This window comes from Orcinus orca, chromosome X (genome assembly GCF_937001465.1).
Source record: "Orcinus orca chromosome X, mOrcOrc1.1, whole genome shotgun sequence".
NCBI classification, from domain to species: domain Eukaryota; kingdom Metazoa; phylum Chordata; class Mammalia; order Artiodactyla; family Delphinidae; genus Orcinus; species Orcinus orca.
Window position 1 is genome coordinate 46,543,882 of NC_064580.1, and position 72,089 is coordinate 46,615,970.

The 72,089-nt window shown below is 41.2% G+C and overlaps 1 protein-coding gene and 1 non-coding gene across 5 annotated transcripts; both read left to right on the forward strand.

Annotated features, from left to right (window-relative positions):
- Positions 1-23,102: 23,102 nt before the first annotated feature.
- LOC101282802 (melanoma-associated antigen D4) lies at positions 23,103-30,596 on the forward strand. Of its 4 annotated transcripts, none has more exons than XM_004286281.2 (13): positions 23,103-23,259; positions 24,191-24,431; positions 24,677-25,507; positions 25,892-26,098; positions 26,204-26,267; positions 26,496-26,575; positions 26,966-27,057; positions 27,698-27,777; positions 27,862-27,904; positions 28,321-28,383; positions 29,380-29,494; positions 29,766-30,196; positions 30,388-30,596. In XM_004286281.2, exons 2-13 carry the CDS (start codon positions 24,222-24,224, stop codon positions 30,395-30,397), a joined length of 2,226 nt encoding a protein of 741 aa, XP_004286329.1. In that variant the 5' UTR covers positions 23,103-23,259; positions 24,191-24,221; the 3' UTR covers positions 30,398-30,596. The 4 variants fall into 4 exon arrangements, with proteins under 4 accessions (XP_004286329.1, XP_012394749.1, XP_049560560.1 ...); XM_012539295.3 differs by having other exon boundaries at positions 23,111-23,259; positions 24,221-24,431; positions 29,766-30,208; XM_049704603.1 differs by having other exon boundaries at positions 23,111-23,259; positions 24,221-24,431.
- Positions 29,005-29,133, forward strand: LOC125963168 (small nucleolar RNA SNORA11). Its single transcript, XR_007474997.1, has one exon. It is a non-coding gene; the product is annotated as a small nucleolar RNA SNORA11 (small nucleolar RNA).
- Positions 30,597-72,089: the final 41,493 nt, after the last annotated feature.

The following is a 72,089-nucleotide window of genomic DNA, read 5'->3' on the forward strand; positions in this document are numbered from 1 at the left end:
TATCATTAATGAACATAGATGCAAAAATCCTCAGCAACATACTCACAAATAGAATCCAAAAACACATCACAAGGATCATACACCATGGTCAAGTGGGGTTTATGCCAGGAATGCAAGGATTCTTCAATATATGTAAATCAATCAATGTGATACACCATATTAACAAATTAAGGAATAAAAACCACATGATCATCTCAATAGATTCAGAAAAAGCTTTTGACAAATTCAACACCAATTTATGATAAAAACTCTCCAGAAAATGGGCATAGATGGAACCTACCTCGACATAATAAAGGCCATATATGACATACCCACAGCAAACAGTATACACAATGGTGAAAAACATAAAGCATTTCCACTAAGATCAGGAACAAGACAAGGTTGTCCACTCTCACCACTCTTATGCAACATGGTTTTGGAAGTCCTAGCCATGGTGTTCAGAGAAGAAAAAGAAATAAAAGGAATACAAATTGAAAAAAATCAAGTTAAACTGTCACTGTTTGCAGATGATATGATACTATACATAGAAAATTGTAAAGATGCCACCAGAAAATTTTAGAACTAGTCAATGAATTCGGTAAGGTTGCAGGATAGAAAATTAATGCACAGAAATCTCAGGTGTGCCTGTACAGTAAAAGTGAAAAATCATAAAGACAAATCAAAGAAACAGTCCCATTTACCATCAAAACAAAAATAATAAAATACCTAGGTATAAACCTACCTAAGGAGGCAAAAGACCTCTACACAGTAGACTATAAGTTACTGATGAAAGAGATCAAAGGCCAAACAAACCAATGGAGAATTATACCGTGTCCCTGGATTAGCAGAATCAATATTGTGAAAATGACTATATTACCCAAAGCAATCTACAGATTCAATGCAATCCCTATCAAACTACCAATGACATTCTTTACAGAATTAGAACAAAAAATTTTACAATTTGTATGGAGACACAAAAAACCTGAAGAGCCAAAGCAATCTGGAGAAAGGAAAACCGAGCTGGAGGATTCAGGCTACCCAACTTCAAACTATACTACAAAGCTACACTAATCAAGACAGTATGGTATTGCCACAAGAACAGAATTACAGATAAATGGTACAGGATAGAAAGCTCAGAGATAAACACACGCACATATGGTCACCTAATCTATGAAAAAGGAGGCAAGAACCTGCACTGGAAAAAAGACAGCCTCTTCAATAAGTGGTCTTGGGAAAATTGGACAGCTACATGTAAAACAATGAAGTTAGAACACTCCCTAACACCATACACAAAAATAAACTCCAAATGGATTAAAGACCTAAATGTAAGACTAGGCACTATAAAACTCTTAGAGGAAAACATAGGAAAATCACACTTCGACATAAACCACAGCAAGATCTCTTTTGACCCACCTACTAGAGTAATGAAAATAAAGACAAAAATAAACAAATGGGACCTAATGAAACTTAAAAGCTTTTGCACAACAAAGGAAACCATAAACAAGACAAAAAAACAACCCTAAGAATGGGAGAAAATCTTTGCAAATGAAGCAACAGACAAAGGATTAATCTCCAAAATATACAGACAGCTCATGTAGCTCAATATCAAAAAAAAAACAATAAAAAATGGGCAAAAGACCTGAATACACATTTCACCAAAGAAGACATACAGATGGCCAAGAGGCACATGAAAAGATTCTCAACATCAGTAAGTATTATAGAATTGTAAATCAAAACTACAATTTGGCATCACATCACACCAGTCAGAATGGCCATCATCAAAAAATCTACAAACAATAAATGCTGGAGAGCGAGTGGAGAAAAAGGAACCCTCTTGCACGGTTGGTAGTAATGTAAATTGTTACAGCCACTATGGAGAACAGTATGGAGGTTCCTTATAAAACTAAAAATAGAACTTCCTTATGACTCAGCTATCCCACTACTGGGCATACACCCTGAGAAAACCATAATTAAAAAGACACATGTACCCCATAGTTCATTGCAGTACTATTTACAATAGCCAGATCAGAGAAACAGCCTCAATGTCTAATGATAGATGAATGGATGAAGAAGATGTGGTACATATATACAGTGGAATATTACTCCGCCATAAAAAGGAAAGAAATTGGGTCATTTGTAGAGATGTGGATGGACCAAAGATTGTCATACAGAATGAAGGAAACAAGAAAGAGAAAAACAAATATCATATATTAATGCATATGTGTGGAATCTAGAAAAAATGTACAGATGAACCTATTTGTAGGGCAGGATTAGAGACACAGATGTCGAGAACAGACATGTGGACACAGTGGTGGAAGGGGAGGGTGGGTCGAATTGGGAGATTAGGTTTCACATAAATACTCTACCATGTGTAAAATAGATAGCTAGTGGGAACCTGCTGTATAGCACAGGGTGCTCAGCTCGGTACTCTGTGATGACCTAGATGGGGGGAGAAGAGTGGGAGGGAGGTCCAAGAGGGAGGGTATATAGGTCCAAGAGGGAGGGAATCAGCGTATAGCTGATTCACTCCATTGTACAGCAGAAACTAACACAACATTGTAAAGCAATTTTACTACAATAAAAATAAAAGATTATATCTAAGTCTATTCATGTTGCTGCAAATGTATTATTTCATTCTTTTTTATGGCTGACTAATATTCCATTGTATATGTATACCACACTTTCTTTATCCATTCCTCTGTCAATGGACACTTAGGTTGCTTCCACGCCTTGGCTATTGTAAAGAGTGCTGCTATGAACATTGGGGTGCATGTATCTTTTTGAAGTATGATTTTCTCCAGATATATGACCAGGAGTGGGATTGCAGGATCATATGGTAGATTTATTTCTAGATTTTTAAGGAAGCTTCATACTATTCTCCACAGTGGCTGTACCAATTTACATTCCAACCAATGTGCAAGAGGGTTCTTTTTTCTCCACACCCTCTCCAACATTTATTATTTGTAGACTTTTTAATGATGGTCATTCTGACTGGTGTGAGGTGATACTTCAGTGTAGTTTTGATTTATGTTTCTCTAATGATTGATGTTGAGCATCTTTTCATTGTTGGCAATCTATATGTCTTTTTTGGAGAACTATCTATTTAAGTCTTTGGCCCGTTTCTGCATTCAGTTGTTTGTTTGTTTTCATATTGAGTTGCATGAGCTGCTTGCATATTTTGGAGAGTAATCCTTTGCCAGTTGCTTCATTTGCAAATACTGTCTCCCATTCTGAGGGTTATCTTTTTATCTTGTTTACAGTTTCCTTTGCTGTGCAAAAGCTTTTAAGTTTCATTAGGTCTCATTTGTTCATTTTTAATTTTATTTCCATTAATCTAGGAGGTGGGTCAAAAAAGATTTTGCTGTGATTTATGACATAGAGTGTTCTGCCTATGTTTTCCTCTAAGAGTTTTATAGTGTCTGGCCTTACATTTAGGTCATTAATCCACTTTGAGCTATTTTTGTGAATGGTGTTAGGAAGAGTTCTAATTTCATTCTTTACATGTAGCGGTCCAGTTTTTGCAGCACCACTTATTGAAGAGGCTGTCTTTTCTCCATTGTATATTCTTGCCTCATTTGTCAAAGATAAGGTGACGATATGTGCATGGGTTTATCTCTGGGCTTTCTATGATGTTCCATTGATCTATATTTCTGTTATTGTGCCAATACCATACTGTCTTGATTTCTGTAGCTTTGTAGTATAGTCTGAAGTCAGGGAGCCTGATACCTCAAGTTCTATTTATCTTTATCAAGATTGCTTTGTCTACTCGAGGTCATTTTTTTTTCAACATCTTTATTGGAGTATAATTGCTTTACAATGCTCTGCCAGTTCCTGCTGTACAACAAAGTGAATCACCTATATGTACACATATATCCCCATATCCCCTCCCTCTTGCATCTCCCTACAACCCTCCCTATGCCAACCCTTGTTTTTGTTTTTATTTCCATTACTCTAGGATGTGGGTCATAAAAGATCTTGCTGTGATTTATGTCAAGAGTGTTTTTCCTGTTTTACTCTAAGAGTTTTCAAGGTCTTTTGTGTTTCCATAGAAATTGTAAAATTATTTGTTCTAGTTCTGTGAAAAATGGCATTGGTAATTTGATATGGATTGCATTGAATCTGCAGATTTCTTTGGGTAGTATAATCATTTTCACAGTGTTGATTCTTTCAATCCAAGAACATGGTATATCTCTCCATCTGTTTGTCGCATGTTTGATTTCCTTCATTAGTGTCTTACAGTTTTCTGCTTACAGGTCTTTTGCCTCCTTAGGTATGTTTATTCTTAGGTATTTTATTCTTTGTGTTGCAATGGTAAATGGGAGTGTTTCCTTAATTTCTCTATCTGATTTTATTGTTAGTGTATAGGAATGCAAGAGATTTCTGTGCAATAATTTTGTATCCTGCTTCTTTACCAAATTCATTGATTAGCTCTAGTAGATTCCTGATGGTATCTTTAGGATTTTCTATGTATAGTGTCATGTCATCTGCAAACAGTGACAGTTTTATTTCTTCTTTTCCAATTTGGATTCCTTTATTTCTTTTTCCTCTCTGATTGCAATGTTAAAACTTCCTAAACAATGTTGAATCATAGTGGTGAGAGTCGGCAACCTTGTCTTCTTCCTGATGTTAGAGGAAATGTTTTCAGTTTTTCACCATTGAGAATGATGTTGTCTGTGGGTTTGTCACATATGGCTTTTATTATGTTGAGTTAGGTTCCATCTATGCCCACGTACTGTAGAGTTTTTAATCATAAATGGGTGTTGAATTTTGTCTACCCTTTTTCTGCATCTATTAAGATTATCATATGGTTTTTATCCTTCAGTTTGTTAATATGGTGTATCACATTAATAGATTTGCATATACAGAGGAATGCTTGCATTTCTCAGATAAACCTCACTTGCTCATGGTGTATGATTCTTTTAATGTGCTGTTGGATTCTGTTTGCTAGTATTTTGTTGAGGATTTTTTCATCTAGGTTCATCAGTGATACTGGCCTATAATTTTCTTTTTTTGTGACATCTTTGTCTGGTTTTGGTATCAAGGTGATGGTGGCCTCGTAGAAGGAATTTGGGAGTGTTCCTTCCTCTGCTATATTTTGGAAGAGTTTAAGAAGGATAAGTACTAGCTCTTCTCTAAATGTTTGATAGAATTGCCTGTGAAGCCATCTGGTCTTAGACTTTTGTTTGCTGGAAGATTTTTAATCACAGTCTCAATTTCAGTGCTTCTGATTTGTTTGTTTATATTTTCTATTTCTTCCTGGTTCAGTCTCGGAAGGTTGTGCTTTTCTAAGAATTTGTCCATTTCTTCCAGGTTGTCCATTTTATTGGCATAGAGTTGCTTGTAGTAATCTCTCCTGATCCTTTGTATTTCTGCAGTGTCAGTTGTTACTTCTTTTTCATTTCTAATTCTACTGATTTGAATCTTCTCCCATTTTTTTCCTGATGAGTCTGGCTAGTGGTTTATCATTTTTTTTATCTTCTCAAAGAACAAACTTTTACTTTTATTGATCTTTGCTATTGTTTCCTTCATTTCTTTTTCATTTAATTCTCATCTGATCTTTACGAATTCTTTCCTTCTGCTAAATTTGGGGGTTTTTGTTCTTCTTTCTCTAATTGCTTTAGGTGTAAGGTTAGGTTGTTTATTTCAGAGTTTTCTTGTTTCTTGAGGTAGGACTGTATTTGTATAAAGTTACCTCTTAGAACTGCTTTTGCTGCATCCCACGGTTTTGGTTCATCGTTTGTTTTTTTTGTCATTTGTTTCTAAGTAGTTTTTGATTTCCTCTTTGATTTCTTCAGTGTTCTCTTGGTTTTTTAGTAGCCTATTGTTTAGCCTACATGTGTTTGTATTTTTTACAATTTTTTCCCTGTAATTCATATCTAGTCTCATAGTTTTGTGGTCGGAAAAGATGCTTGATATGATTTCAATTTTCCTAAATTTACTGAAGTTGATTTGTGACCCAAGATGTGATCTATCCTGGAGAATGTTCCATGTGTGCTTGAGACGAATGTGTATTCTGTTGTTTTGGATAGAATGTCCTATAGATATTAGTTAAGTCCATCTGCCCTAATGTGTCATTTAAAGCTTGTGTTTTCTTATTATTTTATGTTTGGATGATCTGTCCATTGGTGTAAGTGGGGTGTTAATGTCACCTACTGTTATTGTGTTACTCTTGGTTTCCCCTTTTATGGTTGCTAGCATTTGCCTTATGTATTGAGGTGCTCCTATGATTGATGCATAGATATTTACAATTGTTATATATTCTTCTTGGATTGATCCCTTGATCATTATACTGTGTCCTTCCTTGTCTTTTGTCATAGTCTTTATTTTAAAGTCTATTTTGTCTGATATGAGAATTGCTACTCCAGCTTTCTTTTGATTTCCATTTGCATGGAGTATCTTTTTCCACCCCCTCACTTTCAGTCTATATGTGTCCCTAGGTCTGAAGTGGGTCTCTTGTAGACAGCATATATACAGGTTTTGGTTTTTTATCCATTCAGCCAGTCTGTGTATTTTGGTGGGAGCATTTAATCCATTTACATTTAAGGTAATTATTGATATGTATGTTCCTGTTACCATTTTCTTAATTGTTTTGCATTTGTTATTGTAGATCTTTGCCTTCTCTTGTGTTTCCTGCCTAGAGAAGTTCTTTATTATTTATTGTAAAGCTGCTTTGGTGGTGCTGAATTCTCTTAACTTTTGCTTATCTGTAAAGCTTTTGATTTCTCCATCAAATCTGAATGAGATCCTTGCTGGGTACAGTAGTCTTGATTGTAGGTTTTTCTCTTTCATCACTTTAAGTATATCTTGCCACTCCCTTCTGGCCTGGACAGTTTCTGCTGAAAATCAGCTGTTAACCTTATGGGGATTCCCTTCTATGTTATTTGTTGCCTTTCCCTTGCTGCTTTTAATATTTTTTCCTTGTGTTTAATTTTTGATAGTTTGATTAGTATGTGTCTTGCCGTGTTTTTTCTTGGATTTATCCTGTATGGGACTCTCTGTGTTTCCTGGACTTGATTGACTATTTCCTATCCAATATTGGGGAAGTTTTCAAGTATAATCTCTTCACATATTTTCTCAGAACGTTTCTTTTTTTTTCTTCTGCTGGTATGCCTATAATTCAAATGTTGGTGTGCCTAATGTCCCAGAGGTCTCTGAGGCTGTCCGTCATTCTTTTCATTCCTTTTTTTTATTCTTCTCTGTGGCAGTTATTTCCACCGTTTTATCTTCCAGGTCACTTATCTGTTCTTCTGCCTCAGTTATTCTGTTATTTATTTCATCTAGAGTATTTTTAATTTCAGTTATTGTGTTGTTCATTACTGTTTGTTTGCTCTTTAGTTCTTCTAGATCCTTTTTAAATGCTTCTTGTATTTTCTCTATTCTATTTCCAAGATTTTGGATCATCTTTACTATCATTACCCTGAATTCCTTTTCAGGTAATTTGCCTATTTCCTTTACATTTATTTGGTCTTGTGGGCCTTTACCTTGCTCTTTTGCCTGTAGGATATTTCTCTGTCTTCTCATTTTGTCTAATTTACAGTATTTGAGGTCTCCTTTCCCTAGGCAGCAGCATCTTAGTTCCTCTTGCTTCTATTCTCTGGCCCCATTGGTGGGGTTGGTGCAGTGTCTTGCATAGGCTTCCTAATTGGAAGGAATGGTGCCTGCATTCTGGTGGGTGGAGCTGAGTCTTTTTCCTCTGATGAGTAGGGCCATGTCTCGTGGTGTGTTTTGGGGTATCTGTGAGCTTAGTATGACTTTAGGTAGTCTGTCTGCTGACAGGTAGGTTAGTGTTCCTGCCATGTTTGTTGTTTGTTGTGAGGCCTCCAGTGCTGGTAGGTGCTGGCAGTTGGGTGGAGCAGGTCTCGGATTCAGACAGAGGCCTCCATGAGTGCTCTCAGCAATTAATAATCCCTGGGGCCAGCAATTCTCTAGTAGTCTAGCATCCTGGACGTTGTTCTCCCACCCCAGAGCCTGATGCCCGACTTCTGGTTGAGGGATCAAGACCCCGCAAGTTGCTCCTCCTAGCAACAAAGGGGATTACAAAAAAAGACTAACAAAACCCCCAACAAATGGTAAAAAGTAAAATCAAACAAACAGAAACAGAAACAAGGAAACACACACACACACACAAGAAACAAAAAAAGAACCAAATAAATCAAAAAGCAAGAGAACAACCAGAGAAACAAAAGAAACCAAGAACAAAATCAAACAATTAAAAAGAAAGCTGACAAAAACACAAAACAAAAGCAGAGCACCAACTGAAGCATAAAGCAAAGAAACAAAGCAGACAAAAACGATTTTAAAAAAAGAAAAAAAAGGAGAATGGGGAAAGAAGAGAGAACAACAGAAAAGCAACGTAGAAACAGAAGTATAAAAAAGTAGAAAATATATTAAAGAAAAAAAAGCAAACAAAACTCCAGAGAAATGTTAAAAACAAAATCAAACAAAGAGAAATGGAAACAAGGAAACACACACACACATAAAAGAAACAAAAACAGAGCCAAATAAAACAAAAAGCAAGAGAACAACCAGACAAAGAGAAGAACTCAAAAACGAAATCAAACAATTCGGATTAAAACTAACAAAAACATATAACCCATAAAGAAACCCAAAGCAGTGTGCCAACTGAAGAATAAAGGAAGGAAACAGAACAAACTGATAAAAATGATTTGAAAAAAAATGATAAAAAAAATAAAAAGGGAAAAAACACAGGACAACAGAAAAGCAAAGTAGAAATGGAAATATAACAAAAAGAAAAATATATTAAAAAGAAGAAAAAACTAAGGGAAAAGAAGACAGAAAAACAGAAAAGCAAACTAAAAATTGAAATGTATAAAAAATTAAAAATGAAAATAAAAGATAAAAAATATGTTATAAAACATGGAGATTCCAGAAGACTAAATAAAATAAAACTAAAACAACAACAACAAACTAAAAAAAGAAAGGAAAAAAAAGTTACATCCAACAACAGAATGCATCAAAACTTAATAAAATTGAGAGACGGGTGCGAGCCGCAGCTAAAAGCACGGACCCCAGAGATGGGCGCAAGCTGTGGCTAAAAGCACAGACTCCAGGGACGGGCGGGAGACGCTAAGGCTGCTGCTGCTGCCACCAAGGGGCCTGTGTGCGAGCACAGGTCACTATCCACACCCCTCTTCTGCAGAGCCTGTGCAGCCTGCCACTGCCAGTTTCCCGGGATCCAGGGACAACTTCCCCGGGAGAACACATGGCGGGCCTCAGGCTGGTGCAACATCACGCCAGCCTCTGCTGCCTCAGGCCTGCCCCACACGCAGTGCCCCACCCTCCCCCCCCCGGCCTGAGTGTGCCAGAGCCCCCCGAATCAGCGGCTCCTTTAAACCCGTCCTGTCTGAGCAAAACACAGACGCCCTCCAGCGACCTACACGCAGAGGCAGGGCCAAATCCAAAGCTGACCCCTGTGAGCTGTGAGAAAAAAGAAGAGAAAGGGAAATCTCTCCCAGCAGCCTCAGAAGCAGCAGATTAAAGCTCCACAATCAACTTGATGTACCCTGCATCTGTGGAATACATGAATAGACAACAAGTCATCCCAAATCGAGGAGGTAGGCTTCGAGAGCAAGATCTATGATTTTTTCCCCTTTTTCCTCTTTTTGTGAATGTGTATGTGTATGCTTCTGTGTGAGATCTTGTCTGTATAGTTTTGCTTCCACCATTTGTCCTAGGGTTCTATCCGTCCATGGTTTTTTTTTTGTAATTATTTTTCTTAATAATTAATTTTAATTTTAATAACTTTATTATACTTTACCTTCGTTCTTTCTTTGTTTCTTTCTTTCTTTCCTTCCTTTCTTCCCTCCCTTAGACAACGAATCATCCCAAATTGAGGAGGTGGTCTCTGAGAGCAAGATTTATGATTTTTTCCCCTTTACCTCTTTTTGTGAGGGTGTATGTGTATGCTTCTGTGTAAGATTTGGTCTGTATAGCTTTGCTTCCAACATTTGTCCTAAGGTTCTATCCGTCCCTTTATTTTTTCTAAATAAGTGTTTTTTAACTCAATAACTTTATTATACTTTATTTTATTTTACTGTATCTTCTTTCTGTCTTTTTTCCTTCTTTCCCTCCTTCCTTCCTCCCTCCCTCCCTCCCTCCTTTCTTTCCTTCTTGCCTTCTTTCCTTCTTTGCTTCTTTCTTTCTTTCTTCCTTCCCTCCTTTCCTTCTTTCTTTCTTCATATTTCTACTAATTCTCTCTACTTTTTCTCCCTTTTATTCTGAGACGTGTGGATGAAAGGATCTTGGTGCTCCAGCCAGGAGTCAGGGCTCTGCCTCTGAAGTAGGAGAGCCAACTTCAGGACACTGGTCAACAAGAGACCTCCCAGCTCCACATAATATCAAATGGCGAAAATCTCACAGAGACTTCCATCTTAACACCAGCACCCAGCTTCACTCAACGACCAGCAAGCTACAGTGCTGGACAACCTATGCCAAACAACTAGCAAAACAGGAACACAACCCCACCCATTAGCAGAGAGGCTGCCTAAAATCATAATAAGGCCACAGACACGCCAAAACACACCACCAGACGTGAACCTGCCCACTAGAGAGACAAGATCCAGCCTCATCCACCACAACACAGGCACTAGTCCCCTCCACCAGGAAGCCTACACAACCCACTGAACCAACCTTAGCCACTGGAGACAGACATCAAAAACAGCAGGAACTACGAACCTGCAGCCTGCAAAAAGGAGACCCCAAACACAGTAAGATAAGAAAAATGAGAAGACAGAAAAACACATAGCAGATAAGGGAGCAAGATAAAAATGCACCAGACCTAACAAATGAAGAGGAAATAGGCAGTCTACCTGAAAAAGAACTCAGAATAATGATAGTAAGGATGATCCGAAATCTTGGAAATAGGATGAACAAAATGCAAGAAACAGTTAACAAGGACCTAGAAGAAATAAAGATGAAACAAGCAATGATGAACAACACAATAAATGAAATTAAAAGTACTCTAGATGGGATCAATAGCAGAATAACTGAGGCAGAAGAACGGATAAGTGACCTGGAAGATAAAACAATGGAAATAACTACTGCAGAGCAGAATAAAGAAAAAAGAATGAAAAGAACTGAGGACAGTCTCAGAGACCTCTGGGACAACATTAAACGCACCAACATTCGAATTATAGGGGTTCCAGAAGAAGAAGAGAAAAAGAAAGGGACTGAGAAAATATTTGAAGAGATTATAGTTGAAAACTTCCCTAATATGGGAAAGGAAATAGTTAATCAAGTGCAGGAAGCACAGAGAGTCCGATACAGGAAAAATCCAAGGAGAAATACGCCAAGACACATATTAATCAAACTGTCAAAAATTAAATACAAAGAAAGCATATTAAAAGCAGCAAGGGAAAAACAACAATTAACACACAAGGGAATCCCCATAAGTTTAACAGCTGATCTCTCAGCGGAAACCCTGCAAGCCAGAAGGGAGTGGCAGGACATACTGAAAGTGATGAAGGAGAAAAACATGCAACCAAGACTACTCTACACAGCAAGGATCTCATTCAGATTTGATGGAGAAATTAAAGCCTTTACAGACAAGCAAAAGCTGAGAGAGTTCAGCACCACCAAACCAGCTTTACAACAAATGCTAAAGGAACTTCCCTAGACAAGAAACACAAGAGAAGGAAAAGACCTATAATAACGAACCCAAAACAATTTAGAAAATGGGAATAGGAACATACATATTGATAACTACCTTAAATGTAAATGGACTAAATGCTCCCACCAAAAGACACAGATTGGCTGAATGGATACAAAGACAAGACCCTTATATATGCTGTCTACAAGAGACCCACTTCAGACCTAGAGACACATACAGACTGAAAGTAAGGGGATGGAAAAAGATATTCCATGCAAATGGAAACCAAAGGAAAGCTGGACTAGCAGTTCTCATATCAGACAAAATAGACTTTAAAATAAGGACTATTAGAAGAGACAAAGAAGGACACTACATAATGATCAAGGGATCGATCCAAGAAGAAGATATAACAATTGTAAACATTTATGCACCCAACATAGGAGCACCTCAATACATAAGGCAAATACTAACAGCCATAAAAAGGGAAATCGACAGTAACACATTCATAGTAGGGGACTTAAACACCCCACTTTCACCCATGGACAGATCATCCAAAATGAAAATAAATAAGGAAACACAAGCTTTAAATGATACATTAAACAAGATGGACTTAATTGATATTTATAGGACACTGCATCCAAAAACAACAGAATACACATTTTTCTCAAGTGCTCATGGAACATTCTCCAGGATAGATCATATCTTGGGTCACAAATCAAGCCTTGGTAAATTTAAGAAAATTAAAAATGTATCAAGTATCTTTTCTGACCACAAGGCCATGAGACTAGATATCAATTACAGGAAAAGATCTGTAAAAAATACATACACATGGAGGCTAAACAATACACTACTTAATAATGAAGTGATCACTGAAGAAATCAAAGAGGAAATAAAAATATACCTAGAAACAAATGACAATGGAGACACAACGACCCAAAACCTATGGGATGCAGCAAAAGCAGTTCTAAGGGGGAAGTTTATAGCAATACAATCCTGCCTTCAGAAGCAGGAAACATCTCGAATAAACAACCTAACCTTGCACCTCAAGCAATTAGAGAAAGAAGAACAACAAAACCCCAAAGCTACCAGAAGGAAAAAAATCATAAAAATCAGATCAGAAATAAATGAAAAAGAAATGAAGGAAACAAGAGCAAAGATCAATAAAACTAAAAGCTGGTTCTTTGAGAAGATAAACAAAACAGATAAACCACTACCCAGACTCATCAAGAAAAAAAGGGAGAAGACTCAAGTCAATAGAATTAGAATTGAAAAAGGAGAAGTAACAACTGACACTGCAGAAATACAAAAGATCATGAGAGATTACTACAAGCAACTCTATGCCAATAAGGTGGACAATCTGGAAGAAATGGACAAATTCTTAGAAATGCACAACCTGCCAAGACTGAATCTGGAAGAAATAGAAAACATGAACAGACCAATCACAAGCACTGAAATTGAAACTGTGATTAAAAATCTTCCAACAAACAAAAGCCCAGGACCAGATGGCTCCACAGGTGAACTCTATCAAACATTTAGAGAAGAGCTAACACCTATCCTTCTTAAACTCTTCCAAAATATAGCAGAGGAAGGAACACTCCCAAATTCCTTCTACGAGGCCACCATCACCTTGATACCAAAACTAGACAAGGATGTCACAAAGAAAGAAAACTACAGGCCAATATCACTGATGAACATAGATGCAAAAATCCTCAACAAAATACTAGCAAACAGAATCCAACAGCACATTAAAAGAATCATACACCATGATCAAGTGGGGTTTATTCCAGGAATGCAAGAATTCTTCAATATACGCAAATCTATCAATGTGATAAACCATATTAACAAATTGAAGGAGAAAAACCATATAATCATCTCAATAGATGCACAGAAAGCTTTCAACAAAATTCAACACCCATTTATGATAAAAACCCTCCAGAATGTAGGTATAGAGGGAACGTTCCTCAACATAATAAAGGCCATATATGACAAACCCACAGCCAACATCATCCTCAATGGTGAAAAACTGAAAGCATTTCCACTAAGATCAGGAACAAGAAGAGGTTCCCCACTCTCACCACTGTTATTCAACATAGATTTGGAAGTTTTAGCCACAGCAATCAGAGAAGAAAAGGAAATAAAAGGATTCCAAATCGGAAAAGAAGAAGTAAAGCTGTCACTGTTTGCAGATGACATGATACTATACATAGAGAATCCTAAAGATGCTACCAGAAAATTACTAGAGCTAATCAATGAATTTGGTAAAGTAGCAGGATAAAAAATTAATGCACAGAAATCTCTGGCATTCCTATATACTAATGATGAAAAATCTGGAATTGAAATCAAGAAAACACTCCCATTTACCATTGCAGCAAAAAGAATAAAATATCTAGGAATAAACCTACCTAAGGAGAGAAAAGACCTGTATACAGAAAATTATAAGACACTGATGAAAGAAATTAAAGATGATACAAATAGATGGAGAGATATACCATGTTTTTGGATTGGAAGAATCAACATTGTGAAAATGACTCTACTACCCAAAGCAATCTATAGATTCAATGCAATCCCTATCAAACTACCACTGGCATTTTTCACAGAACTAGAACAAAAAATTTCGCAATTTGTATGGAAACACAAAAGACCCCGAATAGCCAAAGCAATCTTGAGAACGAAAAACGGAGCTGGAGCAATCAGGCTCCCTGACTTCAGACTATACTACAAAGCTACAGTAATCAAGACAGTATGGTACTGGCACAAAAACAGAAAAATAGATCAATGGAACAGGATAGAAAGCCCAGAGATAAGCCCACGCTCATATGGACACCTTATCTTTGATAAAGGAGGCAGGAATGTACAGTGGAGAAAGGACAGCCTCTTCAATAAGTGGTGCTGGGAAAAATGAACAGACACATGTAAAAGTATGAGATTAGATCACTCCCTAACACCATACACAAAAATAAGCTCAAAATGGATTAAAGACCTAAATGTAAGGCCAGAAACTATCAAACTCTTAGAGGAAAACATAGGCAGAACACTCTATGACATAAATCACAGCAAGATCCTTTCTGACCCACTTCCTAGAGTAATGGAAATAAAAACAAAAATAAACAAATGGGACCTAATGAAACTTCAAAGCTTTTGCACAGCAAAGGAAACCATAAACAAGACCAAAAGACAACCCTCAGAATGGGAGAAAATATTTGCAAATGAAGCAACTGACCAAGGATTAATATCCAAAATTTACAAGCAGCTCATGCAGCTCAATAACAAAAAAACAAACAACCCAATCCAAAAATGGGCAGAAGACCTAAATAGACATTTCTCCAAAGAAGATATACAGACTGCCAACAAACACATGAAAGAATGCTCAACATCATTAATCATTAGAGAAATGCAAATCAAAACTACAATGAGGTTATCATCTCACACCAGTCAGAATGGCCATCATCAAAAAATCTAGAAACAATAAATGCTGGAGAGGGTGTGGAGAAAAGGGAACACTCTTGCACTGCTGGTGGGAATGTGAATTGGTTCAGCCACTATGGAGAACAGTATGGAGGTTCCTTAAAGAACTACAAAGAGAACTACCATATGACCCAGCAATCCCACTACTTGGCATATACCCTGAGAAAACCAAAATTCAAAAAGATTCATGTACCAAAATGTTCATTGCAGCTCTATTTACAATAGCCCGGAGATGGAAACAACCTAAGTGCCCATCATCGGATGAATGGATAAAGAAGATGTGGCACATATATACAATGGAATATTACTCAGCCATAAAAAGAAACGAAATGGAGCTATTTGTAATGAGGTGGATAGACCTAGAGTCTGTCATACAGAGTGAAGTAAGTCAGAAAGAAAAAGACAAATACCGTATGCTAACACATATATATGGAATTTAAGAAGAAAAAAAATGTCATGAAGAAACTAGGGGTAAGACAGGAATAAAGACACAGACCTACTGGAGAACGGACTTGAGGATATGGGGAGGGGGAAGGGTGAGCTGTGACAGGGCGAGAGAGAATCATGGACAGGTACACACTAACAAACGTAAGGTAGATAGCTAGTGGGAAGCAGCCGCATGGCACAGGGATATCGGCTCGGTGCTTTGTGACTGCCTTTAGGGGTAGGATAGGGAGGGTGGGAGGGAGGGAGACGCAAGAGGGAAGAGATATGGGAACATATGTGTATGTATAACTGATTCACTTTGTTATAAAGCAGAAACTAACACACCATTGTAAAGCAATTATACCCCAATAAAGATGTTAAAAAAACTTAATAAAATTAATAGTAATAATTATGTTTCCCTGGGGTCTTTGCTCTAAGTGTCCTTGCACATGCTGTGAGCTACAGCCCACCTCTGCCTCCCCAATAGGCTCTTCTCTGCCTCTGGGCTGGTCTCTGGACCTGCTGTGGGCCCTGTGGGGACCACTCTGACTCTGATCTTGCCCAATTCCTGCGTGTGTTTGCCCCCAAAGTCCATAGCTCCCAGAGCTAGACCGTTTTCATTTGTGGAAACACTCATTGTCTACTCAGATATTCCATAGATGCAGGGTCTACCTAGTTGATCACGGGGATTTAATTTGCAGCTTGTACAGTTGATGGAAAGATTTTCCATCTTCTTCCTTAGTCACCCCGTCCCTGGGGTTCAGCTTTCGTTTTATCCTCACCTCTGTGGGTGGTCCACCCACAGGAGTCTGGTCCTGAGGCTGTCTTGGAGTTCTTGGGTCTGCCCCGTGCCACCCTGCACAGAGGTGGTATGACTTTTTGGATCACGGGGCCCTGGAGGTGCCAAATGCTCAGGGAAAACGGTGGCCACGGACGCAAGAGATAGGGCCCTATTGAGGGCCTTTTCTGGCTCCCGGCATAAGGCATGTGAGGGCCAGCCCTGAGAGGGTTTTTTTTTTCAATTGCTTGGCAGCAAGAGCTAGCCCTGTGTGGGCTTCTTTTATTGTCATAAGCAGGCACTGGTGTTTGGGAAAATGTACAATAGTGGCTCCTCCCGCTGCGTGTGACTCAGCAATAGTGCCCTGCTTCCATGGCAGTCCGGTCTTCCTCCATAGGCTTTCCCTGCTGCTGATTTCCTCCCTCCTGTCCCCTCAGTCAGTCTCCCCACAGCCAACAGCATATCTCACTCTGGGCCTGTCCTCCAATCCCCACGTACCAGCTGCCAGCCCCCTTGCACACCTGTGAACACACAGTCCGGTCTTCCTCCATAGGCTTTCCCTGCTGCTGATTTCCTCCCTCCTGTCCCCTCAGTCAGTCTCCCCACAGCCAACAGCATATCTCACTCTGGGCCTGTCCTCCAATCCCCACGTACCAGCTGCCAGCCCCCTTGCACACCTGTGAACACACAGTCCGGGACACATAGGGCCGAGGTATGGAGTATCTGTGTATTTCTCACACTGTCCCATCTGCCACTGATCAGCCACTTCATCCTCTTCTGACAGCTTCAAATGTTTCCCTTCTGTGCCAATCGATTTCCCCATCAGAGAGGGGGTTTCCCTGTTGCAAAAGGGTTTTCCCCAAATTCAGGAATCTCTCCTCCGCTACAGCTCCCCAACCCATCTTGTATTTCTTGTATTTTTGTACTCTCCTACAAGAATCATATAGAAAATATTCATGTTTATTATCTTTTCTGTAAGCCAATGTCTATAATTAACCCATCTGTGTAAGACCACACTTATAAGAAAAAGCTTTTTTATTTTACTTGGTATAGGTAAAAAATAAAATGTTTTCCTCTTACAAAAAATAAAAGAAAACTCAGCCCTACAGGTAGAGGAGATAAGGGTTTCTTTCAGGGCAGACATTGACACTTTGGGTCATTTATGTCGAACTTGAGCTGGAAATTTGAAGCCCTGAGCTCATCTCTTTTTTTCTTTTCTCACCTTCTCTAGTGCAGTTAGAACAACCAGTCAATATTATTATACACCTTAGTTTGATTAAAATGTTCAAAGTTATCAAATACATAGTTGTCCAGAACCTTGCTTTTCATGATGATATGATTAGGAGAGTCCAATCGCAATATTTTGCATACCTCTATTGCCACTTAAGTCCATGGACTACTTCTTTACCACAGGAAATAGGGTCATTAGTACCTTTAAATCTAATCAGGTTAGATCACTTCTTCCTGAGGGCCTTTCCTGGCCACAAACCACTTCATCCTCAATTTAAATTACTTATCCTCTTCTCCTTTCTCTTAGCACCTTGAAAACTTCCCCCATAGAACTTATCAGTATTTGTCATAACTAATGTATTTGTATATATTTGTTAGAGGGATCCTTTTGAAACACCTGCCGCCCCATTCCAGTGCAAGCCCCATGGTGAAAGTTTCCATTGTCTGTTTTGTTCTCCACTGTATATCCTGAGGGTCTAGTCCAGTGCCTGTTCCCTTATAGACTCTCAAGTACATTTGTGGGAGGAATAAATGAACAGAGGAATTAATGAATTAAAAAACAGAATGGAAAGGATGGAAGAATCGGTAGAGGGATCGGTGGATGAATGTATATATCCACGGTCTTCCCACCGATGTGGCTTCACATGGGCCCAGCAATGGGAAAACAGGCAGGGATATGCCAGGGAGAGCCAGGGCATGGAAGATACACAGACGCGGATGGGGGATAAAGGATGGAAGGAGAAGGGGAGACTGAGCAGAAAAACCAGTCGGAAGACTGTAAAGACATAGGAAAGAGGGAGACAGAGGTAGAAGCAAAGAGAGAGGGAGGATGCAGGCGAGCTGAGGGAGAGGTGGAGGAGAGAGACAGCAAGTGGGACTGCAAGGTGACAAGCAGAAAGCCAGGGACAGGCAGAAAGTAAAGGAGCATCTCTCCCCAGCAACACACTTTACTGGGTGGTGATCAAAATAATGAATTCCAGACATCCCTCCTTTTCTTTCTAGCACCACCAGCTCTTAACATTGGCCATGAAAACTTAGAGCCATTTGTAAAAATTCAAGGCAACAAAGGTCTGACTCCACTCATTGCTTCTGGTGAAAGCCTAGTAGCTGAGGTTTTACCAGTGATAAGGCTACAGGGAAAAGGACAGGGACAAGTAGACACTCCTCATTCTGAAGCAAGCTCCTTTCAGGTGGCTGTGTGGGAAGCACATCCAGGGAAGGTAATAGACTGATGTATGCGTTGGTTTTGTAGAAAGGAAATAACAAGTCCTTTGCCTACATACCATGGAAAATTCCCATCGTGAGGCACTGGAAAGAAATTGAATCCTCCAGGGGTAAAACAATCATTCCAGGTGGAAGCCCTTGCTGCTGGTATTGGGCACTTATTATATCAAACCTCTAAAATGAAGTAGAGAGTTTAATATCACAAGCATGAAGAGGTTGTAACCATGATCACTTGATCCCAAGGACATTTTTGCATGTGGTGTTAGACTAATGAGACTCAGTGGAAACAAACAGCCATATTTTGACATTTAAATGCCAATATTCCCCAAGCTTTACATTTTATTGTAATTCACCATGGGCCTGAATTGTTTCCTTAAGCTGATGGAGGATCACAGGCAACGTCTTGAGGACTTGCGTGGACCTAAATGCAGAAGGGCTAACCACACTGATTCCACTGTGACATACCGATCTTACTTCTACCGTAATATCTTCCCTCCCCTTCCCTGAGATAATGACTAAAAGTTTACAATGAGCCCAGTTTGGACTCCTTTGTGTAATGCTGTATGCAGCATGGGTATGGCCTCTCAATGGGATATTTAGGGAAGACAGAGAGAAGCAAGCAGGAGAGAGCTTATGGGAGTGCAACATCTGTTTCCCAATGGTTGACAGCAGCCCTCCGACAGTTAACACAGACCTAAACTAGAGGCTGATCAACCAGCACACTTGTGAGGCTTATTCAGAGTGGTCATCAAGGTAAAGTTATTGATGGATAAATGCTTTTCATCCTCAGATCCTTTTTTTTCAGGGATGAAGGTGGTGATTGGTGAGAAGCCAGAAAGAATAGTGCGTAACATTACCAATATACAATTTAATAGCTGAAAGGCTTTTCCAAAAATCACAGTAGTGATATGTGTTGTCTATTTCAAAGCAATTGTAGAATGTGAAGTACATCAAATAATATGCTGTGCAGTGAAAGAGAACAGTTAGATATGTGGAAATAGTTACTGTAGAGGACCTGAAATGGCCAGTTTTAACTGTTAGTGATACAACTAAGGAATAGCAGAAGCTAGTGAGTTGGTGAAGGGATGTTTGCCCATTTGGGCATCCTGAATGTCAAGGTCAAAGTACTGAGATAAAATGAGGCCAGAATGAGGACAACCTGCTTACTGTGAGAACAAGATTAAGAATCAGACACTGGCTTCATGTTATATGAGGTTAGTGCATGAACCCCTGAGGAAAAAACAGATGAGAGGAACCACAGGAATTCGGGAGGCCTTAACCAGCCATGGTATCAACAGACATTCTGGTTGCCAGTAGACCTGCTTTTGCATCACTGTTAGCCCTAGGAATGCAGAAGAGCACTGCCATTCTGATATAAACCCAGAAAAGGACAGCATATACTACCGTAAGACCAATTAGAACAGAACTCCCCAAGGAATGAATGGGGAACAAGAATTTCCATCTCCATGGTAACCCTTGTACAAGTCAGCATTATTTCTCATCAGTATGATGGAAAGACACACATTCTGGTTTCTTGGTGTTTCTCGCCCCTCTACTATTCTCTCCACATGTCTCCAACAAATCCTTTCTTAAAAAATGACCATTTAAAACAAGTATGACATCCCCTTGCTGAGAAAGCTTGAACGTATTCTTATTGTCTTAGGTGACAAATAGGATGGCACACATATGCATAGCAGAGTGGATACATCTTAAAAGCATAGTTCTCAGTTAAAATATTTGAATGTAAGAAAAATTTATGTACTATAATGCTTCCAGCAACGATGAATTAACAGGAATCCGATGTGCTCTGCCACCTAAATATCTATAAACCAAAAAAGTTACAAAGCTTTACGTCGTGGCTCCACGAGCCACGCAGGACATTGATCCCCAAGATAAGGGAAATTAAAAAGGTGATCCCCAGGATTGCCCAATTCCCCCCAACTTCTTGCCTGGATAGAGTTTACAGGCTGCGGCACAGGGAGATTGAACACAAACAGAGGTGAATAAGTGAAGGAGACAGAGCTGAGAATTCCAAGAGGCCAGTGTGACTAGAATATTCTGGGGGTAATGGAGGGGAGAGAGCTGCACACTGAGGTAGCCCTGGAGAGCTGCAGAGGTTTCCCATCTGGGTGCAGTGTATGAGAAAAGGGCAGTGGTGGTAGCTGACTTCCATTTTCTGGAGTGAGTAGTTGTGTGGATCGTGGTGCCATTTACTGAGATTGTGAAGATGGGAGTTTTAAAAACAAGAGAGATGGGGGACGTGAGTGTGTGGGAGTGGTGGATATAGCAATACCACAGTGAGACAGACTCACTGTGAGGAGCCCTTGAAACATCCAAGTGGAGATGTGAAGTAGATGAATGAATATATGGATTTGGATCTCAAAGCTGAAGTTCGAACTGGGGTTGTAGATTTGGGAGTTGTAAGCATATTAGCATATATAGTTATAAAGCATCTAGCATATAGAGGGGCTGGTATAAAAATGAATACAATAGAAGTTCTCATCATAAAAAATTGTAACTATGTGTGATGATGGATGTTAACTGGACTTATTGTGGTGATCATTTCACAGTATATACAAATAATGAATCATGATGTTGTACACCCGAAACTAATATAATGTTATATGTCAATTATATCTCAATAAAGAAAAAGAAAAAATAAGAATAAAAAATAAAATAAAGCGAATATAAAAGTCCACTATGGATTTTGTAAAAAAAGCACAGTTTCAAAATGAGATGGGAACATAGCATTTTCTATCAGCATATAGCGGTTTGTCAAGGCTTTCGCTTCTAAGGTCTGGTCACGTCCCACAGAAACGTGTTGCACAGGAAGGGCTGAGAGACACAAGCAGCTGACAGGGAAGGTTGCTATGCAACAGCTGAGGAAAGCCATCCAGACAGGCAGAATTGATGTTGGTCACTGGAGAGTAAAAGCTCTGGTCCTAGCAATAGCTTCCATTCAGACACAGGGGTGGACAGCCTGGAGAGGCTGATATAAAAACGAATATAAAAGGCCACTATGTTTTTTTGTAAAAAAAAATAGAAGTGCAATTTGAGGTGGGAACATAGCATTTTCTCCAGTCATTCTGGAAGCGCAGCAGCATGTGTGTCCTTAGGTAGGACCCCAGTAAGTTCTCCTTTTGCTTCACATTTTGCATATTGAGAAACCGGGCTCAGAGATGTCCAGTGACCCAAGCGGGCTTTCACACAGCTAGCGACAGACTGGTCCAACACTCCGTCCCTGGAATTCGGAAGTCCAGCCCAGCTTCCATCCACAAGATCACAGCTGCCCCAGGCCCCAGCCATGGAAGGAACCAGGCGAAACATTTACTCTGAATCAGGGCTTGCCATGGCTCAGACACACAAGTGCCTGATTGTCCTGGCCGCTCCAGTGGGCACCAGGAAGGCCTCAGGCAGCGTGTTTGTGCCACTCACAGCGAAGAGGCCTGACAGTCGGAGCAGGGAGTGGACCCCAAGGAGCAATTCTCACACCTGGATGGACCCACATAGAGCAGGCAAGGGGTGGGCCTGGGGCTCCTACCTGTTCCCCCTGGAATGCAGAGCGTGAGCTTAGGTCTCAGAGAACAGAAACCTGGCTTGTTGGGACAGATGTTGACAGGGCAGGAGAGGTGGGGTGGATCTGCTGCTCAAACTGAAGAAGGGAGGGTGCCTCAGTCCCCGGGGCCAGTGCCAGTGGAACATGGATTTTTGGAGTCAGCGAGACCCCGGCCCAAATTCTGCATTTTCAACCTGCTGGCTCTGTGGCCTTGTCTAGGTTGTGCGATGTGTCCGTCTGTGCCTCAGCTTCCTGATCTGTAAAATGGGGATGCTGACATCCACCTCCCAGGGCTGCTGTGAGAGGAAGATAATGCCCAGCACAGCTCAGGCTGTGACACACAAGCTGCATGAAGAGTGGCTGGGGAAGCAGATGTTCCCAGTGTGTCTGGGGGCCCTAGAGGTGGATAGTGGAGGGGAACGCAAAGGGAACTGGTGTCCTCTCGCCATTTCCATTTCTCTTGTTGCAGTTGCAGACTGGGCTAGAGACCTCTGTATTGGTGACCTAGGGGTCACGCTGGGGAAGCAGGGCTCAGTGTATTCCAGACCACACTGGAGGAGCTTAGAGGCAAGGGGGAGGGCAGGGCTGAGAAGCATTGTGCAAAAGTGGGGGGACTGAGGGTGTATGATGGATGGGTTGGAACCGCAGTACAGGGTGTGAGTGCCCGCGCCTGCGGTCGGGGGCGCGGAGGCGGAGGTGGGGAACGGTGAGGGGAATCTGGCGGGAAGGAGAAAACGCCCCCCTACCCCGCCCACCCACTGGCGGAATCGCATGCGCACAGGGGACCTGGTGGGAAAGGCTTTTGTTGGGAAAGCGGGCCGGCTGGAGGGGTCCGCGCATGCGCAGGCTGCCCAGCCGCGCGGCGGGGAGGGGGGGCGTTGCGCGGAGAAAAGGGGCGGGGTGGTCGGAGCTGCTGTGCTGGCAGCAGTAGGCGAGGGCGCGGCTGCGGGGTTCCTGGTGCTGAGGACGGACGCCATTGGAGCCCCAGGGAAGGTAAGGATCCAGCCCCAGACAGGACCGGGAGAGAGCGAGTGGAACGAGGGTACGCTGTGCCCTCCCCATCCCCAATCCCCCGCCCCCGGATCTGAACAAAGCCCAAGCACGCAGAACCTGAACCCCCTTAGACCCGCGGTCTAGATAGGAGCCTCCCCCCTCCACCGCCATCAGACGCAGGCTCCCCGATCCGAGCCCTACTTACACCGGAGCCCACCATCCGAACCCCTTTAACAGACCCGTGTGCTCCGTGCTGAGCTTCCTTAGAGCGGAGGCCCCACCTCCACCCCAAACACTCTGAGATCAATCCAGTGGAACTGAACGTTTTGCCCCCTTCCTGGAGTTGCAGTCCTGGCCTCTGAGACCTCCAGCGCTCCAGTTCGAGCCTCACCTAGCCCGAAGACCCCCACCCCATACACCTTGAGCGCTCCTGTATGAGCCCAACCTAGACCTGAATCAGCTGAATCCCCCCACCGGCACTTAGAGGGTCCCTGGGATTCATTTTCCCAGAGCTTCCAGCGGTCCCCGTTTGTCTCAGCCCTCTCATGTCATTCTCCTCCCCACCGTCCTGGCCCCCTGCTCCAGGCATTAAATTCAGGCGCTTTATTTCTCCCTCTCTCAACGCATCTCCTATGGGACTCTTTGGACCCAGGCCCGCCAGTGCACCCCTTGTTCAAATCCGGCCGCTGGGCCAGGGAGCCTGCCTGTCCTAAACTCCCCTTTCAGTGTAGGGACTCCTCCGACCTCCTCTATCCTTCTCTTAGGGCTCTGTCTCTGAGGGAATCTACCCCAGCAGCCTTCACTCCCCCACCCACTCCGACCTTATACTGCCTGGTAACCTGATGATTGCAGCTCCCCACTTCCTGAGAGATCCGGCCTCCTGCTGGGTCCTGCCCCCCTCCCCCTGAAGAGGCCTCCCCGTCCCTCTCAGGCTGAGCTCTCTTCTCCTTGGGACCCCCAGCATGGCTGAGGGAAGCTACCACAAAGAATCTGAAGGGTACAACGTTGAAGACATGGACGAGGGTAGTGATGAAGTCGGGGAGGAAGACATGGTTGAAGGCAACGACTATGAAGAATTTGGTGCTTTTGGAGGCTACGGAGCCCTCACCAGCTTTGACATCCGTATCCTCAGAGCCTTTGGGAGCTTGGGTCCAGGCTTTCGCATCTTAGCGGTGAGGCCCCTTGTCGGCCACCTGCTAGCCCTGGGCCTTCCCTCCTGCGACGTCAGGGAGGATGGGAGGAGGGGGTGGGTGAAGGCTGGAGTTGAATGGGGAAGGACTGCCCAGCTTCACCAAACCTTCCCTCTCCTGCTGGGAGAAGGGGGATTTGGGAGGGTCTGGGGGCTGGTCGGGGGCTGGCCAGCACAGGGCGAGTGTGTACAGCTGTCTGCCTTGCCCTCCCCTCCCTGGTCTTGCAGAATGAGCCCTGGGAACTTGAAAACCCTATGCTGGCCAGGACTCTGCTGGAGGCATTTCGGATGGATCCAGAAACACTTGCCAACGAGCCGGCTGCCCGTGCTGCCAACGTAGCCCGGGCCGCCTCCTCTAACCAAGCTGCTCGGGCCGCTGCTGCTGCTGCCCGTGCCACCTACCATCAGGTGGTCGCTAACCACTCAGTGGCCACAGACCAGGGCTCAGGAGGCGATACCCAGCCCATGACATCCGCTGCCGAGGCTCAGGCAGCCACCCTTGAGACAAGCCTTGCTTCTCCGCACAGCTCCCAGATGCTAGTCAAGAGCGAGATGGCCACCCCCGGGGCTCCAGCAAGGTCCACGCAGCCCCAGACATCCTCCCGGGCCCAGGAGGCTGCTGCCGAGGGCCCTAGTACGGCCTGTGCTTTCTCCCAGGCCCCACGTGCCAGTGAGATGGATGCCACCCGGCCCAAAACAGCCTTCCTGGGTCAGAACGATGTCTTTGATTTCACCCAGCCGGCAGGTGTCAGTGGCATGGCCTTCCCACGCCCCAAGAGACCTGCCCCGGCCCAAGAGGCTGCCACAGAGGGCCCCAGTGCTGCCTCCGGGGGGCCCCAGGCAGCCTCTGCCGGGGAGGGGGCAGCCACCCGGCCAAAGACGACCAAGTCTGGGAAGGCTCTCGCCAAGACTCGGTGGGTGGAGCCTCAGAATGTTGTGGCAGCAGCTGCTGCCAAGGCCAAGATGGCCACGAGCATCCCTGAGCCTGAGGGTGCAGCTGCCACCTCTCAGCAGAGTGCGGAGCCCTGGGCCAGGATGGGAGGCAAGAGGACAAAGAAGGTGAGACCTCCCTGCTGTCTCCAACCCCCCTTGCTCCCCTGCTTTCTGGGCCCTCTCCTCTCTGCCTCCTCCTCTCCCTCCCCGCATCCCCTCCCTTCCCCTCCCCTCTCCTTCCCTCTCCTTCCCTCCCCTCTTCTCTCAGCTTGTGCATGTTTCTCCAAGACAGGTTAACTAGCATGTTTTTACTCCACGTAGTCCCTACCCTCAGGCCTGGAGGGAGAAGCGGTTGGCTCAGTGCCTGGCACTTAGTAAGCACTCGGCACGTGTCATCCGCTGTTCCTACTACCCTTATCTCCAAGTACCTGCTCTGGTTAAGATGTGTGCCAGGTGCTTTTGCACGGGTAGCCTGGTAGCCCTGAGTCTCTCCTCTGTCTGATGGTACAGTCCAAGCACCTGGATGACGAATATGAGAGCAGCGAGGAGGAGAGAGAGCCTCCTGCGGTCCCACCGACCTGGAGGGCATCGCAGCCCCCACTGACAACTGTGCGGCCTCAGATGGCCCCTCGGCCCCCCATGGCCCTGAGGTCCCAGGTACCCTCAAGGCACGTACTGTGCTTGCCACCCCGCAATGTGACCCTTCTGCAAGAGAGGGTAAGAAGCCTGCCCTTCCCCCATCTCGCTCCTCTCCTCCCTTGCGGGCCTGTTCTTTGAGGTCGCCCACGCCTTGGTCTACCCGTGTGCTCCCTCCTTCTCCAGGCAAATAAGTTGGTGAAATATCTGATGATTAAAGACTACAAGAAGATCCCCATCAAGCGCTCAGGTGGGCAACCTGTGCCCCCTCCCTGAGCTCTGCCCTTCCCCCCTCCCACAACCCTGCCCTGTGGGCCTCCCATCAGATGCCCACACACACACATCAGGCCTGGCTGATGGCTCCATTTGCACGGTGTGGGGTCCTGAGTGTGCTCCCTTCAGCAGGGCTGACAGAAAAGCTGCAGCTCTGTGGCCCCTGCTCAGCCTCGGTGCTTTGCCCACCCCTCCCCTCCTGCAGACATGCTGAAGGATGTCATCCGAGAATACGATGAACATTTCCCTGAGATCATTGAACGAGCAACGTACACTCTGGAAAAGGTGGGTGCGGGGCCGGGGGCAGCTCTGTGGAGCAGGGGCCGCAGGGAACCCTTGCCCCCTGCATCCCCTCGAGGCCCAAGGGCAGGACTATGTGCTCTGGAAGGAAGCCCTCCCTGGCCTCTCCACCTGGGAGCTTCCTCTGCCTGCCTCCTTCCCTCCTTCTTGCCCTTCGTGCTCTCTGAGTGTCTGTGGTCTCCTAAGGTGGATCCCATTGTCTCAGCCAGTGTCAGTGCTCCCACAGGGTACTTCCTCTGCGGCCTCTCTTCTTCCTCCTCCCCCAGGGCTTGGGGCTCCCCGCCAAGGAAAAGCTCTAACGGGGAATTGAGTGACTGCCTGCAGGACACCCAACATGGATGTTTGATCTCACATTCTGTTTTCTCCCCCATGTAGAAGTTTGGGATCCACCTGAAGGAAATCGACAAGGAAGAACACCTCTACATTCTTGTCTGCACACGGGATTCGTCAGCCCGCCTCCTGGGAAAGTGAGAGAGCACAGGAGGGTGGTGGCCTTCCTTGGTGGTGCCTCCCCGCTCCTCTCAGAGAAACGGGAAAGTGGGGTTGGGGGGCCTAGCATGGCTCCCACCCAGAGTTAGCGGTGCTGAGCAGTTAAGGGCTGGCAGGGGCAGTAGCCTGGGCCGAGGATTTGCTGCTCTCCGGGTTTCGCCCCTGCCCACCCTTCCCCACCCCCATCTTCCTAGGAAAGCAAGCTCCTTGGTTGCCTCTCCCTGCTAAGGTCCTGGCCAGGGCTTGGCAGAGTGGGCCTCGGCAGGGGGACGGGGGTGTGGGGGTGCTCTCCAGTGGAGTTGTGCTCCCGACGCAATGCGCAAAGGGCAGGGAAGGTCTGGATGTGCCTCTGGACACAGGGTTGCCAACCGTTTGCTCCCTGCCTAACCCCATCCTCGGCAGAGCCCTGGGAGGAGGTGTTAGCATCCCCATTTGATGGATGAAGGGACTCAGTCTCAGGCCGAGGAATGAATTGTCTGGACCAGGTAGCGCAAGCCATACAGAGTAGGAGGAGCTGCCCTGTAGCCCAGCAATCTGGGAGAGGCTAGTTGAGTGAGCCGGCTGTGGTCCCCCCGGGAAAATGGCTGCTGGACAGGATCCCTCTTTCTACACCTTCAGGACCAAGGACACTCCCAGACTGAGTCTCCTCTTGGTGATTCTGGGCGTCATCTTCATGAACGGCAACCGTGCCAGCGAGGGTGAGTGGCTGGACCTGCAGCTGGGGGGTTGCCCGCCGTCTCACCTCCGTGTGCTAAACTCTTGTACCTCATCTCCCCTCGCAGCTGTCCTCTGGGAGGCACTACGCAAGATGGGACTGCGCCCCGGGTATGATTGGGGTCTCTCGGCTCCCACTCCTCAGTGTGTCTGTCCTTGGGCACAAGAGGCCCCGGGATTGCAGTGGCCTAGTGGTCTCTGCGGGGCGTGGCGTCCTGGACTAGGTAGAGCGCAAAGGGTCCCACCAGGGTGCGTGGGGAAACGGTCCTGAGCACTGAGCACCCCCTCTGCTCCGTGTGCCTTCTCTGTTCCCAGATGAGAACTAAGAGAAACCATCGGACCTGGGGGCTCCGTCAAACCCCTCCCTGGGGCGTCGCTGACAAGTGGCCGTCTGGCCTCTGCTGCCGGCCCAGGCATCCATGGGGACACCCCACAGGCTGGGAAGCTCTCAGTCCTGCTGGGAGTGCTCCCGCCCACCCCGGGCACTGCCACTGTCTCTAGTCATGCATTCCTTTCCTTGCACTCAGGGTGAGGCACCCATTCCTGGGCGATCTGAGGAAACTCATTACAGAGGACTTTGTGAAGCAGAAGTGAGTATCGACTGAGTTCACTTTGCCTCCCACTCAGGCCTTCCTCGTGTGCTGCTCTGGCTGAGGAAGCCATTCCCCAGCCCATGTCTTAACACCAGAGGGATGGGTGTCTGGTGTGAGTGTGGGGTGGGGGGGAATGTGAGTGTTGGGGGGAGGGCAATTCCAGGGAGGCTTGGGGAAAGGGAGCACATGCTGACTGCGAGCACCAGGTGGGGTGGTACAGCCCCCATCTCGTTCAGCAGCTGCCCTCTAGGCAGTGTCCCCGGCTTTACATCTCAGGAGCCTGGGGCTCAGAGAGTGGAAGCCTGACATGGCTCCGGCTGGGATAAGGCCCATTTGGGCCTGGAGTCCAGCCCCGCTGACCTTCTAGCCCAGGCCCACCCCATCCTCGGTGCTTGGAGATCTTGTGTGCCCTCACACAGGCCCGTATGCATGTTCACCACCCCCACCCCCGCCCCCTGCACCACACACACACACACACACACACACACACACACACACACAGATGGTCGAGAGTATGCATGGAGTCCACTGCTCTTGGTTGACTGTTTCTTCCTGTACAGTCATTTTCTAGGGTGGACTGTCCCAGGGTTCAGCCAGGCCACGGACGAGCCCCATGGTGGGGTGTGCTCAGAGCAGGGGGCCTGAAGAAATGGCTCCTCTGTTTACAACACACCCAACAGGAACCTGGGTTATTGTGACAAGGGGCACAAAACTCGTGGCCTTCCTATGAACAAATACCCTACACGTGCCCCCTGCACGTCCACGTGGCTGCTGGGCAGGACCAGTGGCCTAAGGGTGTGAGCACCTCAGTTTTGGAGGCAGAAACCCCTGGGAGTGATCGTGGGAGCGAGGCAAGGGCTGCGGGGCCAGGGCAGGCCTCCTGCGGCAGCCAAGCTGCAGCCTCGGGGCTGGGAAGGGGCCACCTGGGAGCCACTGGTGCAGCAACAGGTCTGCCTGGCTGGAAGCAGAAGTTTATTTTCCTCTCTCACGCAGGTACCTGGAATACAAGAAGATCCCCAATAGCAGCCCCCCCGAGTATGAGTTCCTCTGGGGCCTGCGCGCCCGCCACGAGACCAGCAAGATGAGGGTGCTGAGATTCATCGCCCAGGTAAGGCAGAGCCTCTGTTCTGGCTGGAGTTTCCCATACCTCGTTGGTTCGCTGAGGCCCAGAAAGGTTCCTAAGTCACTGACACAAGTTCACAGACGTAGTGAGTGGGTGGGGCGAAATCCCAGGTCTGGCACAGAATAATGGGAGCCCGATTCCAGTCGTGCGGGTTTCTATCATGATTTTGCAAAGCGCTCAGGAGGGCGTATGGCAGGAAGCAGGTGCTGAGCGAGGTGGGGTAGCTGTTCCGACGGCTGCTGTTCTTCCACCGCAGTATCAGAACCGAGACCCCCGGGAATGGAGGGCTCATTTCTTGGAGGCTGTGGATGATGCTTTCAAGACGATGGATGTGGATATGGCTGAGGAACATGCCAGGGCCCAGATGAGGGCCCAGATGAACATCGGGGAGGAAGCTCTGATTGGACGGTGGAGCTGGGACGACATACAGGTCGAGCTCCTGACCTGGGATGAGGATGGAGATTTTGGTGACGCCTGGTCCAGGATCCCCTTCGCTTTCTGGGCCAGATACCATCAGTACATTCTGAATAGCAACCGTGCCAACAGGAGAGGCACCTGGAGGGCTGGCGTCAGCAGTGGCACCAATGGTGCGGCCAGCACCAGCATGCTCGATGGCCCCAGCACCAGCTCCACCATCCGGACCAGAAACGCCGCCAGAACCAGTGCCAGCTTCTTTTCCTGGATTCAGTAAGATTGGAGGTCATTAGATGAGACTCTGAAGGATGGGGTGTGGAGGGACTGGGAGGAGTCAGGGGAAGGCCTGGGGTGTCATGGGGGAACGAAGAGAGCCTGACGGGACGCTCAGTTTGTTCTTCCTATCCCTGACGGTTCACCTGTATTGACCCTTGTGTTCTGGCCTTTGTGTCTCCCGGTTCCAGGCAGCGCTGAGGAGCTGCAGCAGCCCCCTGCCGAGCCAGAGTGCCTCCTCTGCCCCCTGCCCCCCGACAGAGCACTCTAGGCAGCTACTCCCCGTCCATGGAAGATGGCATGCCAGATGACGCGCTCTCTGCCCTTCCTGCTTTCCTGTGTGCTTTTTGTCGTGCTGTCGTGTTTTGGGTATCAGTATTGCATTAAAGTTGCAAAATCAGTCGGACGTCTTCTCCTTTTCCTGGGCAGGTGTGGCTCTGAGTGGCCGGTGGTCAGGCCCTCCGGGACAGGCGGGGGCCGCCTCCCCCTAAAAGGCAGACGGGTGTGGCTGGGTCAGGCACTGGGAGGCGCAGAGATGCCAGCTGAGTGTGGAGGCCAAGAGTTTCCAGGGGCTCCGGCCCATACAGTTTCATGATTTCTTACACTGTGTGGCCCCGGTTAAATGCCAGTGGGGATCCTCAGGAGAAGGGGTGGGGTGGAGGGCCGTGAGCCGGTGCCACCGTCCCTCCCACCAAGGGACGGGATCCACAGACATCCCCTAGGACCCACCTCCGCCCCATCTCTGGAGGCACTGTCCTGGAATCCTTCCCTCATCATCCACACCATTTCAGGACCTCCTCCCTCAGACCGAGTCTTAAGGACAATGAGGTAGGCCTCACAGTGACACTCTCACCCCTCCAGCAGGTAGAAGGAGGAGCCATTACTGCCACAAGAGCCGATTCAGTGAAAGAAAGCTGTAGGCAGACCTGGACAGCCCATTGCCTGTGACCATGACCCGAGGCCCTTTGGGAGGCTCCGGGGCTCTTCTCCATGGAAGCAGGGCTCTCCCGGCGAGGCCAAGGCCAGCCTAGGTCTCTGTGTCTTCAAGGGCTGCGTGATCCCTGCGGGGGCGGAGGCTAGAACTTTCATTCCCCAGGTGCGCGACAGTGAGGGCAGAGACACTTTGGAACCCTGGGAAGGACTCCGTAGCAGGAAGGGGCCGTCTCGGGCTTTTCTAGGTCCCCCAGTGACGTCCACAGCTTGGAGGACAAGGCTCCAGGTTAAGAGGAAGGAGAGAGTAGTGTAAGGACCCCAGCCCGCCCAGCCCCCCCCACCCCCCGCTTGCCTCTTTGCCCCAAGAAGTGGTCCCGCTCCCTCAGCCAGACCCGGATCCTGACCCAGACCCAGCTACATCATTTGCCAGAGCCAGTGGAAGACAGAAACTCTGGTCACCTGGCTCAAAATGTATTAACGATCGCAAGAGAGCAGCAGCAGAGCACTGCACCCCTAGTGCAGACCTGCTGAGGGACGGCCCGGGCCGCACCCCCAGGAAGCAGGCTCTGTATGGACCCCCGTCCCCTAAAGACAGGCTTCACGCGGGTTTCTGCCTTATTTGTTGCTGCTTTGATTTCTGCCTCCCTGGCTGTGGGCTTGATGCCTGGCCTTGTGGACACTCTGTGATTCCGACAGAGATTCAGGCCCCTTCCAGGTGCAGGTTTCCCGGTCGACGGCCCGGGATTTGGGAACCCAGCCCTGGCATGATGAATGACACCGGAATGTTTCTGGTTCCCTTGCCCTGGGACCTCCCAGGACCCTGCTGTGCACGCAGTACGCACCTGCCTTGTCATGGACAAGGGTGGGGCACTCGCCACAAGCCACAGGGATGAGCTGGAGCACTGTGTTCAGAGGACACCTGAGATAAGGCAGCTCATCTAGAAAGGAGGAGAGAGCAGCCCTCAGAGACAGGGTGCTGGGGAAGGTACCACCTCCCCAGGCCTCCAGGCTTGCAGCACTCTCCCCTTCCACCCCCTTCCCCATGGTTGTCTTCACCTGGGCCCTGCTCCCCCACACTCTGCAGGGAGCAGTGCTGAGAGCAGGGTGGGGAGGGAGGAAGGAGGGCACTGGGGATCGCGGAAAGACACAGGGTCCCCCAGAAACCTGCACCTGGAAGGGGCCTGAATCTCTGAGGATGGTCACCTCGAAGGCGGCCGACCTCCTCACCCACGGGGCAAACATGAGACCAAGGCAGGCCTCCCTCCCGGCCCCAACCTCAGCCCTTCCACGGGCTCCCCCACCACAAAGGCCCACAACAGGTCTCAGCAACTGTTTTCTGAGGCCCTACTATGCGCCAGGGCCGTGGCTGAGGTGTGCGTGCACCTTGGCAGCTCCCGCAGCTTTCTCCCCAGCCCAGGCCTGTGCCCTCTGACTCCTGGGACACTTGTTGATGGACAAGCACTCACCGATTCACTTGTTTCCAGTTACTGACGATTATGTATAAAGTCGTTCTGAATATTTGCATGCCACTACTCGTATGGCCTTGACGTCATTCACCAGACAGCCCTGATGGGAGGTGATGATCAGGCCCATTCCATGGATGAGGACACTGAGGCTCGGAGAGGGAGGACACTTGCCCCACGTCCCACAGCCAGGAAGGGGGCAGTGCTGGGACTCGGGCCCAGGACGCTTTGAGGCCAAATGTGTGCTCTGCCCACTGCAGTCTGCTGCCACTGCCTTCGAGGGACTCACAGTGTCGTGGGGTGACACCCCCAACTCTCACCCCTCTCTGCAGACACCCACCCTCCTGACCACCCGGGCAACCCATACAGCTCCCCATCTCCCTTCACTGAGCCAGCACCCCACCCTTCACGGCCTCCCTGCCCCTGAGGTTCATCGTGGGCTTTTAAGGCCTGCCACTGCCCACCCAGCCTCCTGACACATCCTCACTCCTGTGTCCTGGAGAGGCCAACGCTTCAGCATCCTCATCAGAAATGGACTCGCACACCTGAGGGTGACACAACAGTCCCTTTCCAGGCCAGCTGCCCTAGTATGGGGTTCAGCAAATACATGCAATATATTTTGAAACGGGTGACCTACCCACGGGTTACAAAGTTCAAGAAGTGAAATGGGGTGCACACACCCAATGACCACATGAAAGAAGAAAACTATGAAGACTGGATACTAAGAGTTGATGATGAGGGTGTGAAGCAAATGAACTCCCCTACACTGTCCATAGAAGTCTTCATTTGCAGGAGGCCTCCGGAAAACAGGAGGGATTAGAGCATGTGGCTACTTCAGGCAGCCTGGACAGAGGAGGCATCAGAGATCAGGTCTAGGCGAAAGTGAGCCTTCTGAAAGCAGGGAGGGAAGACGTGGGAAGATGTAGCTTCACTATGAGCAGCGCACTGCTTTTAGCCAGGAATCTGAGAGAGCTGAAAGCCAGATAATCATGGGCCTTTCGGGAAGGCAGCAGCTACAAATTATCTTTAAGCTTGTCTCTGAAGCTCTCTAGGACACTGAGGGGTCCCAGCACCCAGAATCAGGACACAGAGGATGAGCCCTGGGATCAGGCCACCCTCACAAATCTCCTCCTCTTGCTTCCTTTCCCAACACGGTGGGGGGGGGGGCGTGGGGGGAAGGGCCCCAGGCACAAGGTTCGGAGGCAGGAGGGACAAGGGCAAGGGCAAGAATCAATGCAGAAGGGCGTTCCCGATGTCCAACCTCAGCTGTAGTTTCACATACTTGTCAGAAGCATGCTTTGTCCTTCTGTGTGTGGGCGGGTTTCGGAGGCCTGCAGAGGCTGGCGAGACTCCCCTGCTTGCTGCCCACAAGGAGAACACTGCAATGACTGCTAAAGCCTTGAATATTTTCCTTATCAGAGGTCCACGTTTTGGGTGTTCGCTCATTTGCAAACTGAGCTCCTCCAAATGAAACTAATAGTCAAGGTTTCTCTTTATCAGTTGTACTGGGGTTTCACTGGCCACCAAAAATGTATCCATTTAAGTGTACAGTTCCATGGACTTTGACAAATGCTACCATCCATGTAACCACCACCTCAGTCAAGAAAGAGAACATTTCCCATCACCTAATAAAGTTCCCTTGTGCCCCATCCCAGTGAATCCCTACCATCCACATCCAGCCTTAGGCAACCACTGATCTCCTCTCTATATTGCTTACAGGTTAGAATGCTGTTTACGAGAGCCTGTTATACACATAAATATGCAATATGTAACCTTTTGTGTCTGCCTTTTTTTCCCTCTGCTTCAGTGCTTTGGAAATTCATCCATGCTGTGGCACAAATCAGTAGACTAAATTAAAATTGTTCCAATTCGCAAGCTGATTGTCTCTGTTGAAATCACACAAATACACCAAAATCTCCTAGAACTGGTAGGTGAATTTACCCAGAGTGCGAGATACAAGATTACAGCACAAAATCAATCATATTTCTAGATACTAGTAAAACAGCGTTGGGAGAAATGAAACTTAAGAGAGGAACACCACGTACCACTCACAAATGAGGGCGATTCTTAGTTGTGAATCTAACAAATGACACATAGTATTTGCATTCTGTAAACTGCAAAACACTGAGGAAAGAAATAAAAGAAGACCTAAATAAACGGAAGAACATACCACGATCATGGATTGGAATATTGACCGTAGTAAAGATGTCAGTTCCCCCTAAATTTATCTATAGGTTTAATGCAATTCCAATAAAAATCCCAGCAGCACGTTTTCATTTTGTAGGTATAAACAAGCTGATTCTAAAGCCTGTACAAAAAGTAAAAGAAACTAAAATAGCCAAAACAACTGTGACAAGAAGCATAAAATTGGAGTCACATTATCTCATTTAAAACTTATAAAACTACAGTAAACAAAAGTCAGTGTGACGATGGTGAAGCAACAGACACACAATTAAATAAATTGGAGGGAAGATTCCAGAACTAGTTTCACAAAATATGGCCAATTCGTTCTGGACCAAGGTGCAAAAGCAATTGAATGAAGAAAGGATTGGCTTTTCAGCATATGTGTGGGAGCAACTGGACGTCCATCTAAAAGAAAAAGAACCTCACACCTTATCCTAAAACCCACTAAAAATGAATCTTAGATATAAACCAGGAACATGAAACTGTAAAACTTTTAGAAGGAAATAACACAAAATCTTCAACCTGGAGTTTGGCAAGGATGTTTCAGGTATGACACCCAAAAACTCTTTTCCTCTGTGAAAGGCATTGTTAAGGGTTTGAAAAAACAAATCCCAGGCTGGGAGAATGTATTTAAAAATTACATATCCAACAAAGGTCTTGTATCCAGGATATATAAAGAACTGTCAAAACTCAACGGAAAGAAAATAGTGGAATAAATATCTGAAGAGGCAACTTCAATAAAAAGAATATATAGGTGGCAACTGAGCACATGAACAGATGTTCAACTTCCCTAGCTCTCAGGCAAATGCAAATTAAAACTAAGGTGAAATACCTGTCTTCCTATTTAAAAATGCTAAAACGTAACAAAACCCAAAACAAAACAAGAAAGAAAGAAGCAAGCAAAGAAACAAACCAAGGAAAAAACACCTGACAATACCAAAGGATGTTAAGGATGGGCAGCAACTGGATTTACCACAGGTTACTGATGGGAATGCAGAGTGGCACAGCCACTATGGAAAGAGTTTTACTGCTTCTCATGAAGTTAAACTTACACTTAGCCACGTGACCAACAACTTCACCCCTGAAGTATTTCCCCTAGAGCAGGTTAAACGTGAGTTCACACAAAAACCTGTACACGAGCGTTTATTACAACAGATCTGTTCATAATCAACAAAACCATGCAACAACCCAAATGTCCTTCAACAAAGTGCATTATTCCCATACAATTGAATACTATTCAGTGGTAGAAAGGAACGAACTACTGATACAGTCAACAACGTGGATGAAACTCAGTAACATTATGCTTAGTGATAGAAGCCAGTCTCAGGTTACTTTTTAAATGGCTCCATTTGTAGCATGGTCTTGAAAAGACAAAACTAGTGTGACTGAGAGCAAATTGGTGGTGCCGTGGTTAGGCATGGAGGTAGAGCATGACTACAAATGGATAGCACTGGGGACTTCTTGGGGGTTGCAGAAATGTTCTGAATACTGATTGTGATGGTGGTTACAAGAAACTATACAAGTAAGTGTTGAAATTCCTAGAAGGGGATGTCCAGAAGAAGTCTATGTCACTGAACATTAATTTAAAAATAAAATAAAATAAATAATGACGCAATAGCCTTTTTCAGTCAAACAAACAAACAAAAAGTATTAGAATTGTCCACCAGTGGCCTGTACAATAGAAAATACTGAATGCATTTCTTTAGGATGAATGAAAACCATGCCAAATTTATGCCCAGATCAACACAAAGGAACAAATACCTATAGAAATGGTTAAATATGTGGAGGGGGGAGGGGAAGGGTTTCTAGAAGATTCCTTTCTTTAAGAGTTAACTGAATGTTTTCAAGACAAATAACAATGCATTATCGGGGATATAATATATGTATAAATAAACTGTATGGAAACAAAAGCAAATAAATGGGATTATAAAAATAAAGGCATACATGTGTGTAAGGAATCTTATTCTTTGAAGATGAAATGCCCGAAGTGAGAGAGTGGCATGGACTTATATATACTACCAAATGTAAAATAGATAGCTAGTGGGAAGCAGCCACATAGCACAGGGAGATCAGCTCGGTGCTTTGTGACCACCTAGAGGGGTGGGATAGGGAGGGTGGGAGGGAGTCGCAAGGAGGAGAAGATATGGGGATATGTGTATATGTATAGCTGATTCACTCTGTTATAAAGCAGAAACTAACACACCATTGTAAAGCAATTATACTCCAATAAAGATGTTTAAATAAATAAATAAATAAATTTAAATATGTATAGTATACTCTTCTACAGGAACCACTTAAATATAAAACAAAAGGAATAAGTAATAAATATGTAGATTAAAATGGAATACTGAAAACTACATCAGCAATACATAAGATGGCAAGGGAATGGGGTGAAAGAAAAAATGAAAAAGCAAATCAAGAAATTAAGGAAAGAAAGGGAGGAAGGAAAGGAAGATGGAAGGAAGGAAGGAAGGAAGAAAGAACTATAGATAGAAGGAAAGAAAGAAAGAAAGAAAGAAAGAAAGAAAGAAAGAAAGAAAGAAAGGAAAGAAGAAAAGAAAGAAATCTGCTTGAAATAAGATGGTGGATTTAAAGCCAATACTATTTCTACTTAAACTAAATGTAAATATTCTAAACCCTACAAATAAAACACTGAGATTTCTAGATAGAATAGGTGTAGGATTCCATAGTATGATGTTACATAGGAACTCCCTCTAATATAGAGACAGAGATAGGTTCAATGAAAAAGATATGCCATGTGAAGATGAATTGTAAGAAAAAAGAGAAGGTATAATAACAGATAAGATGGATTTTAGGATCAGTGATAAACAAGCATATTTAATAATGAAAAAAATGGACTAATTACTCAGGAAAGCACAACAGTTCTCAATGCACTGGATAATTGAAGGTTAAATTACATAGAGGGGGCTTCCCTGGTGGAGCAGTGGTTGAGAGTCCGCCTGCCAATGCAGGGGACACGGGTTCGTGCCCCGGTCCGGGAGGATCCCACATGCCGCGGAGTGGCTGGGCCCGTGAGCCATGGCCGCTGAGCCTGCGGGTCTGGAGCCTGTGCTCCGCAACGGGAGAGGCCACAACAGTGAGAGCCCCGTGTACCGCAAAAAAAAAAAAAAAAAAAAAATTACATAGAGGGAAAACTGACTGAACTTAAAAGAGATATAGATGGACAAATGTATTTAATAGTTGGAAATTTCAAACATTTTTTCTGAGATTCTGGTATAATAAATAGACAGAAGGCCAATAATGATAAAGAGAACTTTAACAACACTATCAACTAATTAGACCTAATTATAGTACATTCCCCTCAATAGCAGTGGAATACACATCCTCTTCAAAGGCACATGGGACATGCAGCAAGAAAGAGCCTCTCTTGGCGTTACAAAACAATATTGCATCAATGAAGAAGGATTGAAGTCATGTAGAGGATGTCCTCTGGGCCCAATGGAATAAAACAAGAAATCCATAGCAAGAATATTTCTAGAGAATCCCCAAACTTTGAAATTTAACAAGGATTTCACAATAACACACGGTCAAAGAAGAGGCACTAGGGAAATTTGAAAGTACGTTGAACTAAAGGGAAATGTAAACACAACATATCAACTTTTGTGTGATTAAGCTAAAGCATTGCTTAGAGTGAAATTCTCACTTTGCATGATTATATTCGGAAAGAAGAAAGGGCTAACATCAATGGACTACAAAACTAAGATGCTACCAAAAGAAGTAAAAATTAAACCGAGAGGAAGTAGAAAGAAGGAAACAATAAGGAGATCAATGAAATGGAAACCAAAGAAATAATAGAGAAAATACAGTGAAGTCAATAGCTGGTTCACTCCAAAGATTTATACAATTTATAAACTCAGTGTAGACTAATCAAGAAAAAAAGTATTGATAGCTAAGACACAAGTGGCCAGTATCAGGAGTAATAGAGGAGATATGACTTTAGAGTGCAAAAAATGCTAAAGCGACAATAAGGGAATAATATGAAAAACCTTTTTTTAAAAATTGACAACATAGAAAAAATGAGCAAATTGGTAGAAAGACACAGCCTATCAAAACACACTCAAGAAAATAGAGAACACTCGAGTAGCCTTATATCTCTTAAAGAAATAGAATTTTTGGCTAAAAATCTTCCCACAAAGGAAACCGCAGGCACAGTTTTGGCCTCACTGGTGTGTTCTACAGAATATTTCAGGAAGAAATAGTACCAAATTTGCACAATTCTGCCAGAAAGAGAAAGAGGAAGGAGTACTTCCCAATTCACTCTCTGAAGCTATTGTCCTTGTACAAAACTATCCTTATACCAAAACCAGACCAAGACATTGCAAGAAAATATAGCTGCAAACCAATATCCCTCAAGAGCATAGACACAAAAATTGGTAACAAAAGGCTAGCAAATCGAACGCAACAATACATAAAAGAAAATTTTTATGACCAAATAGGGTTACTCTCAAAATATAAGTTCTCTTGAACATTTGGAAATCAATACATGAAGTTAATCATATTAATAGACTACAAAAGAGAGCCATACCATCACCTCAAATGATGCACATCCTAGGCAGAACAATGGCACCCAAATGTATCTACGTATTAATCTCTGTAGCCTGTGAGTATGTTACCTTACCTGGCAGAAAATACTTTGCAGATGTGATGAAGTTGAGGATCTTGAGATGTGGAGATTATCCTGGATGATCTGGGTGGGCCAATGGAATCACAAAGGTCCTTATGTATAAGGAGGTGGCAGGAAAATGAGAGTGAAGAGTAGGACATGTGATGTCAGAAGCAGAGGTCAGAGAAGAGAGAGGTTGGAAGATGCTATGCTGCTGCCTTTGGACATGGAGAAAGGGACAGGAACCAAGGAGTAGAGGTGGCCTCTAACATAGGAAAGGCAAGGAACAGATTCTTCCCTAGTAGCCTCAGAGGAACATAACACTGTAGACACATTGACTTTGGCCGTGTAAAACCCATTTCAGATTTCTGCCCTCCAGAACTCTAAGATAACAAACTTGTGTTGTATTAAGCCACTGAAGCATGTGGTAATTTGTTAGAGCTGCAAGAGGATACTAATCTAATTCGGAAAAAGCATTTAACAGACTGTAACACCTACTCAGATGAAAAGTTCTCTGGAAACCAGGAATAGGAGAGACTCCTCAACCTGATAAAGGTCACCTAAAACATACTTCACAGTTAAAAGGTGAAAGCTTTCCTCTTAAGATCTCTCACCACTCCTGATCAGCACTGGACTGGCAGTCCTCACTAGGGCATTAAGGCAAGATTTTAAAGTATACAAAGTGGAAAGGAAGGAGTAAAATTGTCTTTATTCATAGATGAAATAAACCATCTATATGGACAATCTTTAAGTATCTTTTAAAAAAATTACTAGAACTACTACTGATGAGATAAGCAAGGTTGCAGGATATGAGGTTGGTAAACAAAAGTCAGTTACAGTTATCTATTGTGAAAACAAGCAACTAGAATTTTAAACAAAAATGTCATTCATAATTCATGCAAAACATGAACGACTTACAGGTGAATTTAACAAAATGTGAGTGAAGTTGTAAAATGATACACAGTAGGAATTGCCTAGAGAAATTCACAACCAAGTAAATGAAACGAGAGATGGATCATGTGTTTGTATTTTTTTTTTTTTTTTTTTTTTTTGCGGTACGCAGGACTCTCACTGTTGTGGCCTCTCCCGTTGCGGAGCACAGGCTCCGGACGCGCAGGCTCAGCGGCCATGGCTCACGAGCCGAGCCGCTCGGCGGCATGCGGGATCTTCCCGGACCGGGGCACGAACCCGTGTCCCCTGCATCGGCAGGCGGACTCTCAACCACTGCGCCACCAGGGAAGCCCCCCATGTGCCCCCGTGTGTTTGGATTTTAAGGCTCAAATATGTTAAGAAGTAAAGTGTCCCACGGTTGATCTATTGATACACAGCACTTCGAATGACTAGAAAGCAACAAGATACTTCTACAACGTCTACTGACATACAAAGGATTGGAATAGCCCAAACAACACAGAAAGAGAATCACATATTTGGAATTCTCACATTGCCTAACTTTGTAACTTACTACAAAGGTACAGTCATCAAGATAGTGTGGTACTAGAAAAAGGATAGACGTATAAACAAATAGAAAATGAATAGAAAGTCCAGAAAGAGACGTACACATATAAGGGCAATTGCTTTTCAACAATGGTGCTAATGTAATCCATTGGGGCAAAATACGCTTTCAACAAATATTGAAGAAGCATTGAGTATGCATATGGAAAAATGTGACTTTCACATTACTTCAAATGACATACAAATATAAGCCAAAATAGATAATATGCATACATGTAAAGGGGAAAATTATAAAACTTGCTCATGAAAAACCTATGTTAGTTAGTTAGGCAAAGACTTCTTAGAACACAAAAAGCATGAGCAGTAAAAGAAAAAATCAGAAAACTATAAAGAAAAAATTTTAAATGCAAATGAGAAATTTTGCTCCTTGGAAGATCCTGTTAAGAAAATAAAATCCAGTCACAGAAGAAAAGAGCACATTTGTAATACAGAACTTACTTGCACATCTGAATATATAAAAATCTCTTACAACTCAATAACGGGAACCCATAACTTGTTTTTAAAATGGGCAAAATATTTGAACAGTCATTACCCTAAATATGATACATCAAAGGCAAGTAAACACATATAAAGTTGCTCAAAATCATTAGTCAACAGGGAAATAAAATTTAAACCCAAATGAGATGGCACACCACAACTACTAGAATGAATACAATTCATATGGCTGAGTATGGCAAGGGCTGGTGAGGTGGAGCCACTACAGATTTCAGACGTGTGGGCACAAAGATTAGGTACTTCCATAAAAGTTTGGCAGCTTATTATCAAGGTACGCATACGACTACCACATAATCTAGTCATTCCAACCCTAGGTATTGAACCCAGAGAAATAAGAGCACATGCCAACAGCAAACTTGTACATGGATCTTAGTAGCAGCTTTATTCATAATGTCTCCAAACTGAAAACATCCTAAATGTCCATCAATTGGTGACTGGATTATCAAACTGTGGCATATTCCTACAAAGGGTCAAAAGGAACAAACCACCAACATAAACAATGCCTAGGAAAATCAAAAGAATTAAGTGGAAGACCAGAAACAGGATACTGCATACCTTCTGATTCATTTTATACACAATTCTTGAGAAGTCAGAACTAAAATGAGACAAGGAAGGTTGTTGATTGCCCAGGGCTAGAAGTGGGATGAGGAGAATGACTGCAGAGGCACATGGGGAACTTTGTGGGACACTGGAAATGTTCTCTATCTTGATATTGGTGGTGGTTACACAGACGTTCCAATTTGTCAAAACTCATCAAAGTGTACACTCAAATGAATATAGTTTATTGAGTGTAAATTGTGTCTCAACAAAACCAAGAAATAAATGGAGCGTATAAAAAGCAAAATATCTGAAAGCAAGAAATGAACGGATACATTCTCAACAGGTAAGACATGGTAGAGAGAGAATCAGTGTGCTAGGTAAAAATACACAGGATAAAATAGAGAGAGAAAAAAGGATGGAAAATACAGAATAGGTAGTAAGAGATATAGTGGATGCAGAGGCTAACATAGGCCTGCTATTTTAATTGGAGTTCCATGAAGACGTGACAGAGAGAAAAGGTTCTAGGCCACAGTTGAACAGATAGGGACCATGGTGCTTCCAAAACTGACAAATAACATGTCCCTTCGAGACTCAAGAAACACTAAGGAGCCGAAGCAGGATAATTCTGAAGTAAACATCTCTTAAATTTGTATAGTCAAACTGCTGAAAAGCGAACAAGGAGAACATCACAAAAGCAACCAGGGAAAATCAAGCCATGGTCTTCAAAAGAGGGCGATGAGACTGACAATTGACTTTGAACATAGTCAAGGAAGCCAGAAGTATGTAGAATGATACATTCAAAGTGCTCAAAGAACAGAACGGCCAATGTAGAGCTCTATAACCAGGAAAAAGATCTTTCAAGATGAAGGTGAAATAAAGATATTTTCAAACAACCAAGAGGGTGACTGTTTCATATTCTTACCATATGATCCAGCCATCATGCTCCCTGAGATTTACACAAACTTGCTGAAAACTTTTGTCCATGCAAAAACCTGCACACAAATGTTCATAATTGCTAAAACTTGGAAGCAATCATACAGCATGGTGATCACAGTTAATAATAATGAATTGTATAATTGAAGTTTGCTGAGAGAATAGATATCAAGTGTTCTCACCACGAGAAAAGGGTAACCATGTGAAGGGATGGATATGTTAATTAGTGTGACTGTGGTAGTCATTTCACCATGTATATTTATGTCAAATCATCTCACCGTACCTCCTAGATATATACGATTTTTATCTTACTAAAGCTGAAAAAACAAAGGATGCCTGGCAACAGGTGAATGGGTAAACGGTGGTACATCCATAGAATGCAATACTATTCACTAATAAAGAGAAATGAGCGATCAAGCCACAAAGAGACATTTAGGAACCTAAAAAGCGCATTGCTACATGAAAAAAGCCAATCTGAAAAGGCTACCTTCTCTATAGTTCCAAGTGGACAATATCCTGGAAAAGGCAAAAGTATGGAGACAGTACAAAGGTCGCCAGGATTCCAGGGGAGTGAAGGAAAGAGGAATAGGTGGAAGAAAAAGGCAATTTTAGGACAGTGAGACTATTTTGTATGTGGCAGTAATGATGGACACACGTCATTTTACGTTTGTCAACAGTACAACACAAAGAGTAAGAGTTGACCCGAATGCAAGCTATGGGCTTTAGTTAATAATTTTCAATTGTAACTCATGGACCACAATAACGCCAGATGTAAATGACAGGGGAAACCAAGAGCAGGGTGCAGGTGGCGGGGAGAAGGAGTACGTGGCAACTCTCTGTACTTTCCGATCAATTTTACTATAAGCATGGACTTGAGTCATGAGTCCCAGACTTTTAGTGCATATGGCAGAACAGGTGTAAAATGAGCATGTTATTGATGGTGGGGAAAAGGGGAGATGTTACTGAAAGCTTTGGACTACATTGCAATCAAAGTTAATAAAGAATGTATATTATTTTTTTTAATTTACTATAAGCATAAATCTGCTCTAAAAATAAACTCTATTAATTTAAGTTAGAAAGGGAAAAGGTTTCCCCAGCACATCCACACTAAAGAAGGTACTTAAGTGTGTTCTTTAAGAACAGAAACAATGACCTCTGATCAAACGTAAAGACATGGAAGTAATGAAGAGTGACGTACAAGATAAACATGTGCATATATTTAAATGATATTGGCCTTATAAACTGATACTAAAAATAATAACGTCTCTTGAGGTTAAAACTGTCTGTGTTTGTGTGTTTATATCTATGAGGGATTAAAATTCATTACAGCAACAATATTAAAGTAAGGAGTGGGTAAATATAGACCACGTGTTCTAACGTACTTACGTTTTCTGCGATGAGATAAAGGGACCAATTTATTTTAGACTTTGAGAAGTTAAGAATGCAAGTTGTAGTCTCCAAATAACCACTAAAAGAATAGTAACAGAGTGAATAACTATCAAGGTGATAGAGGTGGGAAATAGAAAAAAATTTAAATTAATCAAAAAGAAGACAGCAAAACTAAGAGATAAATGAGCATAGAGAAACAGGAATAATAGAAAATAGTAAGGTGGTAGATATAAAGCTAAGTATATCAATAATCACATTAAAGGTAAATACTCCAATCAAAAACAACAACAACAACACAAAGATTAGCAAGCTGATTGAAGGAGGAGGAGGAGGAGGAAGAGGAGAAGGAGGAGGCAGAAGAAGAAAAAGAAGGCAATATATGCTTACGGTATATGTTGCTTCAAATATAAGTATGCAGAAAAGTTAACATTACAAGTTGGTAAAATATGTACCTGAAAAGTACTAATCAAAACAAGCTGGTGTACCTCTTTTTATATCAGAAACTTTGGCCTCTGAGGCAAAAAACCATTACCACAGGTAAATATAATGAGCATTAACAATCATAAAGCGTTCAAATTCACCAGGAAAATAAAACACTTATGAGTCTGTTTGCACCAAATAATGTGATCTCAGTATATGATGTAAACCTTGGCACAGCTGCAAGGACATATACATTACTCCACAATCATAGTGGGAGATTTCAAAACACTTCTCTCCATAAACGATACATCACACGCATAAAAATTTGCAAAGACATGAGAGATTTGAAAAATACAGTGAACAAACTTGACAATATATATTTATACATTCCTACCAACATTCAGCTCAACATTCAACTCCACAACTGCAAGATACACAGTCTTTTCAAGTGCTAACAATGTTTACCAAAAAAGACCACATGTTGACCATAAAGCAAGTCTCAGAAAATTTCAAGACAATGAAATAGTGGAGTATATTCCCTGACCAAAATGCTATTAAGCTATAAGTTAATAAACAACGATAACTAGAAAATCCCCCCTGTTTTAAAATTAATATCCTTCTAAATTACCCAGAGCTCGAAGAAGAAATCAATGAAATTATAAAACATTTTGAACTAATAATGAAGATTTGGGGGATCCAGCTTCAATATGTATACTACCAAAAAAGAAAGGCAAAAAAATCAATGACATGTGCGTCTGTCTCAACAAGGTGATAGAACAGCAGATTCAACACAACGAAAGCAGGAGAAACGAAATAAGAACAAGAGCATTAATCAGTTAAAGATAAAATAGCCAAGGTTGGTTCTTGGTAAAGACAGCACAACTGACAGTCAGCTCATGTAAGCTCAAACAAAAAAAGAGAGTAGTTATCTTAAAATCAATGTCTGGAATGAATGAGGAGACATGATCATAGATACAATAAAGATATCAAAAGATCATTAGTCAAAATCATGAGCAACTTTATGCAAGAAATGTGAAGAGTTAGATATAATGTACAAGTTTCAAGGAAGCACAACAAAATGACACCAAAACAAACGAAAAACCTAAATTGTCCTATAAATACTAAATGAATGGAATCTGAAGAAAACAACAGCAAAAACGATTTCCATATTCTGATGGCCCCACCAATCAATTCTACAAAACTTGAAAGAAGAAAGAACAGCAATCTTACATACAAGGCAGAAAGTATAAAAAACAGGACTCACTTCCCAGCTTGTTCTAGGAGGCCTAAACATTATAAGACATGAAATATACAGGCCAGTATTTCACATAAACATAGAAGGAAACATTGTGAATGAAACACTGGCAAAACCAATCCAGTTATATGCTTTGAAAGGATAATATATCACAAATAAGTCAAGACTACTCTAGAAATGAAGTGGTTCAACACTTGAAAAATGAATGTATTTCATAGAATTAACATATTAAGGATAAAAAATATTATATTTCCTATAGATGCAGAAAAAGTATTGTGTGAATTTGATTGTCAAAAAATAAACATCCAAGGATGTGGAGAAAAGGGAACCCTTGTGCATTGTTGGTGGGAATAAAATTGGTATAGCCACCATGGAAAACAATGTGGAGGCTCCTCAAAAAATTAAAAGTAAAACTACCATAAGATCCAAGAATCCCACTTCTGAGTATACATCCTAAGTAAAGGAAGTCACTATCTCGAAGAGATATCTGAACTCTCCTGTTCATTTCAGCACTATGCAAATTAGCCAAGATTTGGAAACAACCTAAGTATCCATCGGCAGGTAAATGTGTAAAGAAAATGCAAGATATATATATAACGGAATATTATTCAGTCATTAAAAAAAGAATGAAATCTTGGCATTTTGACAATATGAATGGGCCCTGAGGGCAGTATGCGAAGAGATATAGGTCAGAAAGTGAAAGGCAAATACTGTTGTTCTCACATATATGTGGAATCTAAAAAAGCCAAACTCATAGAAACAAAATAGATTGGTGGTTGCCAGAGGCGGGAGAGTGGGGGAAATGGATGATGTTTGTCAAAGGCTACAGACTTCTAGTTAAAAGACGAAAAAGTTCTGGGGGTCTAATGCACAGCCTTGTGATTATACTTAATACTGTAACACATACTTAAAAGTTCTAAGGGAGTAAATCTTAAATGTTCAAAACACACCACACACACACACACACACACATTGTAATTATGTGATAAAAGGAAGCTGTTAACTAACCTTATTGTGGTAATCATTTCACAGCACGTACCTGTATGAAATCATCACGTTGTATCCCTTAAGCCTACACAATGTTATATGCCAACTATGTATCAATAAACTGGTAAATAATTTAAAATGCAATATAAAAATAACATCCATTTATGATTTTAAAAAATCCTCCTAGCAAACTGGGAATAAAAGGGAACTGTCTTAATCCAATCAGAATATCTTTTAAAAGCCTACAAAATCCACCTCACTTAGTGATGAAATGTTGAAAACTTCCCCTATGAGATCATGAAAAAGACCAGGCTATCCATTATCACCACAGACATTGCCACAGGGGAAGAAAGTAATAAAAGTGATCCTGCAAGTACAGCCTTAAAGGAATCAGAGAACATGGGTATGAGTGTTCACCACAGTAACATTTTTAATACTGCAGGGCTGGAAAGCTACTGAAATGTCCATTAAACATAGAAGGTATAACTAAGTTGTGGTATGTTCATACAAATTTAATTACTATTCAGTAATGGAAATCAATAAACTACAGCTAACACTACGACAAAAATGAACAGCAATACATAAAAATATAATGTCGCCAAAAGAAAGCTAGATTATAAGAATACGTGTTTAGGGGTGCAGGAGGGATAAATTAGGAGTTTGGGATTAGCAGATACAAACTACTACATATAAAATAGATAGAAAACAAGGTCCTAATGTATAGCACAGGGGAACTATATTCAATGTCCTGTAATAAACCACAATGGAAAAGAATATGAAAAAGAATATATATATATATATATATATCTGAATCAGCTTGCTGTACAGCAGAAACTAGCACAACATTATAAATCAACTATTCTTCAATAAAAAGTTTCTTTAGAAGGATACGTATTTATTATGTGTAATAAGTTTCACAAACAGGTAAAATTATAGTGCTAAAAGTCAAATACTGGTTAGATTTGCTGAGGTGGCAGATGGTAGTGACCAAGTAGAGGCACGATGGTGCTTTTGGGTTGCCGGCAACGCCGAATCTCTTGACCTGGATTGCAGTTACTCAGTCGTTTGTGATGTAAAAATTTACTGAGCAGAACATTTACGTTTCGTGCAATTCCATTTTTGTGTTGTATTCCATTGAAAAGTTAATACTATTCAGATAAATAGACTCCCACGACCATACATAAAGAATAGACTCTTCGGTGATTTGTATATTTTCTGACCACTATAAACTATAAAATGCCATTAAAACTATAAACTGATAACAAAGATCATTAGAAAATACCCCATATGTTTGTAAACGAAGACATACCTCCTAAACAACCCATGGCTCTGAGAAGAAATCATTGAAATTAGAAAATATTTTGAACTAATATTGAAAATGTGGGGACCATTGCCTGCTATAATTATGAAATCTCTACTCTTGGGATGGTTTGATTACCCAGGGAAGAACCTCCTGCATCTATGGGAAAAGGCAAGATGCCGGCACTTTGTATAGCAAATTGGGCATGAGGCTGAGGATCGAACTTTTACGTACAGTACATTTTTCACTTAAATCCCTATGTTGGGTTTGGATGCCTGCTTTCCTCTGACCCCGAGGTTCCAAGTCCATAAGTCTGCTGATTCACTCCCTCCAGGGAGTAAGTCTCTCCTCAAACTCCCTAGGGTTTGGAGAAGGCAATTTGCCCAGGCTACAGGTTGTTGAGAGGGGCTCTGGGTGTCTAAATGTTTCATAACTATACCTAAGAGCAATCGTGCAATTTACAACCCCCACTACTACCCCTAACTTGTAGGGGTACTTGCCGTTGCCAATCTCGCAGACAGTTTGAAGGTCTGGTGAGGGAGGTTAAAGACTGTTGCTTTGGGGCTTTCCTCACTGCTCGGCTCTTAAATCAGCTAAGTCAGATAGCACTCATCTGTCTGCTTTCCACCTTCTAATACTTTATAATTATTCTTGTCTCCTCGCCCATCCTTTTTGTCCTTGTGGGGTTAGGCCTCTAAGAAAAAGGATCTAGCCAGGTGAGAGGGAGGAGGAAGAGATGGAAGAAGAAAGAATGAGCAAGAGAATGGATGAAGGACACAAACAAAGGTGCCGCTGTGGAACTTGGAAGCAGGAAGAAGGATGCACTGACAAGATGAAACAGCTCCTTACCCTGTTTTGGTCTGTTAGTCAGATTCCAAGAAGTGGGCATCCCGTTGGACTTCATGTTTACACCTTCAAGAGTGGGCTGGACACCTTATGTGAGAGTCCCATCATGCTGCAAACGATGGAAGAAGGTAGTTGCCCCCCCACGTGAAAGAGAAGGCAGTTACCTAAAGAGGCAATAAGACAATGCTGGGTGGCAGGATGCCAAATACCGATGACATTTCCTTCACTGAACCCACCACGGAAATTAGGTCCCCTATTGTTCACGCTCATAGCTCCTTGTTGTTTAATTCCATATCACTTATCATAATTTGCAATGGAACGGTAATGTCTGCAATTAATTTTATGACGCACTGTCCGATGAAGCCGGAAGCTCAAAATAAATGGCCTATGTTAGGTCAATCATAATTGAGTGAATGAATTCTTAGTCACTTCATACTAGGGGCAGGCGAGGGGGTGGGAGGAAGAACAAAATACAGAGGGAAGGAAGGAGGGCAAAGAGCGAGGCAGAGTGGAGGACCAGAAGGAAAAACTAAGGAGGGAGAGAAGAGGCGAGGGATACGGGAAGACAGAGGGGGGAGAAACTGAACGACAATGAAGGGAGGACAGAGCGAGGCGGGAGAGGAGAGATGAGAGGGAGATGACGTATGTTGTTGAAGGGGTCGTAGCACAGCTTCGCCCACAAGAATCCTATGGGCCAGCCAGCATGATGCAGAGAATGACGTCTGTTTTCATTGTGCGTGTGCATGTGCGTGTGCGCATGCATGCACCTTCGTGTTTTCTGTGTAATAATGATTGCAGGGATCAACGTGCCTGTGGAAATTGTGAATTCTTTCAATATGAGCGCTTTGCTCATATTGAAAGAATTTGCTCGAATCTCTTCTCCCAAGGGCCTTTGTGTCAAGACCACCTTTGCTTTCCGCCCACAGTCCAATGCATCACTCAGCTTCAGTTTCCATGGTAACCAAGGTATTGTTTCCTGTCATGTCTAGGGACTAAGGATGAGACAAAGAGAAAGGCAGAGAAACGTGTGAGCTCTGTCTTCCTCTGAGGTACACAAGCTACTATTTAGGGATTTAAAAATCACATTCTATTTAATTCTACGTTGCCCTGCACCCACTGCCTGGTGGAGGAGGATAGAAATTGTAGAGCAGCCCAGTATGAATCTAGAATTTCTACCTCTCCACAGTGCACTTACATGGTTAGGAGACGTAGGCTTCCTTGACCTTTAGCCACCTTCTTACCAGCAATTTTTTGTTACCTCCAAACCATGCCCATGGATTCCAGGACTCCGGCTACCCAACTCACTTCCCCTGTTCTCACCTTGTAGCCTCTGTCTCACTGTGTGGGTTTCCAGTAGCCCCAATTTTCTAGCACGAACCTCAGTTACAGCCAGGTTTCAGAAGTACTGCTCCCAGAAAAGTTCCATGATCCCCAGTAGGGAAGTCACACAGGACAGATGACTCCCTCCTCTCCTCTTTGTTCTGGGAGACCTCTACCCAGACCATGAGACCAGTTGATAGAGCTCCCACTTCCTGCCCCACTCCTGTTTTAGCAGGGCCTTAGGGAGACTCAGAGGAGAGAGGTCTCTGCTAGCCTCCTGAATTTGGAAAGCAGCAGAACTAAGCAAGCACCTCTTTCCCACCCCCTTATCCCAAATAACCAATTACCTCCTTTGCATTTTCTCCTCATTTCAGAGGCCGGACAACCACGGTCCCAGGCAGGACGTGAGATGTCTCAGGGCACCAGTTTGTGAGCAACAGCAGCACAAAACCTGGGGGTATGTCCCCATCTACCCCTCCCTTCTCTCTCAGTGTTGTAGGATGTCTCTAGAAGTCCATTTGTCCAGCCCTGCTATCATTTACGGGGTCCCAGCTGCCCACCACTTCCTGTGTACTGCAACCCCTCAATCCAAAGTGTCTAAAGAATCTCATTTCCACTCCAACTGAATGACCCGCACTGAACCGAAACCAAAGGCTTGCCCATCCTCCTGACCTCGGGGTCTTTTTCAGATGTCCATCTGTTTTTGGAAAGGGGGTTTGCCTCGTATCCACTCTCAGTATCCACTTGCCAGGTGCTTCTCTGTGTCATACCTCTTTCAGAGGATACCAGATCTGCTTGGATGCTGGTCTCTGCCTGGATGTCTGGGAAGAGAGTCCCTTGGAGTAGGACCAAAGAGGAACAGTAATGCAAGGAAGGTAATGTTTTCCTGGAATGTCCTGCTCCTTAAATCGCCCCAAACACCACTCTAGACTGTATGGGAGAAGCACATTTTAACAACAGGTGAAAGGTAACTGAGGGAATGATAATAGGGAACAAAACTACTAGGAAATGATGGCTAAATATCAATGTTCCTAAAGTCCAGGGAAAATCACCCAACTCCTGCTCTCCCCGCCCCCAAAAAAGTTAAGGCCTTCCGGGAAGATTCTATTCTGGGTTGATCTCTGTTCCTAGCTTTTCTTGAAGACTGCCCTTTTCTCTCCCTTGAAAAGGAGAAAGTCCCCTCCATTAATATCCTCCATTGTAAGGATTTCTTCTTCTCTTAGCAGTGGGATCTACCCAAATTTTCACCCTCCCCTGAATATGCAAACACACAGAGACACTCACAGACATGCCAATAGAACTATCAGTGGCACGCAATAATCCCTAACCCATACATTTCTCAAAACTGAAATTTGTCAGTCTAGATTAACCTTCAGAACTCAATCTGGATCTCTTGGACTTCAAAGCGCATTTCCTCATCCTCTGGCCATTGCTGGTGCACTAATCTCTCATTCTCAGTTTGGCCTTGCATGGGGATGTAAGTATCAGCACATCTGTAAGTAAGAGTGTGAAGCATGGGGCACGTGGGTTATAATTTTAACAAAGTCAGTGTCTCCAGTTGATCTAATCTTTACCCTCACCTTTTAAAAGATTTAACCGCTGCAGATGACCACTGTTTCTCTTGCATCTCCATCTTCTCCTGCTCTAGCGGTTATTCCCACCAGCATACAATCAAGCTCCACTGTCCTCCATTTTAAACAATACCTTCCCTTGGTGACACTTCCCTACCAACTATTGTTCCATATATCTGCTGCCTTTCACAGCAAAACTTTCATGATAAGTTGTCTCCACTTCCACACCTCCACCTCTGACAAGTTTTGCATGCCCTTCTGTCTTCTAAACTGATTTTTTCTTGTTCTCCAATAACTAGCATGATGTCAAATCAAAGCATCATTCCTCCGCCCCTGTTTGACTTCTTAGTCTTTGAACTTGCTGCCTACTTCTTCTTCCTTGAAATCTTCTGGATTTCATGAAATCGCTCTCTCCTGGTTTTCTTCCTTCCTGTGTGGCTCCTATTCCTTTGACTCAGTTTTGGGGGCTCCTCTTCCTCTAAGCTCGTCTACAGGTTGCCACGCTCTAGGTTGTGGCTTTGGGCTCTCTTTTCCTTCTTTTGTGCATTTTCTCTCTTAGAAGTGTCTTTTAATCAATTTGTACACATTGAATATGTACAGCTATTTGTATGTCAATCATACCTCAATAAAGCAGTCTAATAAAATGCTTCTTTTCCTTTTATGACTATAAATAATATCTACATCTGCCAATCTCTGTGTGAATCAGGGTGTGCGATTATGGTCAACAGAACAAGGCTCAGGATCGCTTAACCAAAAATAAATCTTACTCAAGGATATCAGGTTGCTCATGTTGTCCATTGAGACCTGGAGAACCAGGATTGGAAAGCAAGCAGGAACTAGGTGAGCCTGAGAAGTAGAACCAAACATGAAAGTCATGCCTGAAGAATAGCGTAATTTTGATATTTTTGCTTGTAGCATTGCAGAGGTTGCATTGGGGGCTATATCTCCCATATCATTTCCTATTACAAACCTTTATATTTATCTGTTTTATAAATAATTTAAAGAATATCTGTACTTTTATACTGATATATAGGCATGCATAGATGTATGTAAATCTAGCAATATACTATGAACACTCTAAGTACCTTTAGATTTTTTTATTTTTAAAACTCAACTTCATTAAGATATAATTCAAATACCATATAACTCTTCCTTTACAGTGTACAATGGAGTGGTTTTTAAATTAAGTACACAGAATTGTGCAACTGTCAACACTGTCTAATTTAAGAGTATTTTTATCTTTTAAAATGAAACCCAATATTAGATCATCTAAAATACATAATGCACTACCTTGTATAAAATGGATAACCAAGGACAACTTACTGTGTGGCACAGGGAACTGTACTCAGTGCTCTGTGGTGACATAAATGGGAAGGGAATCTAAAAAAGAATTTATATCTGTATATGTATAACTGATTCACATTGCTGCACAGCAGAAACTAGCACAACATTGTAAAGCCACTATACTTTAGTAAAAATAAAATAAAATATATAATAATTCAAATTTGAAATCAGCTAATTAAAGAGCTTCAAAATACATGAAGGAATTACTGACAATAATAAAGGAATAATTAGACAAATCCACAATCATAATTGTGGACTTTTAACATCTTTCTGCCAGAAATTTACCCAACTGGACAAAAAAAATCACAAAAGATATTAAGTTGAACACTAACAAAAAAACAATTTCACCTAACTGATATTCATGAAACCTAACACCTACCAAATTCAGAATACACATTCTTTGTAAGTGCATATGGACTATCCACCAAGATAGACTGATTTCTGAGCCACAAGACATCTCAATAATTATCAGAGGACTGATATTATTCAGTGTATATTATCCAGCCAAAACATTATTAAGTGAGCTACCTATAATAATAAGATAACAAGACATACCTCTATTTGGAAATAAACAACATACTTCAAAATAACCAATGGATTAGGAAAAAATTACACGGGAATTTATAAAATATTTTGAACTGAATCGAAGTCAAATTTATGGGGCACATCTCAAATCAATGATCTTCTTCCTTAAGAAATTAGAAAAAAAAGAATAGAAAATTAAACTCAAAGTAAATAGAAGAAAGAAATGATAAAAGGAACAGTGGAAATCATCAACAGAAAAAATTCAGAAAGTTAACAAATTCAAAAGGTCATCCTTTAAAATATTAATAAATTCTATATAACCCTAGCCAGACAGATCAAGGAAAAAAAGACTCAAAATTGTGAGATATGTAAAAATAAAAATAACAATAGAGCATAGAGTAATTTAAAAGAAAGTAAAATATGCCATAAGAGCTGGATAACAACAATTTGGAATGGTAGATGAAATGGGCAAAATTCCTTGAAAAATAAAACTTATGAAAATGACACAGGGAAAAATAAAATATGTAAATGTTCCTATAGAGAATGTATAATCAAAACGCTCCAAAAAGCAAACTCCATCCCAGTCAGCTTCACTAGCGTATTCTCTTAAACACTTAAGAAGGAAATAATGCCAATTGTACACAAATTCTTCCAGAAAATTGATTAGAAGTGAAAATGTCCCAAGTCCTTCTATGAGGCCAATATCAACTGGATAAAATGTTAAGTTGCTTAAAATTTACAAATCAAGTAATGTAATGTATGTCATTAACAGAATAAAGTCAAAAATTATATGGTCTTCTCAATAGATAAAGAAGAAGATTTTGACATAATTTAATATACATACATGGTAAAAACTCTCAGCAAATTAGGAAGAGAAGGAAATGTCCTCAACCTGATCAAAGATATTAATGAAATACCCATGGGGGCTTCCCTGGTGGCGCAGTGGTTGAGAGTCTGCCTGCTAATGCAGGGGACACAGGTTCCAGCCCTGGTCTGGGAGGATCCCACATGCCACAGAGCAACTAGGCCCATGAGCCACAACTATTGAGCCTGCACATCTGGAGCCTGTGCTCCGCAACAAGAGAGGCCACGATAGTGAGAGGCCCGTGCACCGTGATGAAGACTGGCCCCCGCTTGCCACAACTAGAGATAGCCCTTGCACAGAAACGAAGACCCAACACAGCAAAAATAAATAATTAATAAACTCCTACCCCCAATATCTTCTTAAAAAAAAAAAAAGAAATACCCATGTGTAACATTATACTCACTGGTGAAAGACTCTTTAGTTCATAAGATTGGGAATGTCTCCATTATTTAATATTGTACTGGAGGTCCTCATTGGTGCAATAAGGCAAGAAAATGAAATAAAATCATAAAGATTGGCAAGGAAGAAATGAAAGTGTGATTATTTACAGAATATATGGTTTTGTTCATAGAAAATCATATTCAATCTACAAAAAATTGCTCAAAATAACAAGCATGTTTAACATGGTTTCAGGATACAAAATCAATTTTTAAAAAATCCACTGTGTCTACACACTAATAATGAATGATCAAAAAATGCAATTTAAAAAATAACACCATTCAAGGATGTGGAGAAAAGGGAACACTTGTACACTGTTGGTGGGAATGTAAATTGGTGCAGCCACTGTGGAAAATGGTATGGAAGTTCCTTGGAAAACTAAAAATAGAACTACCATATTATCTAGTAATTCCACTCCTGAGTATATATATGAATAAAATGAAAATATTAATCATAAAAGATATATGCACCTCAATATTCATAGCAGCATTATTTACATTAGCCAACATATGGAAGCACCCAAGTGTCCATCAACAGATGAATGAAGATGTGGTATATATATATATATATATATATATATATATATATATATATATATATATATATACATATACACACACACACAATGTAATATTACTCAGCCATAAAAAAAGAATGAAATAAAATCATTTGCAGCTACATGGATGGACTTGGAGGGTATTATTCTTAGTGAGGTAAGTCAGACAGAGAAAGACAAATACTGTATGATATCACTTATATTTGGAATCTAAAAAATACAACAAACTAGTGAATATAACATAAAAGAAGCAAACTCATAGATATAGAGTACAAACTAGTGGTTATCAGTGGGGAGAGGGAAGGAGGACAGGCAAGATAGGGGTAGGGGATTAAGAGGCACACATTACTATGTATAAAATAAGTAAGCTACAAAGATATATTGTACAGAACAGGAAATATAACCAGTATTTTATAATAACTATAAATGAAGTATAATCTATAAGTTTTGAATCACTATGTTGTACACCTGAAACTAATATAAATTATAAATCAATTATACCTCAATAGAAAAAATTCTAGGGAGTTCCCTGGTGGTGTAGTGGTTAGGATTTGGCTCTTTCTCTGCCGTATCCCAGGTTCAATCCTGGCAGGGAACTGAGATCTCACAAGCCATGTGGCATGGCCAAAAAAAACAAAACAAACATTATAACCAAAAAATAAATAAATAAAAAATGATGCCATTTAAAATAATATCAAATAACTACAAATATCTAAGAATAAATCTAGTAAAAGTGTACAAAATTACAACACCTAAAACTACAAAATATCACTAAGAGAAAATTTAAAAGACCTAAATAAATGCAGAAAGACTGAAAAAAATCAATAGTTTTATGTTATTTCTCCCCCCAAATGACCTATAGATTCATTTTGATCCCCATCAAAACTGAAGAAGACTTTTTGAAGAAATTGACAAATTGATTCAAAAATTATGTAGAAAAACAAAATATTTAGAAGAGGCAAAATATTCTTGAAAAATATGTTACATTAACCTACTTCAGGACTTGCCATAAAGTTACAGTAATCAAGACTAAAAGGGATTGACATAAAAGTGGACAAATAGGTAAATGAAAAATAATGGACTCCAGAAATAGACCCACATTCACAGTCAACTGATCTTCATCCAAGGCATCAAGCAAATTCAGTAGGTTAAGGTGTCAATGTCCTCCAGCCAAAAACCTCCAGAAACATATCTGTTATTAAACAAGTTGCAACAAGGGAGAACACACAAAATGGAGAATCATGGGTTGTGTCAGTAAAAGGGTATTTAAAAGAACCTATCAAAGGATTTCAGCTTTGGTTGAATGATTTGGGGAGGGTCTAATGAGGGGAGGGTTCAATCTAGTTTGAATGCTTCAGAAGGCACAGGCAATTTTGTAGGTAAGCTGGGTATTCAGTTTATCTACAGGGAGAAGGGACCAGAAGGAGGATAAATTTTTAATTGGTAAAGAAAAAGCAGTCACTCATTTTGGCCAAGAGAGTGAGTGTACAGTATTTTATGTGTGGCACAGAGACATTTTTTTGCATGTACTTAGACAATTATGGAGCAACCATGCTTCATCTCACTGTATCATGGTCTCAGAGTAACCTTGTCTGAGATTGGTATTCTGTGAAAATGCTTATGTTTGTCAGTAGAATAACATGGCCCACCTGTGAGTGGCAGGCCAGCTTCTGGATGTTAGGGACTACTCTTTTTACTGTTCTGAAGGAAAGCCTTTTTAAAATATAAATAATCCTTCAGGGCGAAAAATTTTAGATTTACAGAAAAGTTGCAAAGACATTCAAAGAACATTGATGTCCTTTCCCTTGTAGGTTAATTGAGCCTTTAGTACTTAATTAATAGCGGAAATAGGGAAGATGTGTCTGCTAGAATTTTGGCAGGGGCTACTGTTTCTCTCTCGCAGCAAGTACCAAGAGTGATCTTTCTAAGGATCTTCCCAGATCTTTTATTGTGGGCATCTAATGGGGTTCCTGGAGGAAAAGCTCATGAGATGGTTTGAAACTCTTCTGGGGACTTTATGCTCTCCTGGTAGCCCACTCTCAGCCTTTAGAAATTTCTTGAAATTTTCTAATTTAATCTTCTTAATAGCTTACATGGCATTCAGGCAGTTTCTGTCCCAGATGAGCAAATGTTCAGGTCCTCTTTCTACCTACAAGCAACTGTCTTTCACTAAATTTTGTGTTTGAAGTTTTCCATGAGACCTCAATTCTCTGACAGGTTCCAAAATAAATCATTAATTTGCAGTTTTCCCACCTCTTCTTGTTTTATGAGTAGGTATGAATGAAAATGATGTTGCAGCCATCAAGCCATCACATTACAGCCTCCCTGATGGTGAGCCCTGAGGGAACTCAGGATGGAAACATGATGCCCACCATCTATCAGTCAACTGCTGCAGCTACCCCAATGATATACCCTGAGAAGACTCAGGATGAGAAAGCACAGGATACTGGACCCAGATATCTGAGGTGCTTTTCAAAGGAATGTTTTCAGTGAGCCAGGCCCTTGCATCTTCCCATACATAGAAAAGTGCTAAATTCCTTCACTTGAGATATCTGGTTTTCTTTAACTAATAGTAATTTTTCGATGTTCCAACTACCTGGTCTTTGTTGCAAAACTCCTATATATCTTGCCTCTCGTCCTTGCCTCTTCAGAGCAGTCTCTCAGAGTTATCTGAGATGCTGTGTCCTAGGCTTAAGTATTCAGTTTTGTCTTCTGAATAAAACATAATTCTCAACTTTTATGTTGTGCATTTTTTTTCAGTGGACCTAAGAATGAGGCTCCTTATAGCTCTTGGCATTTCTGAGTTCAAAGAAGCCCAGAAGTACTCAGTAAGTCTTTTTAACAGATGGTGCTACATCAGTTGAATATCCATATGAAAGGAAATTTGATCCTTGACCCATATCAAACTTCAGATACATCCTTACACTGTCCATTGTTTGGGCCTACTGAAGATACCAATGTCAGACCACCTGTGTGTTTTTAAAAGTTCTACCAGTTTTTTCTTATTCCAGCAGAGGCCCTTTGCCTATTATTGCTCTGATCCTTTGTCCACACAGATTCAGTACATAACTCTAGGGGCTATTGATCTCTGCTCACCAATCAGACATGTCCTGCTATGAAATTTTGTTTCTTTAAACTTCTTTACATATACAGCTCTTTTGTGTCTTTTTAAATGTGTGTTTTTTTCCAATTTGCTTATTTACTTACTTTTTATTTTATATTGGAGTATAGTTGGTTAACAATATTGTGACAGTTTCAGGCATACAGCAAAGCGATTCAGTTATACATATACATGTATCTATTGTTTTTCAAATTATTTTCCCATTTAGGTTATTACATAATATTGAGCAGAGTTCCCTGTGTTATGCAGTAGGTCCTTGTTGGTTATCCATTTTAAATATAACAGTGTGTACATGCCAATCCCACACTCCCTATCTCTTCCCCCCACCCTTACCCCCTGGTAACCATAAGTTCATTCTCTAAGTCTGTGAGGCTGTTTCTGTTTTGTAAATAAGTTCATTTGTATCATTTCTTTTTAGATTCTGATATCATATGATATTTCTCTTTCTCTGTCTGACTTACTTCACTCAGTATGACAATCTCTAGGGTCATCCATGTTGCTGTAAATTGAATTATTTCATTCTTTTTAATGGCTGAGTAATATTCCATTGTATATATGTACCACATTTTCTTTATCCATTCCTCTTTCGACAGACATTTTTGTTGCTTCCATGTCTTGACGATTATAAACAGTGCTGCAATGAACATTGGAGTGCATGTATCGTTTCAGACCATCATTTTCTGTGGATATATGCCCAGGAGTGTGATTGCAGGATCATATGGTAGCTCTATGTTTAGTTTTGTAAGGAACCTCCATACTGTTCTCCATAGTGGCTGTACCAATTTATATTCCCACCAACAGTGTAGGAGGGTTCCTTTCTTTCCACACCCTCTCCAGCATTTGTTGTCTGTGGATTTTTTGAAGATAGCCATTTTGACAGGTGTGAGGTGATATCTCATTGTAGTTTTGATTTGCATTTCTCTAATAATTAGCAATGTTGAATATCTTTTCATGTGCTTCATGGCCATCTGTGTGTCTTCTTTGGAGAAATGTCTGTTTAGGTCTTCTGCCCATTTTTTGATTGGGTTGTTTGTTTTGATGATTTACAAACAGCCACATGAGCTGTTTGTAAATTTTGAAGACTAATCCCTTGTCAGTCTTATCATTTGCAAATATTTTCTCCCATTCTGTGAGTTGCCTTTTCATTGTGTTTATGGTTTCCTTTATTGTGGAAAAGCTTTTGTGGGTTTTTTTTAACCTTATCAAGTTTTTGTCTTAGTTGGTATAATTATCACAATGGTCTGTCATGATATTCTATGTCTTAAACAGAAGTGGCACACCTATGGTACTTATTTAAATGGAATGTTCAGGAAAGGTGAATTGAGGACTGCCTGCCACAAGCCACTCCTGACTAGAAGCCTTCATGTTTATTTTTCTGAAATAAAATTTAAATAATATTCCACAAAAACTTTTGTAAACTTCATATCCCATGTACATGGACATATTTGAATATTTTAAATAAATTTTAACCATATATTTATTAATGCCTGAATGTTACAATGCAGTATGAATGTACCATAATTCACTTAAACAACACCCTCCTGATGTTCATTTACATTCTCTCCTGGTGATAAGCAGGAAAACCTATGGGTTTAAATAAGTATAGGAGATATAATTGGATAGATAGTTTTTAAATGTACAGACATGTTTTTAACTATGCCTGAAAATAACATTTTATGTTAGAAATTTTTGAAAGGACTAAATTGGTGTATTTGATGGAAAAATTCTTGGTCACTAAAATATAAGGAGATACAGATGAGATAGTAAGAAAAGACTACCACTATTTCCAAGTCCCAGGACCACAAAATTTAACTGAGCTGAAGATAGAGGTAGAAACCGAGCAAGAAGGGAGAAATTTCACATAAAACTGGAATGGATCAAGGTAAAATAACTAAGCAGAATCACGATAAAATAACTGGGTCTTTATAAGACCAAATTGCATACTTCTGTTATTTTTAGAAGACATAGCCTGGAAGAGGGGGACAATTCCTCTCATTGGTGGCATGTTTAATTTGATGGAAGTTGTTAGTCCTCATGGCAGTCTGCTGTCTTGCTGCTCTTCTTGCCTCTTCTGCTGCCAAAGATGGTCAGTTTACCCAGGGTTGGTTGAATGAGGATATTAAAAAAATCTTGGACACACAATATGTAATATTTTATTATTCCTATTATGGTTGTAATGGATGTGCTGTACACAAAATTCTGATTAATCTCTGAATTTTTCCTTAAGATTAATTTCCAGAAGTTATGCTGCCAGGTTACCTTCCCTTTACATATTGCCAAATTCAACTGAAGATTCTTCTTTTTTATGATCAACTTCAAAAACCTTCTACAAAATTAATTTTCCCCAAACTAGGCATAAGTTATGAGAAAATTACAAGAAAGGAAAATTATAGATTAGTCTATGTCACTAAAAATGGATGCAAAAACACATGTTAGAAAATAGAATCCAGCAATATATAAAAAGGATAATACATCACACTGGAAAACCTATCAGTGTGATTCCTATTTTCACAAAAAAAGAAAAATTGTATGATAATCTCAATAAGTACAGAAAAACAATTTGACTAATCCAATAGCCATTCATGATTTATTTTTTAAAATTGTTTTAGAACTAAGGAATATAAGAAAATTAATTATTCTGATAAAGACTACCTCCAAAAATCTACAGCAAAATCATAATTAATGGTGAATTACTGAAAGTATTCTTCCTGAGACCTGGAATGGTAGGAGTGGGACAAGGATGGCCATTATCCCCACTTTTGCTCAACGATATACTGGCAATCCTACCTACTGAAATAAAGCAAGAAAATAGATGACATAATTATGTGCATATACAATTCAAAAGAACCTACAAGCTCTTAGAATATGTGCGTTTAACAAAGTCAAAGAATACAGGGTCAATATATAAAGACCAATCATTTCAGCAAGCAACAGATGTTTCAGAAAAAATTGAAACCACACCATATACAATAGCATTTAAAAAGACCAAATACAAAGGAATTAGTATAATGAAATATGTACAAGTAAACCACAGTAAACCACAAAGTATTATTCAGAGAAATTTAAGAATTTCCAAATAAATGTCATGTTTCTGGATTGGAAGAATCAATATTGTAAAGATGTAAATACTCCCCAAATTTTCTCTACAAATTCTATACAATTCCAATAAAAATTATAGCAGGGTTTTTTTAGTGGAAATCAGTAAGACAATTCTAAAATGGACTTAGAAATACAATGACAAAGAACAAAGACAATCTTGAAGAATACAAAAGCTGAAAGACTCATATTCATGTCAAACAAACTTTAAAATAAAGCCTGTTACAAGAGACAAAGAAGGACACTACATAATGATCAAGGGATCTATCAGAGAAGAAGATATAACAATTGTAAATATATATGCCCCCAACATAGGAGCACCTCAATATATAAGGCAAATACTAACAGCCATAAAGGGAGAAATTGTTAGTAACACAATAATAGTGGGGGATTTTAACACCCCACTTTCATCAATGGACAGATCATCCAGACAGAAAATCAATAATGAAACACAGGCCTTAAATGACACATTAGACCAGATGGACTTAATTGACATTTATAGAGCATTCCATCCAAAAGCAACAGAATACACATTCTTCTCATGTGCACATGGAACATTCTCCAGGATTGACCACATGCTGGGTCACAAAGCAAGCCTCACTAAGTTTAAGAAAATTGAAATCATATCAAGTATCTTTTCTGACTGCAAGGTTATGAGATTAGAACTCAACTACAAGAAAAAAACTGTAAAATGCACAAACACATGGAGGCTAAACAATATGCTACTAAACAACCAATAAATCAGTGAAGAAATCAAAGAGGAAATCAAAAAATACCTAGAGACAACTAAAAATGAAAGCATAATGATCCAAAACCTATGAGATGCAGCAAAAGCAGTTCTAAGAGGGAAGTTTATAGCAATACAATCTTACCTCAGGAGACACGAAAAATTTCGTATAAACAACCTAACCTTACACCTAAAGCAACTAGAGAAAGAAGAACAAACAAAACCTAAAGTTAGTAGAAGGAAAGAAACCATAAAGATTGGAGCAGAAATAAATGAAATAAAGAGGAAGAAAACAATAATAGCAAGATCTATGAAACTAAAAGTCGGTTCTTTGTGAAGATAAAATTGATAAACCTTTAGCCAGACATATCAGGAAAAAGAGGAAGAGGACTCAAATCAATGAAATTGATGTAGAATTTATTTAACCTGTGACTGTATCATCATTACAATAAAATGATTTTCCCTAATTGAAAAAATATCTGGCTCCATCAAAATGCTGATTCACATTTTTATTGATACTGAGTAAAATTTATGAATTAACTTAAGGGGAAATCATTATTTTCTTATGTTGAATAATCTTATCCAAGAACAAATGAAAACTTTTATTTGTTTGAGTTTACTTTGTTTCTTTTACAGGCATTAAGAAATTTTTCTCAACAGACATTAGTGTTTGTATAAAAGCTATTAAGATCTTATGGTAATTTACTATTCTGTTTATTGTATTGAACTCTCTTTTCGTTTGAGTAAACCTTATCATTGATTCTGTTGGGTTTTTCAGTTATACGAACATACCATCTGTAAATAAAGGTAGTGTTAATTCTTTCTGAGTTTTTATACCTCAGATGGATCTCTAATTGATTTATCTAGTTGCATTGGTTAGCACCTCCAGGACAGTGATGAATATCGGTGGAGATAGTGTGCATCCTTGCATTTGTCCTGATCTCTTAAAGTGTTTTTTATGAGTTTCATTTTTATTCATTTATTAATTTTTAGATTCCACATATAAGAGATATCATATGGCATTTTTCTTTGACTTATTTCACTTAGCATAATGCTCTTGATGTCCATCCATGTTGTCACAAATGGCAAGATTTCCTTCTTTTTTATGGCTGAATAATATTCAAATGTATATATACCACAGTTTTTTTATCCATTTGTCCATCAATGAATACTTAGGTTGTTTCCATATCTTGGACTAATGTAAAATGCATGGTGTCTTACCATTAAGAATGTTGATGGAATTCGTATGAAGATAGTGTGTGTGTGTGTGTGTGTGTGTAATATACAATATTCATAAGTGTTAGCCTGTACTATTCTTTTTGGTACTGTCTTATCCAGTTTAAGTATCCATGTTTTAGTTGCCTCACAAAACAGTTATGAAGTTTCCTTCATTTTCAATACTCTGGAAGAGTTTCTGGAGCACTGGGACTATCTGGTCTTTGAATTTTGGGAGATTGCCCCTTTGAAACCATCTAGACCTGGTGCTTTTAGTGGGTTAGTTATAATTTTCCTTTTTTTCTTTCTATGGAAATTGGTCTGTTTAATCTGTCTATCTCTAATAGGTTCAACTTTGATAAACATTGTTTTCCTATGGAATTATACATTTCATCTAGGTTTCAATTTCATATGCATAGAGCAACAGAAAGAAATACTTTATTATTTTTTAACATACTCCTGTTTCAATAGATATTATCCCTTATACTACTCTAGATTGTATATTTGTAATTTCTATGTTTTTATTAATTAAGTTAGCTAGCATGTTGCCTATTTTGTGATTTTTTCCCAAAAATCTATCATTTTATTAACTAGATCAAACATTTATCTCTCTTTTAACTCATTATTTTCTCACATCATCTTTGCTTTTCCTTCTTTGGCTTTCTTTTGGTTATTTTGCTGCTCTTTTTCTAGTTTTTTGATGTGGATATTTAATTAATTTATTTTCCTTCCTTCATTTTAATTGATAAAATGTCTAAGACTATGAAATTTTTTCTCTGATCACTGTTTTAAATGTGTGCCACACATTCCTGTATTCAGTGTTTTCATTGTCATTAGTTTAGAAATCCTATAATTTTTCTTTATATTTCCCATGTTACCACAGAGTTGTTTTTTTTTTTTTTTTTTTGTGGTACACGGGCCTCTCACTGCCGTGGCCTCTCCCATTGCGGAGCACAGGCTCCGGATGCACAGGCTCAGTGGCCATGGCTCACGGGCCCAGCCGCTCCGCGGCATGCCGGGGCACGAACCCGTGTCCCCCGCATCGGCAGGCGGACTCTCAACCACTGCACCACCAGGGAAGCCCACCACAGAGTTTTTAAAATAGACTTTTAAAAAATTCCAGGTGGAAAGCCCTGTGTGCTTTCATATTTTGTTTATAACTTGTAGTCTTATTATACTGTAATCAGGTAATGTAGTCTGTAATATTTCTACTTTAAGGAATGAGATAAAGTTTTATTTGTAAGATAATGACAAAGATTTTAAGACAAGTCCAGACAGCCAAAAGTATTTTTAAAGTATATATATATGTGTATATACAGGCTATACATGATAAAACTTGAGAATAATTTTATTTTTTACCATTAACATGAACTTCTGTTCATCAAAACTACTATTCAGAGAATGAAAAATCAAGTCACAGAATATTATGCATGGTTGCAGCACATGTCTGCAAACATGTTATCTTGCTTATTATATGTAAAGAACACTAAAAATCAATTTAAAAACAAGACAGATAAATCAATAGAAAAAATGGCAAAAGTATGGAATAGGTATTTCTCAAAACAAGATTCCAAATTACTAAAAATTATATGACAAGGTGCTTGGTATCATTAAGCATGAGGGAATTAAACCTACATGACTATGGCACATCCTACATGCCAACATTTTTTTTAATGAAGCATAGTGGATTTGCAATATTGTGCTGTAAATCAGGTGTACTGCATATAATATGGAGGGTATTGCACATTATTTTCATTTATAGGTTATTACAAGATAATTGGGTAAATTCCCTGTGCTATACAGTAAATCTCGTTGCTTATCTATTTTATGTATAGTAGTTTGTATCTGCTAGTCCTATGTTCCTAATTTGTCCCTTCCCTTGTCCCTTTCCCGTTTGTAACCATAAGTTTGTTTTCCATGTCTGTGAGTCAGTTTCTGTTTTTTATATAGAATCATTTGTATTGTTTTTTAGATTTCACATACCGTATAGTATTTGTTTTTCTCTGTCTGACATATCACTAAGCATAATATGGCTGAGTAATATTCCTTTGTATATACATACCACATCTTCTTAGGCTAATAGTCTGTTGGTGGGCACTTGGGTTTCTTCCATGTCTTGGCTACTGTAAATAGTGCTGCAATGAACATTGGGGTGCATGCACCTTTTCAAATTAGAGTCTTCTTTCTTCCCAGATATACACACAGAAATGGAATTGCTAGATAATATGGTAACACTATTTTTAGTTTTTTAAGGAACTTCCATACTGTTTTCCAAAGTGGCTGCACCAATGTACATTTCCGACAACAATGTATGAGGGTTCACTTTTCTCCCCACCTGCTCCATCATTTATTATTTGTAGACTTTCAGATGATGGCCATTCTGACCAGTGTAAGGTGATACCTCATTGTGGTTTTGACTTGCTTTCTCTAATAATTAGTGATGTTGTGCACCTTTTCATGTGTCTGTTACCCATCTGTCTTCTTTGGAAATATGTCTATTTAGGTCTTCTGCTCACTTTTTTCTTGGGTTTTTTGCTTTTGTTTTTGACATTGAGTTGTATGAGCTGTTTGTACATTTTGGAAATTAAGCCCTTGTTGGTCACATCGTTTCCAAACATTTTTTCCCAGTCTGTATGTTGTCTTTTCATTTTGGTTATGGTTTCCTTTGCTGTGCCAAAGCTTGTAAGTTTGATTAGGTCCCATTTACTCATTTTTGCTTTTATTTATTTTGCCTTGGGAGACTGATCTAAGAAAATATTGATACAATTTATGTCATGAAAGTTTTGTCTACATTCTCTTCTAGGAGTTTTATGGTGTCAAGTGTTAGATTTAGGTTATAAACCATTTTGAATTTATTTTTGTATATGGTATGAGGAAATATTCTAATTTCATTGTTCTACATGTGGCTGTCCAGCTTTCTCAACACCATCTGTTGAAGAGACTGTCTTTTCTCCATTGCACATTCTTGCCTCTTTTGTCATAGATTAATTGACTGTAGATGCATGGGTTTATTTCTGAGCTTTCTATTATATTTCATTGATCTATGTGTCTGTTTTTGTGCCAACACCACACTGTTTTGATTGCTATAGCATTGTAGTATAATCTGAAGTCTGGAAGGACTATACCTCCAGCTTCATTCTTTATTCTCTGGGTTGCTTTGACAATTCTGGGTCTTTTCTGTTTCCATATGAATTTCAGTATTATTTGTTCTAGTTCTCCGAAAAATGTCATGGGTATTTTGATAGGGATTGCATTAAATCTGTAGATTGCTCTGGGTAGTATGGTCATTTTAATAATATTAATTCTTCCAATCCAAGAGAACATGATAGTTTTCCATTTCTTTGAGTCATCTTCAATTTCCTTTATCAATGTTTTATAGTCTTCAGTGTATAGGTTTTTCCTATGTGCCAACTTGAATGGCTCAAAAGAAAAAATGGCAAATTTTAATGAGATTATGAGAAAATTTGAACTGTAATACACAGCTGAAGAGAGTGTAAATTGATATGGCTATTTTGGAAATCTCTTTGGTAGCATATAGTAAAGCTGAACATATGTAGTGTCCTATGACATAGCACTTCCACCTCTGGGTACATACTTAAGGAAATTAATATACATGAGTATAATTATCAACAAAAATATGTACAAAATTGTCCATACAACACAATATGTAATATCCTAGATGAAAAATTGCCCAAATGTCCATAATGACTACAATTAATGAATAAATTATTCCCTATTCTTATGATGGAGTATAATGACTGAATAAATACTAGACCCAAGAGCATGGATAAAACACAGAAAAATGATGTTGATTGAAAGAAGCTAAACACAAAAGACTCTACACCATATGATTCCATTTAAATAAATTTAAAATCAGACAAATCTAAACCATGCTGCTGAAGGTGGGGATTGTGGTTACTTTTGCAGAAAAGGGATCAGGATTACTGGAAAGTGGCACAGAGGGCCTTGTAGGGAGTTATATAATATATCAATACTACCATTTTATCTGAGTGGGATTTACAAAGGTATGTTCACTTTGTGAAATTTTATGGAGCAGTACACTCATAATTTCTATACTTTGCCATATGTTTATTATACCTTAATGAATAAGTGTATGTGAAGAAACTGGGAGATGGAAGAGAATATAGCAGGAAGTACAATGGGGTTATCCACCTGACATTTGATCTTCCAGAGCAGGGAATCTCCCTACTCTACCAAAATTTAAATATGCTATTAAAAATAATTGTGGGGGCTTCCCTGGTGGCACAGTGGTTGAGAGTCTGCCTGCCAATGCAGGGGACACGGGTTCGTGCCCCAGTCCGGGAAGATCCCACATGCCACGAAGTGGCTAGGCCCGTGAGCCATGGCTGCTGAGCCTGCGCATCCGGAGCCTGTGCTCCGCAATGGGAGAGGCCACAACAATGAGAGGCCTGCGTACCACAAAAATAAATAAATAAATAAATAAATAAATAAATAAATAAAATTGTGGTTTCAAATCTGTATTGTTTTTGAAATTATTTTTCTTTAACCTTGGAGGAATCTTCCAAGAACCACTATCTCTTCAGTTAATAAGAGATTCAGTTAGATTCCATATATGTGTGTTAGCATACGGTATTTGTTTTTTCTCTTTCTGACTTACTTCACTCTGTATGACAGACTCTAGGTCCATCCACCTCACTACAAATAACTCAATTTCATTTCTTTTTATGGCTGAGAATATTCCATTGTATATATGTGTCATATCTTCTTTTCCATTCATCTAAGAAATCGTTAACCAAAGATTCACCTCTTTCTTGTTTCCTTTCTGTTTTTTGTTTTGGTTTGGTTTTGGTTTTGCGATACACAGGCCCCTCACTGTTGTGGCCTCTCCTGTTGCGGAGCACAGGCTCAGGACGTGCAGGCTCAGTGGCCATGGCTCACGGGCCTAGCCGCTCCACGGCATGTGGGACCTCCCTAGACTGGGACATGAACCCGTGTCCCCTGCATTGGCAGGCAGACTCTCAACCACTGCGCCACCAGGGAAGCGCTTTCCTTTCCTTTATCTTATGATAATCTAATAAAACGAAGTCTAATAATTTTTTATTTCAATAGCATGCATGGTATAAGATCATCATTGTAAAATCATTTCTGTAGGTTAACTTCCTTTCTGGCTATCCACCTTTTAACCTATCGATTTATTTCATAAGTGAAAAGAAAGATGTTTGCATGTAATGATTTTGAACCATTGTCAGAACTAGCTAATTCTGAATGTTGCAATTTGATATAATTTATTGTATCTGCTTTCATATTTTCTTGTAGAGCTTGATTTATTATCAATGGCCATGTCTTAATAAATTTATGAAGTAGTTATCCTTCATTTATTAATTTACATAAACCTGGACCTGTTATATCTTGTAAATATAGCTGTATGTTTTCAACCAAACCAGCTATCTATTTACACTATGATTATAAGTTGTTAAGTAGTCAGGATTTATATACTAAATTTTGTTGTTTATTTTCTAATGAAAATTCACTTTTGTGAATTCACATTTGTTTTTCTCAAAACGCTCACATTTTAAACTTTCCAGAGTTGATGTATTTGATATTTGTAACAGCAAAATCAATTTTTACACATGACCTAATTTTTCTGTGGTCAAATCATTTTCTATCCGTGGTTCTAGGTCACTGGAGGTGGGGCCAGACATCTCTTTCCACTACTCACTCCAGAGAAAGCCCCCTTCTCCCAAGCCCTTTGTTCACTCTTCCCTTAGAGGGAAGACTGATGTGATGGGCCAGATTCCGGAGCACTGTGAGCAGTAACAATGTGCACTGGGACAGGATACCCATGCGTGGAGGACATGTCCATGCCCTCTCTTACAATACTAAGAGGTACGTAAGCTGAGCCACTGCCTACCCATGAAGGCTGGGAGCTGCCACATCACTCTCTCCTACTTTCTTCTCACTGGAGATTTGGGGCTCTGTCATCCTTGCACATTAGGGATCAGCTGGTGGTAAGAGGTAGAGTTAGAGTCTAGGAGATCCTGCTTCATTCTTGAGCCCAAGCCTGTGCTTCACCCCACCTCCACCAGAAGGCGCTTCACTGAGGGGCTCTGAGAACTGGCCCAGTGAAGGATATTCCAGACTCCTATGTGTCTGTCTCCTTTAGAGAAAGCCCTGGGAGAGGGCAGAGCGGCTGTGTTGGGTAGGAGGAGGGCATTGTTGTATCACTGAACAAATACTGGCCCCGTACTGTCAGATTCTCACCAGTAACTCCACACCTTCATGTCTCTCACTCTACTGCAGATGGTGAACACACTCACCCAAATGTCAAAACCCACAATTAAATGTCACAGGTACCCATTCAAATAGACATGCCCTTAGGTGTTGCCATGCTTTCAGCAAGAGGTCAGCACTTGGTGTTTGCAGACATGGTGGTGGACACAACTCATGGAATGATAAGGTAAATGTCTGTTGATAGGTTAAAGCCTCCTGAATTCCAGTGGTTCCCCCACACATGCTTTCCATCAGGGGCTCATGTGCCAATGTCAGGTACCATGAAGCCAATGTTCTCATTCTTAAGCTGGTCCCACTGTAACACGTTGTCCTTGTTTAGACCTCATGTTATCTCTCAGCACTTTGGCCTTAACATTTAGACTATCTCACTGGCTTCTGCTATTTCTCAGTTAGAATTGGCTGCTTCTGGTCATCTTCAGTGACTAATTGGACATATGTAACTAATTATTTTCTCTCTTTGCACACAATGCAATTTTTCTCACATTTTACAATTACTTTGAGATAGACAACACATATCACTACTGCTCTTTTAAGAAACCCCTTTCAGCTATCACTAAGGTGTATATTTTTAAATTTCTTCTTTCTTAGAGGTTTCCCAGTGTCACTACCACTTACTAATATATATGCTTTTTCATTGCACAAAAATCTCACACTCCCAGGTCCATGCCAGCTATGAATAGAGTCAAAATGGAATGAGACAAATTTCTGCTGAGTGATCAGTTTCCAAATATGCCTCCACACAAGCAGGTGGAGTCTCTTCTATAGTCTCTATAATCCATCTAAACTGCACGTTCCAAAACTGTTTCTCCAACACTGGAAAATCAATTCTCTGTTCCCATAGACTTTGGTCATGCCCACATTCCTCTACCATCCCAAAATAAATTCACTACTGAGATCACACCCATATCACATGGTGCTATCACTCAAATTGAACCCTAGTGGAAAAATAATGGTTAGACATGAAGTAAACCCTAATGCATGTTTAGGAAAGGGGAATGAAAGTCGTCATGGCAAAGTTAAGATTGATGTGGTAAAGTGGTTTCAGGATGGGAGACGTTTTTTTATTTCAGTTCATCTGAATATTAAATATCTTGGATAAAAGACTCAGAACAGACAATATTAATACTGGATCACAGTGGATTATAACACAACACATTACTTGAGAAACATTAGCAAAATTTGCAACTAATTTTTTAATACTCACCTTGGTGTTTAATGATCATAGTTGACCACATTTATTTGTGCCAAGGGACTAACTTTTTCCATAGCTCCTGAATGTAAGTACCCTATTTAGTAGATTTATTTTTATCTAACAAATTAAAAATACCAGCATGAGAAATTTTGATAACAGACAGGATTAGACAGCATCCCAGTATCCCAGAAAGGGGAATGTGTATTTCATCATGAAATATTTAAAGAATTTTCAAGAGAAAGTTTTAGCAATGACAAATGCAGCCATTTATACTATTCACTATGTGAGAGAGGAGGCCTCCATAACTCTTGTCTATCCTTTTTAAATTTATTTAATTATTTTCAACTGGGGCATTTTTTTGTAGTAGCAAAAGGTTTTTTTATTTTTTTAAATTAAGTATTGTTGATGTACAATATTATATGTTACAGGTGTACAATATAGTGATTCACAATTTGTATAGGTTATATTCCATCTATAGTTATTATAAAATATTTGTTATATTCCCTGTGTTGTATAATATATCCTTGTAACGTATTTTATACATAATAGTTTGTACCTCTTAATCCCCTACCCCTACATTGCTACTCCTCCCTTCCTTCTCTCCACTAGTAACTACTAGTTTGCTCTCTGTATCTGTGAGTTCATTTCTTTTTGTTATATTCTCCAGTTTGTTGTATTTTTTAGATTCCACACATAAGTGATATCAAGTATTTGTCTTTCTCTGACTTATTTCACTTAGCATAATACCCTCCAAGTACATCCATGTTGT

What these genes read in the sequence shown, in the direction of transcription:
- LOC101282802 (XM_004286281.2), top strand. Translation starts at nt 24,222, where the DNA reads ATGGCTGAGGGAAGCTACCACAAAGAATCTGAAGGGTACAACGTTGAA. An exon ending in CAACGTACACTCTGGAAAAG is followed by an intron (nt 26,576 to 26,965) that starts GTGGGTGCGGGG and finishes TCCCCCATGTAG; the next exon opens with AAGTTTGGGATCCACCTGAA. An exon ending in TCAGCCCGCCTCCTGGGAAA is followed by an intron (nt 27,058 to 27,697) that starts GTGAGAGAGCAC and finishes CTACACCTTCAG; the next exon opens with GACCAAGGACACTCCCAGAC.